This window comes from Silurus aristotelis (genome assembly GCF_946808225.1).
Source record: "Silurus aristotelis genome assembly, chromosome: 9".
Lineage (NCBI taxonomy): Eukaryota > Metazoa > Chordata > Actinopteri > Siluriformes > Siluridae > Silurus > Silurus aristotelis.
The window spans coordinates 10,898,871-10,970,959 of NC_139582.1; the positions used below are offsets into that span (position 1 = coordinate 10,898,871).

Below are 72,089 nucleotides of genomic sequence, written 5' to 3' on the forward strand. Positions count from 1 at the left end.
AGGAACATTGAAGGTTGGTTTAAACTGTTCTATCATGGTGTGGATTGAAAAATAAATGTTGTTGGGGTGATTCTGAAGAAAGAGTACAGTAAGACTGTAGTGGAGGTGAAGAGAGTTTCTGATAGGGTGATGAATGTGAAGCTGAAAGTTGAGGGGGTGATGATAAATGTCATATAAATATAAATGATGATAATGCTCCACAAGTGGGTTGTGAGATGAAAGAGAAGGAACAATTCTGGAGTGAGTTCAATGAAGTGGTAGAGGGTGTACCTAGGAATGAAAGATTGGTGATTGGGGTAGATTTAAATGGGCATGTAGGTGAAGGGTACAGAGGCTATGAGGAGGTATGGCTTTGAGAAGAGGAATATGGAAGGGCAGATGGTGGTAGGTTTTGCTAAAAAAGATGGAAATGGAAGTGGTGAACACTTATTTTAAGAAGAAGGATGATCATAGGGTGACATAAGAGTGGAGGAAGGTGTACACAGGTGCAACCTGAAGGAGATTGGAGACTATAAGGTGTTGGCGGGAGACAGTGTGGCTAGACAGCATAGGATGGTGGTCTGTAGGATTATTTTGGAGGTGGAGAAAAAGAGGAGGAGAGTGAGGACTGAAATAAGAATAAAATGGTGGAAACTGAATGGCGAAAGTCAAGGAAAATGTATATGAGGATCTTTATGAGAAGTTGGCACTAAGGAAGGAGAAAAGGATTTGTACCAATTGGCCAGGCAGAGGGACCAGGCTGGGAAGGATGTGCTGCCAGTTAGAGCAATAAAGGATGGAAATGGAAATGTGTTGACGAGTGAGGAGAGTATGTTGAGAAGATGGAGGGAGTATTTTGAGGAGCTGATGAAAAAGGAAAATGAGAGAGAGAGAAGGTTGGATCGTTGAAGATGGTGAAGCAGGAAATGGATAGGATTAGTAAGGAGAAGTGAGAGCAGCGATTAAGAGGATGAAGAGTGGAAAGTTGGTTGGACCAGACGACATACCGGTGGAAGCATGGAGATGTTTAGAAGATATGGCAGTGGAGTTTTTAACAAGATTGTTTAACAGGATTTTGGAAGGTGAGATGATGTCTGAGGAATGGAGAAGGAGTGTGCTGGTATCGATCTTTAAGAACAAGGGAGATGTGCAGACCAGCATTAACTACAGGGAAATTAAGTTGATCAGTCACACCATGAAGTTATGGGAAAGAGTAGTAGAGGTTGAGAGAAAAGGTGACCATCTGTGAGCAACAGCATGGTTTCATGCTGAGGAAGAGCACCCCAGATGCCTTATTTGCTTTGAGAATGTTGATGGAGAAGTATAGAGAAGGTCAGAATGAGTTGTGTGTTTGTCGATTTAGAGAAAGTGTACGACAGGGTGCCGAGAGAGGAATTTTGGTACTGTATGAGGAAGTCAGGTGTGTCAGAGAGGTATTTGAGGGTGGTGCAGAACATGTATGAGGACAGTGTGACAGCAGTAAATTGTGCAGTAGGAACGACAAACTGGTTTAAGGTGAAGGTTGGACTGCATCAAGGATCGGCTCTGAGCTTTTTCCTGTATGCAGTGGCGGTAAACAGGTTGACGGACGAGGTCAGACAGGAGTCTCCATAAACTTTGCTGTTTGTGGATCATATTGTGATTTGTGGTGAGAGTAGGGAGCAGGTTGAAAAGAGCCTGGAGAGGCAGAGGTAGAGAAGGAGAATGAAAGTCAGTAGGAGTAAGACAGAGTCCATGTGTGGGAATGAGAGGGAGGGCAGTGGAGTGGTGCGATTGCAGGGAGAAAAGGTGAAGAAGGTGGAGGAGTTCAGGTACCTGGGGTCAACAGCAAAAAGTAATGGAGAGTGTGTTGGAGAAGTGAAGAAAAGAGTGCAGGCAGGGTGGAGTGGGTGGAGAGTGTGACAGGAGGGATTTGTGATAAAAGGGTATCTGCAAGAGTTAAAGGGAAAGTTTATAGGACAGGAGTGATGAGGATGGTCAGGATTAGAAATTAGTTTATTAGAGGGACAGCGCATGTAAGACGTTTTGGAAACAAGGTGAGGTAGGCAAGATTGGGATGGTTTGGACATGTGCAGTGGAGGGACATGGGGTATATCGGTAGGAGAATGCTGAGAATGGAGCCACCAGGAAGGAGAAAAAGAGGAAGGCCAAGGAGGCGGTTTATTGATGTGGTGAGGGAAGACATGCAGGTAGTTGGGTTGAAAGAGGCAGATGTAGAGGACAGGGGGTGTATGGAGACGGATGTTCCGCCATGGCGACCACTAATGGGAGATGCCTAATGTTAGAAGAAGACGAAGTCATTAATGCTTTGGTGTTTCTCAATTACAGAAAGATAAAAGAGAGTTGAGGAGAGAAAGGCTGTATACTCTTTGATAAACAGCAAATTTATCTCTTATTAGTTATGCTTAGGATTGACAGACTATGCAAATGTTCCACAACATAAATTTAACTAAATACAGATAAAAATGTACTGGAAAATAATCACATTTAAGGTAGTAATAGGTAAGTTATGCCTTTTCATGACAGTCTGAAACTTACTACCTTGTCATTGATTACTTTTCTATAACAGCATGGCATTTATTTTCATTTTACATGCTAATATTTACTCGTATTGGTACACATATTGACACCTTGTCAAGCTGGAACAACAGCTTGAGTCTGGCTGACAAGTTTCTAATTTTCAAAACATTTGCTGGGAAATCTTGCTTGTTACCACTTAATTTTAATTTCAACTGTAAGCACTTAATATTTTTTATAATGATTAATTTTTGTGCTTTCTTTTCCTTCTCAGATACTAAACCTTCATTGAGACTAACATGAAAACACCAAAAATGCACATGCACACACACATATACACACATATAACTGGCTGAAAAACCCAACTTAAGTGAGCAAAGCAAATGTTTTTAAAACACTTCTGAAACATCTTTCAAAATATATTATAACTCAATAACCTTAAAATATTGAAAATTTGAATACCACCTATGATGCTCAAAGTTAATTTAGGATCAAATTCTCCGAATGCATATGCAAATTGAGTTAAAAGCCACACCCCTAATTTAGTGTGCATTTTCTTAAAGCTATTAGAAATATTTTTTAGTGTTAAAATAACTTTAGTTTTTGCCATATTTACAGAATCAATTAATTTTTGTTTAGTGTACTTTTTTATATTCTATATACAGTTTTAACAGCTTTCTGTTCCTTTAGTCCGTATTAAACACTTCTCACATCTCAGCAGACAGACAAAAGAAATTTGTATCATTAAACCTAATGTGTCTATTTTGCTGATGGAGCTACTGGATCGCTAGCATCTGGTGAGTAAACTCCAGCCATGGAGATGGCCTCTCTAAGATAAATACAAATTTATTCCTGATGCAAAAAGCCTGTTTAGTGTGACAGGCTCTGACCTTGGTCCAAACCAGACAATGTTTCTCTGACCACAAAAATTCTTATCGTTTGGTTTTAGCACGAAGAGGACGTGGAGGTTTTTATGCAGTCCTTGATCCCAAAGACCCACCGCACAGGCTAAATACACAAACACATAAACACATTCTGCTGCCCAAAATACAAACCACATGCCAGTCTGGTGTAAAAAAAAAACTTGTAACTCGTGGCTAAACCAGTTGCGAACACTGTCATTTCTGGGAATTAATCTTTTAAACATGGTACTCCAGAACATAAAAAAAATGCACTATTGAGTATTGTTTGTTTAAGATAAAAATGGTAGTAAAGAGATTAGAAACAAAGTCAAAATTTAATTTCACTTTTGCTATTGGCTTTTGTTTTGTTTGGTTGTTATTATTATTTTTTTTAGATGTGTGACACACCACTATAATCACTATAATCTCGCTCAAGACTGAAGCAAGCAATCGGCCATTAGAGACAGCCCTCATAACCAGGAAAGCATTAGCCCATATTTGTGTCAGATCTTTGCCAAACCACCATCACACACCTATGCACTGGAGGAAAACCAACAATAAAGACTTACCCGCTCTGCTTTGCGTGCTTTTTTTTTAAAGCTATTATTTTCACACAGACCTTGAAAATCAAAGGGCAAAATTCATAGGCTGCCATAACAAACAAAAATAACGAGCTAGAAAGGCATTCTTGTGAATGAGATAAGATTTAAAAAATGTTGATTTTGCGCCAGAGGCAAGTAGTAAAAGCAGCAAGGTGTTTAAACTTCTGACTTTCTTAAAATGATGGTTAAATAGCATTTTGTTTTGACATGAACACTGAATAAATACAGCAAAAATCTGACAAGTTTTCAATTGTGCAAACCGTGCCAAAAAATGTTGTATTTATAGAGGGATTGACACCACATTTCCCTGCCGATTGCCGGTACTCAATGGGGGCTCCTGACCAACAATGTCCTCTCCATCAGGGGAACCTGGACAGCCAGGAGAACACATCATGGGGTGATAGGCAGCACAAGAGCAAAGTTAAAGGCAAGGCAACAGGAGAAAGCGATGTTCTTAGCAAAGTGTTCTCTTTTTAGCCAGACAGGAAGGTGGAGCGATTTTCTCAGATGGGCAGAAAGGCAGAATCAAATAATTTACAGCTGTAATTTTAACAGCTGTAGCAGCTTTCAATGATATGGCAAATGCCTAATGACTGCTGTATGTTATTTGTTTCTTGTTTTTTACATGAAAGAGAGATACATACAGTGGAGAGATTAAAAAGAGGAGTGTGCAGGCGGACTCATTCTTTCATGTGCCACCATAATGTGATGTTTCTATGGAATGGCTTTTAGTAGATAAGGCTGGTTCTAGAAGGCTACCAGGATACAAAAATATAAAAAAAAGAAAATAGAAAAAAAGGAAAAGTGCAGGGTTCAGGGAGGAAAATAAACAGCATACATGCATCTTATATCTCACAACAATTTAATGATGTGAGGTGAAGAATATGTAGAGGAGGTGGGATGGTGCATATCAAAAATACAGTAATGAAAAAGAAAACTTCTCTGAATACAACATGATGGTACACACAGATCCTCAAAGCTCCAGGTTACCAGGGTTTATCCTGTGCTCAGGTTAATGTCTGCATGAGGCTTGCATGTCCTCTTTATGTCTATATCGTTTTCCTCCGGGTTCCCCAGAGTCTTTCAACCTCGACTACCCCCCAGTATATTAATTTTGGATTGAATCCAGATCTATCTGTCTTTGCAGTCATTGCAGATGAATGAATGTATAGAAATCTAGGTTTATTCTATAATTATTAATACTAATCATCAATTATAAATGGTTTTACATGGAACCTTTTCTGATAGGGAAACTGTTTTTAGGTGCTACATTAAATTCTAACCCACAAAAATACACTTTATGTCAGTTATACAACCAAAACAATTCCAGGTTCCTTTTTTAGTACAGTGGCTATATTAACAACAAATCAGATATCTGAAAAGAGTATTTCATCACAGTTTAGTAGTGAGGACTTAATTAATTTCTTCACTAAAACATCTGAAAGTATTAGAAACACAATCATGGAGGTCCAACCTCTCACAACATCTCGTCATCCAGTCTCACCTAAAGCTCCACAATTACAATTACAATGCTTACAAGTATAGGACAGGACGAGCTGTATGATCTTTTCACCAAAGCCAAATCTACAACATCTGTTAAATCCAATAGCAACTAAATTACTGAAAGAAGTGTTACTCAAAGCTGTTGAGCCTCTTCTCAATATCAGTAACTCTTCGCTATCTTCGGGTCATGTCTCTACACCCCTCAAGTTGGCAGTTGTTAAGCCCCTCATTAAGAAATCTAATTTGAACCCAAATTAACTATTAATTTACAGACTCATGTCAAACCCTCTGTTTATGGCTAAGATTTTAGAAAAAAAATGTGTCTGCCAAGTTATGCTCCTTCTTACAAGAAAACAACATCTTTAAAGAGTTTCAGGATTCAGGCTCCATCATAGCACAGAAACTGCACTGGTTAAAATCACAAATTACGTGTTTTTAGCTTTGGACCAAGGCTACATCTCTCTGTTAGTTTTACTAGATTTTAGTGCTGCATTTGACACTATAGATCATGATTTTCTCCTAAATAGCTTACAAAATTACATAGGCATTCAGGGACATGCTACATATTTACAAAGCCATAAATCGTTTGGCTCCCATTTATCTATCCTGTCCTCTAACAGGCTACAATCCATCAGGCTCTTTTAAATCTCAAAACTCTGGACTTTTAGTAGTTTCTAGAATAGCAAAGTCTACTAAAGGTGGTAGAGAATTCTTGCACTTAGCTCCTAAACTTTGGAATAGTCTTTCCAATAGTGTTCGGGACTCAGACACTCTCTCCCAGTTTAAGCGCAGATCTTTTTAGTGAGACCTACACATAACACATCACATATCATAACCTTGCGCTCCAGTACATCTGATCAAATGCACATTATCAACTATATAATGAACAGCAGCTACGCTAATTCCTCGCCACTGTTTCTCTTTCTCTACCCATCTTGAAGCATCCCGAGGTTGTGCCAATTCCAGTTGTGTCCCACTTTATAAAGATTATGAACCTTCAAAGAGTAGATGGTGACCCCCTAAAACATCATGAACCATCTAAAGACATAACAGCTAACCCTAACCCTAACCCTAACCCTAACCCTAGATCCCACATTGGCCATTGGACTTCTTCGAATTTTTAAAGGCTCTGGCATGGAGTTAGTGTTGGAGTTATGATGATCTCATATGTTGAGCTATTTTATGAGTTGCTCAGTGGCAACTGGTTTCACAATGTCAACTGAATGTCTAAGACTGTAGAAAGGACATTGTTCATAATTACACACTCTGGTGCTCATGTAAGTTCTCACTTTCTGGTGTTTTGTATTGTTTTTAAGATTTATAATCACACTCTTGATATCACCCAAATGAGAACAGGTTCCCCTTTTCAAGTTTGGTTTCTTTCAGGGTTTCTTCATCATGCCATCTAAGAGAGTGTTTTCTTGACAGTCACCCTCCTGCTTCTCCTGTCCTACTTTCTCCTGCTCCTGCTTTGAGACAATGTCCATTGTGTAAAGCACTATTAAAAACAACGTATACACTTTTTTTGCTTGCCAAGAGACATGATTTAATCAAATAGTTCCTACATTAGACTCTAGTTTAATGAGTGTGCCCAATCCTACTCCTCCCACCAATTGCTAAAGTGATTTGCCATAATTGTTTTCTGGTTAAACTTTATTTCTACTTTTCTATTTTATCTTGAGTAACATTGGCTGCTATACCTTTTCTCAATATGCACTTAAATACACCTTCGGTACTTTTAGCATCTCTGCATAAAAAGGTGAAAGCTCTCACTTTTTATACTAAGCTCTGTCCTAGATAATAAACACACTGTACTGTAAAGTCAGACCTTCTGGCTAACCCCATGATTATGTTCTGATTTTATGATATTTTCTTGGTATTGATCTAGTGATTTTTCTGAGCATGCTGTTAACAGTGATGTCATTAGAGATCTCAGTTGAGTTTAAACATTTCTTCTTTTGAAGAACACACACATACGCACTCGCTGTGGGTCATCCATAAGCAGCAGGGCGTGGCTCACCATGAACCACTTTTAATATGTCCACATTGATATTCATCCATTGGCCAAGTAAACACACGTCACGTTGTATCATTCCCTCGTGTACATCCGTGTTTAGCTGGGCGATAAATGAGGAATGTTAAGTTTTATTAGTGCAAACACTTCAAATTTTTTTTCCCCTAACTCTACGATTACATAATGCAGGGTTCACGCATGCGGTTTATGGTACAACCAGATGTTAGAGATAGTGTAAGTAAATAGATAAGACTGGTGTATATGTGTATGTGAGTGTATGATGGAAGCAGATGGAAACGCATGTATGTGTAGGTGTGTGTTCCCTCTCCAGTGCACTATTCATTATGTACAATGTAACTCATTTTTAAATAGTTTCTAATAGTTTCTAATGACTTTAATAAATCATTGTTACTGCTGTTCGTTACTTTTTTCCAGACCGCACACACTGCATTACTACTGCTTCTGAAAAAACTAATTTATATCCCACATATTACTTTGGCACATTTGCTGTTATATTGGAAACCAAAATATTATGAAGTTGGTTATTTGTTTCCCTCAATAAAGTTGCCTGACTAGACATATTTTGGGGTTATTCTTGAAAGTATGCTTAATAAAATTACTTTTTAATGTGCCTCCACCACAAAATTTCAGCCTTTGCACTTCTTAATGGACTGTTCTGGTCATGTGATCTGGTTACATAATTGAAAAGGATAATGATGATAAATGTAAATGCTTAGTGGCACCAACCCAACACTTTTTCTTAGATGACTCTGAGCTTTAGTTCCAGTAATTTTAGGTGTTAACCTGACAAACAGAGAGTGTTAAAGATGCAAAGAACGAAAAAAAAGAGAGTGAAACATTTAATATATACTGTTTTATATAGTATATATATATATATATATATATATATATATATATATATATATATATATATATATATATATATATATATATATACAGTGGAACCCGGTTATCTTGCCCTCGGTTAACTCGACAACCCTATTAAGTCGACGTTTTTGAAGTGAAACCGCCAAATTCTCGCTTTTTCTAAGCATTTTTTATCGGTTATGACTTTTTTTATGTCGCTGAACCCTGATATCTCGAGCACAAGGGGGGAAAATTTGCCATTTAACGTCGGTTATCTTGATGCAGCCGCAGAAGAACTCGCGAAAGTGGCGGAAAAATCAAGTCTTACAGCTGCTACAGGTGTTGTATTGTATACTGGTGAATCTCTGCTGTTAGTTAGTGCACATATGCCTTTTGTTGTTAAATGTTATGCGATGAACGGGAGGCGAAAGCCGCGCTTGGCGGCGCGGAACGTGGGATGAGCAAAAGCATTGAATTAACAACGGCAGGATCGGGGGGGAATCCGCGATGCGCTTTGGGAAGAAAAGCGCAGCCGTTGAGAGAGTGCCGGTGGGAAGACACGTACCGGGATACGCATGAGCGATAACAACGACCGCCGTGAACCAACATATACCAACAATAACGGACAGTGAGAGTGTGGAAGTTTAAATAGGAGCTGGTGATGATGATAAACGAGCACCATATGTGCGCGATTGAAGCCGGGAGCTTTAGAGAAAGCGGCCGAGAAAACACCTGCCACGCCGAACCATCCAAACCATATATATATATCCAAACCATCTCAATCTCGCCTCCCTCACCTTGTCTCCAAAACGTCCTACATGAGCTGTCCCTCTAATACACTCATTTCTAATCCTGTCCATCTCCGTCACTCCCAACGAAAACCTCAACATCTTCAGCTCTGCTACCTCCAGCTCCACCTCCTATCGTTTAATCAATGCCACTGTCTCTATACAATACAACATCGCAGGTCACACCACCAGTCCTATAATCTTTTCCTTTCACTCTCACAGATACCCTTCTATCACAAATCACCCCACCACTCTTCTCCACCCACTCCTGCACTTTCTTATTCCACCACCACGTCTCTTTGTATTTCTTTCTACGTCCAGATGTCACACCAAGTATCTTTCTAGCTGTCTCCCTTATCACTTCTGCAGTAGTTGCCCAATCATCCAGCACCTCTTCACCACCACCGAGCCCCTGTCTGACCTCTTCCCTTCAGTTTCCACCATTTTATTCTTCTTTCAGTCCTCACTCTCCTGCTCTTCTTCTTTACCTCCAAAACCATCCTATTGACCACCATCTGATGCTGTCTATCTACACTGTCCCCTGCCAACACCTTACAGTCTCCAATCTCCTTCAGGTTGCATCTCCTACATAGAACATAGTTCACCTGTTTACACCTTTCTCCACTCTTATACATCACCCTGTGATCCTTCTTCTTCTTCTTCTTAAAATAGGTGTTCACCACTTCCATTTCCATCCTTTTAGCAAAATCTACCAGCATCTGCCCTTCCACATTCCTCTCCTTAAGGCCATACCTACCCATCAACTCCTCATCATCTCTGTTCCCTTTACTTACATGCCCATTAAAGTCTTCCCCAATTACCAATCGTTCTTTCCTAGGTACACCATCTACCACTTCATCTAACTCACTCCAGATTTTTTGTGGAGCATAAGCACTGATGACATTTATCATCACCCTTCAACTTCCAGCTTCATGTTCATCACCCTATCAGAAACTCTCTTCACCTTCACTAAACTCTTCCTGTACTTTTCCATCGGAATCACCCCTACACAATTCCTCTTTCCATCTACACCATGATAGAACAGTTTAAACCCACCTCCAATGTTCCTGGCCTTTCTCACTTTCCACTTGGTCTCCTGAAAACACAACATAGCTACCATTCTCCTCTTCATCATTTTAGCTACCTCTCTCCCTTTACCAGTCATAGTACCAACATTTAATGTACCAACCCTAACCTCAACCCTCCTACACTTCTCCTTTCCCTGCTGTCTCTGTAGACATCTTCCTCCGGTCCTTCCACTCATTCGGCCAACAGTAGCCCAATTTCCACCGGTACCCTGTTGGCTAACGATACCTGTGGCGGTCGTTGGTAACCTGGGCCTCGACCGATCCGGTATGAACTTCTGATACGTGATCTGATTCGCATATTTGATTTGGCACATGTTTTACGCTGGATGCTTTTCCTAACACAACCCTCCCCATTTATCCAGGCTTGGGACCGGCACTAAGAGTGCACTGGCTTGTGCAACCCTACTAGCTGGGTTATTTAAAACACCATGATTACTTACCATAATTACAAGAATATTGTGTCTTTATGCTCTATGTTGAGTATGATTTCACTAATAATAATCATACATTTGCATGAAGCATCAATATTTGTCCATGCCCATGTTAATTACAGTATTAAAAACTTGAGAACAGATAAAAATGCTCAATTAAGTTGCAATTAAATATTATAATCATTTAACAGCCCTAATATATATATATATATATATATATATATATATATATATATATATATATATATATATATATATATATATATATAAAATTGGTAATCAAAAAGAATTAAACCTGAAAAAAATTTAAAAGAATATATGCTCTCCGACAGAGCTCAACAAAGGTTTTGCACACCTCACAAATTAAGGGTCGTAAGGAACATGTACCTCTAGAGATATTAAGAAAAAAATAACTAATGCATGCATTTGTTGATATTCAGTTTAAGTCCTGATGTTTCCAAAATAAAAATTTTAATTCCTAAAATTAGTTATTAGTTTTTAACATCCTAAATTTATGTTCATTTTAATGACTGAAGAAGGGGTGTCTTTAATCCCAAATATAGAAAAGGATTTCTATTGGCATGTCCTAAAAGCCATAGCTGGGGAAATTGGAAAGTTATATATGGAAAATGATCTGAGAGGGTGTGCCCTAAAGCCATACTAGTGAATGTAGGTATGTCTTTGAGATAATATATAGAAAAAAAGTTTTTCAATTGGAAAGGAAATGTTTCTGTATATTAAGCCTATATTAGTCTGTAAGAGTCTCTGAATGGATCTGTCTTTAAGGTCATATCCTGAAGGAAATTGGTGTGTAAAACTTCTTTAAGACATTACTTTCTGTAATGTGCTTTGTCTATAATGGATACATGACGAATGTGACCATTGTTTTATTATTTGTTTTTGCGAATAATGCTTTCTTTTGTTTGTTCTACTCTGTCTTATTCTGTATCTCAGTTCAAGGATTCTTAAGAGTTATTTGTTTGCCCGTCTATAGGATTTCATACTAAAACCCTTTTAAAAATCTAAATCCTAAAAAACTCTAGAATACCTTTTATTCTTAGTGTGTAGTGAGATGGAATTTGGATTAAAGGTTAAAGCATGTAAGTGCTTACAGAAACGACTGGAATGAAAGTTGTCTTGAATCTGTGTGATATAAAAGGAAATAGCACTAAGTTAAAAACTCAAACACAAACTAAAAAACTATGATAAAATATATCTAGCAGGACCAACAGGAATAACTGCAGATGTCTGGCTTTTGTACAAGGAAAGCTCTTTTTTCGGTCAAGAGCACGCAGTCAAATTCACAGTGAAAGGTCTGGTTAAAATTTTATCAAAAGATAAATAAAACGGAGTGGACAGTCAAATAGTACAGTTAAACATATGTGCACAACTCACACACCCCCTTACACACACACACACACACACACACACACACACACACACACACACACACACACACACACACACACACACACAATTACTGACAGTACCACAATGTTTGACTTTACATATTTCTCAGTACACTCAGACTTTGATAAGGAATAAGGGCCAGCTGGAGTTTTTCCATGAGGAATGCATTCAGTATAAAAGCTGCAACACGTAATGAACCACACAAGAAGTGACGACACAAACTCAGGAAGAACGCGTGTAATGATAAATGTTAAAGATAGATAATGCATGATGCTGTACTTTTCAATGTGTTTTACCAGAGTGATTGTTTATTGGTTTGTTACCCGATTATGTTCACCTGTTTTGTGTTTAGTTTGGATAAGCTTGTCTATTTATACCCTACTGGGTCAGAGTCTTGTTGTGAAGTCTTATCATGCTTTTGTTGTGAAGTTTACGCAACCCTTTCTGGGTTTATGTTCATGGCTATTTAAAAAAATAAAGCATTTTAAAACATCTGTTTCTGGCTAGTGTTTCACTTAATGTGCCAATTCCATAGCGATAGTATTTTATTCAATCTGAAGCTGTAAAGATGTCTGCATTGTTATGTTTATTCTTAATGAACGTAGAAGTGAGTGACTTGAGTTATTAACTGTGTTAAATGACCTGAATATAACATTGAAAGCAGTAGAGAAGCAGAAAGTGTGGAGAACAAAACACGAGCATTGTCAAAAATCTTCATTCTTCATTCTTTTCTGGTGCCTTCATAAATTAAAATACTAATTAAATAAAGCAAAATTAAATTAACCAAAAAATATACTACATTACAGAAGCTGTGACAAACAGAGTCCACATACATTAATGACACATAAAAATTCATGATGCACACACATGCCCAGGACGACCCTGTGATTTAAGATTTGGTTTTCCAAAGAAAAGAATTATCGCTATTTTCATGTGGACAGTAAGCCAAACGTATATTTGTAAGTGTTCTGTAGTTACATATTTTCCTGTTTAAACCACTAGCCTTTCTTCCTCATTTCCGATTATGGATTATCCTTGTTTAACTTTCCCTGCCTGTGTTTGGACCTTCGCTATGGACTTGGATTATGATTCTTGGAATTGTCCCAATGAAGCATTTAACAAAGTTGTGTACTTGTGTCCTGTCTCTCAATGATTGCTACATGTGACCAATGTGCAAGCTATGATAATATATTGGATTTAAATTAAATAAAGTGTTGTAGAGTAAACAAGTGACCAGCCAGTCATTATAGTCACACTATCCACATTGCACACGCATATTTAAATGCTTTAAATATTTTTTTTTTATTTTATTTTACATTGTTACACTGTTAGAAATCACAACCTATTATTATCACAGGTCTTACATTTTATTGCATTCATGCAATTATTAGTTTTGCTGGTTGCTCGAATTAAGTTTTCATTTACAGGTTAAATTCAAAACCTTAAAGGTAATATGTTCTGTCAGCAGGAATGTCAGGAATAAAAAGCTCTAGGCTACCGACAAACAAGCAAAATGTTATTGCACCTATTTAAATAATGAACTGGATTAGATTATCTGAGCTTAATGGGTGAGATGGAATTTACTTAAAGGGATCCTCGGCTGAAAACAAATCTATTATAATTTTTTTTCTGTTTTTCTTTTAAGATTATTTTCTCACTGGCAGTCTATATTAGCTTCTTCATACATCACACAGCATGATTAGAAAGGATGACAGCTGTGAATAACTTTTAAAAAGATAAATGCAGTTTTTGCCTGGGTGTTGATCACTGGCCTAAAACTTTAGTATGATGTGAAACGAATCTCAGAAGATTCAGTCCAAGCCGCAGAACACGCCTTGGATTTTTAGTCATTTGTTTACCAGCGAACTGTTCGGGAGTCGGCTTTTAAACAAACTGGAAAACATGGTGCAGATGCTGTGATTTAAAGTAACTGTAGCGTTTGAGAAGAAAAAATAACCGAAAACATTTCTAATCATATTTGTATGATGATAATTTTCAGTCAGTACAGTCAGGATGTGCGTAATTACTCCAGGCCTGGAGGCAGCGTGTCCTTGTGTTTCTTTAGCTCAGTGATCTAAATGTGTGAAGCACATCACAACTCATTCAGCTATCCTATCAAGATGTTGCTCATCCAAGCAACACGTCATTGTGCTGCATGTCATTAGACAGAATTAAACAGTGCTGATTTGTCCCTGGCTATGAGCAGCAACAGAGCCCTCAAACATCTGTGCGGAAAGTCTTACCGGAGCCTCATGCTGGCGTGGGAGAGAAGCTACATGAATGGAAGGGAAAAAGAGGACAGGACAAGGGGTTCAAGAAAAAATGAGAGGAAAATTTTGTGAGAATCAAAAAGTTGGACAGTGAAAAGGTGAAAGATGCACCCATCAACGTAAGCATTCAGATATCTTTCACATGTGATGCTGAATGGAGAGCGGAATGGCCTGAGAACTGAACTCGCTAGAGAGAAAGAGAGGGAAAAAAAAAAAACTGTGAGAGATAAACTGTGAAGAGGAGGGAAGATAAATGATATACTGTAGTGCAAGAAGGATAAAGACAGACAAAGGAATAGAGGGACAGAGACAGACATACAGAGAGCAATGAAGAGAGAGAGAGAGAGAGAGAGAGAGAGAGAGAGAGAGAGAGAGAGAGAGAGAGAGAGAGAGAGAGAGAGAGAGAGAGAGAGAGAGAGAGAGAGAGAGAGAGCAAAGAGCAAATCCAGGACAACATGTATATGAACCAGAGGTTTTATCAGGTCAACCTATTTAATGTGTGTGTGTGTGTGTGTGTGTGTGTGTGTGTGTGTGTGTGTGTGTGTGTGTGTGTGTGTGTGTGTGTGTGTGTAAACGAAAGAAAGAAAGAAAGAAAGAAAGAAAGAAAGAAAGAAAGAAAGAAAGAAAGAAAGAAAGAAAGAAAGAAAAAAAGAAACATACTTTTATCAATATTAAATAGTATAAAAACTACAAAAAAAAACTACAAAAAGCAAGCTCTCCAAAAACTAAATGCTAAAGTTTGCACACCCAAAAGATTCATGGTAATAAAACAAAGGTACAAAGAAACCGCATTATGTAAAGTTATCTGTCCTAAAAACTTACCACTGACTGCTATTAACTGCTGTAACTCTAAACTCCTTCTATAAATGTTAAATAATCGTCACCTTAAAAAAAACGTTAACCATTGCACAAGACATTGCATCTATAGAAACAACAACTTATGGGAATGAACACATTATTAAAGTATAAACCTGTGAATTGAATTGTATGCTGTAATGTACTCATGTTCTGCAGGAAGTCAATGTCTAGTCTGGCCAATCTCTGATGGCTGATGTCAATAATCATGTGACAATCAGCTTTCAAACAGTGTTTTAATCTTCATTTTAAATTTCACTTTTGTTCATCATTAAATTTCAAAAGTCTTCAGAGTCCTAACTGAAGCTTCTTAATGCATAGATGATGATCACTTCAGGATAAATATTAATCCCTATCAGTTACACAGCTATCATTCTCTCTGAATGTCTGTCTGTCTCTCTTTCACACGCAATTCTTTTCTCTTTACCTCATCAGAGATGCATCTAAGTGTAACGAGATCAGCAGTGTTTAACCGTATATCTCATACTGATCAATTTAGAGTTCAGGACAAAGGGCTTAATCAATAATGTGTATTGACAAAAAGACACTGAGATTAGTGCTTATCAGTGATGACACTCATGACGTTGATGACGCGGCACTTATAACGTGTGTTTTACTTCAAATGCCATGCATGACTGTAAATATTTGAAAAATTCGTCAGGGAATAGATTACTGACATAGTCTTTGAATGTATGTATTTAATGTGTATATGCAGTATTTTATTTAGATTTGTATTTACACACAAATTGTCTGGGTTTTTTCCTTTGAAAATATTCTGTACTCATGCATAGTGATATAGTCAAATTAGTTTGTTTAATAGGTGGTAATGATCGAGTTAAACACCTAAGGTACCAGTGAACATTGTTCCTGCCCCTTCCCTCTTCTCGGATCCGCCCGATTCGTCCCGGCCTGCCTCTGGATGGTGTTCTCTTCAATTGGAGGCCACGCTGTGCATCTGGGGATGGTTTTACAACAACAGCCTGGGGATCCATGAAATCACGGAGTAACACAGGAGCTTTGAGGATGGATTTGGACTGTTCTTAATGTCAACAATCTCCTACACTGACTCAGAACAACAGCTTGCATTGTTTACCATCACTGCACACCTCAACAAAGTTTAGCTGTAATAAATTGGCATTCGGTGTTACCCAGATGAGAACGGCTTCCCTATTGAGTCTGGCTCCTCTCAAGGTTCCTTTCTTATGCCATCTCAGGGAGTTTACCTTGCCACAGTCGCCACTGGCTCACTCATTAGGGACAAACAAACACTTATAAATAACAATCTTATTCATTCTTTCTTACTACATTATCTGTGTGAAGCTGCTTTAAAACAATGTCCATTGTTAAAAGCGCTATACAAATAAAAATGAATTGAATTGAATTGAATTGAATTGATAAAGTGTTTAAAGATTTACCAGGAACTAAAAAGACTTTTGATCACTTTTGATCATTCAGTTACCTATGGTTATTTAGTCTAATGAAATAAATAATTAGTGTGTTTGTTGACTTGAAGTTTTGATATTCTGGATTGAGGGTGTCTGAAGTACGGGTCTCAATGTATGCCATTGCATGTGCAGGAGAATGAAAAATGTAAATGCAAAAATGTTTTTAAAGAAAAAAAGTTCCTATAGATAATTAATTTTGATACTTAAGTCCATTCAAAAGCAACCACACTTGTACTTTTACTCCTTTAAGAGTATAAAACAAGTTATTTTACTGGAGTAATACTTAAGCATAAGATTTATACTAAAGTACAGCAATTATGTATTTCATCCACCATTGATATTTAGCTGGTGAAATCTATTGTAAATAAATTCAAGGTAATTTAACTGTCCAGGATGTGATGTATTGTAAAAGAGAAATGTGGCGTATAAATGAAATGCATTTTTATATTCAGTCATATTTTCTTAGCCATGCACTAACACGTTTTATCAGGCTCAGAAGGTGTTTATATACTAAATAGGTTAAATCAGGTGAATGACTTCCCGGGGATTGATAATTAATCTCCCACTCTTTTAATTCAGTGTTTATTCAGAGCACATGACTTAATAGCACCATCTACTGGTAAGGAAACTACCTACTAATAAATGCGCTACAACCTTAAAAGACTTTTAAAATCCAAGTAAAACTCAAATTAATGTACGATATCAACACAGGTTTTTATGTAACACCATGTTCTTTTATTATAATTTTTAATTTTTTGGCGTGTATATATATTTATATATATAATGTTGGTTTTACATTTGGAACGTATTTCAATAACAAACATTCATATAACATTTGCGATGTGGTGGCTGTTGTATATTGTTTCTTTTTTTAGACATGAAAAAAGTGCTTTTTTTTCCTTGCTGTGGCCTATACTTATTATGTTTTTTTAAAGTGGAAAGTTCAAAAATTGTCTCCAAGTGATAATGATGATGATGATGATGATGATGATGATGATGATGATGATGATGATGATGATGATGACGATGACGATGATGACGACGATGATGATGACGATGATGATATTGGAGACTAAAAAGGCACTGAGATTCTACACAAAAACAAAAACAAAAATAAAAAATATATATAGGCTACACAGCACGCTGCGGAACAGCCATTGCATAGAGGCACCTTTTTTTCACATTTCATCTTAATTCTGCTGCATAAATACAAAGTTTTGGACTGTAAAAAAACGTCCTCGCAAATTCAAACACACACACACACACACACACACACACGCACGCACGCACACACACGCACGCACGCACGCACACACACTCACACGCACAAACATGCATACATATACGCACTCACGCGCCCTCCACATCAGTACCCGAGCCTATGGCAAAAAAATTTCAGACCAAAAAAAATGTGCTTCCTCGGGTAGTACAGTCTCACGACTCATAGTGCATATGAGCTGAAGGGCAGACACCAGAGTCTGATGATTTGGCTACTTCCCAAACCGCACAATATAAACACTCTACTAAATAGTAAGCAAATGATCAGTTATGCACAGGTTTTTTTGGCATGGTATGTAGTAGGCGGTTTGGAATGTAGCCTGTTGTTCTCCAGTCCTTTGCTTTGGCATGTCGTTTTCAGTCCATTCGTAGACAAATTCCAACATACAACATCACAACTTAAACATGAAATAATAATAGCAGGGTTTTTTTTCTGTCAGTGCGCTTTTTTGTTACGCTTTTGGAGAAGCATTGTGCAGTGAAGTTCAAGAGGGCGCACATTATCAAAACATTTAGGCCCTAAATAAAGTTGGTACCTGTTTTTTTTTTTTTTTTAATACACTTTTGAATACAGCTGAGGCTGATGTGAAGTCATGCCCTACATGAGCTGCGCGCAGACATGGAGGACGGAAGTCCAGAGAGGAGCTTATCGAGTTTTTTTTTTTTTTTTTAGGGGTACAAAAAAGGCACGTGGAGACGGCAGCTGCCTGGCTTCTGTATCGAAACAGTTTCAGTAATTATGATCTTTGACATCTAGTACATATCCAGCGGACGCTATAGGAATAGCACGACTTCAGGAAACAATATGAAAAATAATAACAACAACAAATAATAATAAAGAATAGCAAGAGTTTTGTTAGGCGCAGCCACCCATGGCTTTGACGTACGAGCCGTCGGGCAGTTGCCGGAAGATGCCCCGCAACGTCTCGAGCTCGCGCGTGAGGTGCTCGACGCGTTTGCGCAGTCTGTCGTTGTCCGCCGAGAGCTCGATCACTTTCTGCTGCGTCTCGGCGTTGCGCATCTTGGCCTTGTCGCGGCTTTTGCGCACGGCAACGTTGTTGCGCTCGCGCCGCAGCCGGTACTCGCTGCTGTTCTTGTCGACGTGCTTTTTGGATTTCGGTCTGTCGCCCGAGTCGCCGCTGCGCATCATTTTGACAGCGAGGGCGCCTTGGGGCTGGTGATGGTGCTGGTGGTGAGGGCTTGGCACCGGGGTGGGTGGAGGTGTCGGATGACCCGGCTGCAGGTGCACGGCTGTTTGAGCGCAGTGCGCGATCTGGTACTGCAGGTGCGGCAGGTGCGGGTGTTGCCCGTGGTGGTTGTGGTGGTGATGATAGGCACCGGACTGTGGCGCGTGCCCGACCTCTCCGAGATCGCCGTCCTCGCGCGGCTCTTGCTTGATCGCCAAGGACCTCATGCGCGCCTCGTGCGACTCGTACACCGGCTCGAGCTTGGACGAGTTGCCATAGTTCGTCACCGCGCAGCCGTACGAGTGCTGTGGCGCGGGCGCGCCGGAGAGCCCCAGGCCGTGGCCGTACTCGTAGTCGCAGCCGTTCGCCAGCTTGAGCTTGTCGTGTCGCGCGCCGCTGCTGTGGAACAGGTCGGCCAGGAACTCGTCGTTGAACGCGCCTGGGTCGATGTACGCGCTGATATCGATGGAGCTCTCGTTCTCGCAGATCGCGCTCAGGTCGTCCTTGTACCCGTAGGTGTTCTGCGTGCTCTGGGCGAGGTTTGTCACCAGGGGCCGAGGGGCTGCCTCGTACAGGTTTGCTTGCTCCATGGAGTACCTAAAACCCCCCTGACATGGTGAAGGGCTCCGGGAATCCAGCTTGCTTACACTACCCAGGGGTAAACTTAAAAGAGAAAAATAAAAAATAAATAGCTAGACAAAAGTTTACTAGAAGACAAAAAACTTGCTGGTGTGACCGCAGCCAAACGGCTTCTGCTGTGCCTGGAAAGCGAAGCCCGAGAATGGGAAAGGTTCAGAAGACTCGAGACGTCCCTCACAGTCCTTATGTGTGTTTGACCTCACATCTGTCGCTCACAGCTGCTCTGACAGTCTTATATAGAGAGAAGTGGCTCTGGGCGGGCGCGCCCCGGGTCCTAATGCGCCGTTCAGACAAGTTTCTGACCGCCGTGAGCGCACGAAGCGCTCCAGCGTTATTTCACACACAAAACATAGTTATTAACATAATAACCTGATAAAGACGATCATGCAAAATTAGAAATGATTATTATTTTTAAAAGTGATCCATCCATGTTGTTATTTATACAGGCTATAACCTTATCTTATGCTTTATTAATTTTGCCTTTCTTTCAGATTTCACTAAACTAATCTCGTTATGATTATTAGCAGTGAATGATTCTTTCATTGTGATTTATATAAAAATCAAAGCACAGTGTGGGTTCACTATTTTTTTTTTCACCACTTCTGTGTCATAATGTGCAAAAAGTAAAACAACGATTCAAGGACGCGTTTGGATAACTGTGCGTTTTGTATCGTTATAATGGGGTTTTTTTTGTTTTGTAAATGGACATAAAGGACAAAGGACACCTATAGAATTAGGTAGAGAGCCTGTGTCATAAATGCATCAGTATTAAGTTGGTTTGATTGAATGAATTAGATACTTGGACGCACAGAAAACAAGAATTGGTTTGACTTACAATTAAATATAGTGGTGCATATAATAATGCATATTTAAATGATAAATAATTATAATCATAGCAATGGTTTATTCGCATGCACGTGAATTAAAAGCTTTAGGTCGCGACCCACGCTACTATTTGACGCCATTAAGTCTGGCGCACAATGTGAGCTTTTTTTCTCTCTTGTTCATCTTCGTTTTTCACCCCAGACACCTAAACTCCAAACTCTATCTATCTCCAGTCTCAACGCGCCGGTGGTTGGACAGAACACAACAACGTGACAAAACGCACCAGAAACTGCCCCTGGCACGCTCGCTTCTGCGCCGATCAGCGCGTGCGCAGCTCCCTCTATTGTCCCAGCGCGCGCTTGGCACGGAGCGAGAAACGCGCAGAGCCAGAACTGCGCAACATGCGCACAAGTTTAATTCTCCTTTACATTTGTCAATACCACGTACTTTAAACTGAATTGTATTATAAGTAATCGGTGCGTTTGAAAAATATATATATATACTATAATGTAGCCTTTGGTTTATAAAGTAATACCTTTTTAAGCAAAGAAAGAATGAAAAAAAAATAAATAAATGAAAACACTCGAGCGTGCCCACACATGCTTGGACAACGGTGCATTGGAAATATTTGGATCTCAGAACATTTCTCAAATAAAAACACACCCCAGAGGACAACTTTGACTACATTTTGATGCGAAAGACCCTTTGACAGCATTTCTTACGTCGCAGTAAATGCAAATAAAATCAATAACTAATATGGCTTATAATCATTTGCTAGACTTTTAATTCATTACGTAGTCTAATGTGTATAGAACACATCGTTTGGCGTTATTTATCTATTTTTTTTGTTTTGTTCTATATATTGTTTTAAATAGCCAAATGTATGACTAGATGTTATGCACTGAATGCACTGATGGGGCAGTTATAACACACGTGGAAAACAGAACGAAGCCTTATAAACAGAAGTCCAGCACACCATGCCAGTGTCTTATTTAGGTGCAATCATACATCTGAGAAAGATGCGTTATTCGCATTGTAAGTGACATGTAAACGAAATAGACAAGGTCGTTAGTTTATTAATATTCATTATAAGACTTTCATTTTTTTCTGGCATGAAACTTAATACGTTGCGTTATATTTTGGTCAGAGTTCATCATTTTAATCTTATTCTGTAACCCTGAACTCGTAGAGTTGGATCGAAAATACACATTTTGAAATGTTTGTGTTCTCGGTTGAGGCCTTACCTGGTATGACTTCTAGTGTGTGTGTGTGTGTGTGTGTGTGTGTGTGTGTGTGTGTGTGTGTGTGTGTGTGTGTGTGTGTTAAAAGAAAAAAGAAAATGTAGTTTAATTTCTGAACTTGACTTGAAACAAAACCCAATCAGCAATTCTTAAGTATTACTGCATGATCCAATTGCACAATGTATAATGATTACAAAACCAGAAGAACATTTAGATATGTTAGCAGACACTAAATATTTGTCTAACCTATTTCTTTCACACCTTTAACTTTCTGAAACAAGAACACTTTTTCGGACTCTTCCAGCTCAGGCCTTTGCATCCTATGATCTCATGGCTTGCTCCTGTTACATAAAGAAAACCCCGCCCTTGAAGTGCAATCCGTCATGTGATTGGTTCAACTGGCTGTCCATCATGCGCGGCATGTCGTCATTCTCTTAGATACTCATTTCTGATTGGCTGAGCGGACAGATTTCCCTACATGGTTATAAGGTAAAAAAAGAGAAAAAAAAAAACGATTTCGCAATCCAGGCTGGCCGACACGGCTTCAGTGGAAACCAAACAATAACAGCTCGTCCTGTGCTTCCGTCCTTTTCGGAGGAAAATAACCTGTTTATTCGGTGTATGTCCGGAGAACCGACAGGGTGGTAACCTTGATACGGTGAGGAGAGATTTTATATATAATATAAAGGAGTTTTTTCTGCTTCTGAAAGCTTCCGTTCTCTTCCCTCGTCTGTGTGCTAGCTGGCTAACTTCTTCACTAGCACCTGATTTGCAAAACAGGTTTCGGTTTTGGTATTTTATCTCTATTCTTTGACATTTTAACGCTCTCACGGTTAATATGAACACAGTTTGGACGTCTCATTAAACAGTCTCGGGTTGTATATGAAACATTTTTCGATGTCTATCACAGTAATGGAGGATAAGTTAGCCTGGAATGTGTGTAAACGTGTATATAGGTGTTTGTATGTAGCAGGGTGACGTCACCGACGCCGTCACCGGTATATACGGTTGAAAAGTTTCACCACACGTTTTCTTTTTATGTTTTAATTTTTTTATTTTTCTCAAATATATATTGGTTTTGTCTGAAGTTTTATCAAGGCTAGCTTAGCAAGACTAGCTAGCTAAGTGCTTAGCTAGCGGTATTCCCCGTCATTCCAGTTCAATTACGTATGAAGCAATACTCGGGTAACTGATGTAAGCGTGTTAGCGTGGCTTTGTAGATACCCTCGTATTTTTATTTTTATTATTTTAAACATGCAAATTAAATAAATAAACTACTCGACACGCCACAATAACCATATTACTCATTTCGGATTAAGAAAAAAAATAGTTTTAATAAATAAAATATTTAATCTCATGTGCACGCGGGCTGAAATGGGATAGCTTTCTGTTCCGTGGCACTAACACACACACACACACACATACATTTTATATATATATATATATATGTGTGTGTGTGTGTGTGTGTGTGTGTGTGTATGTGTATATGTGCACGCGCACGCGCGCGCGCGCACCGGGGAGCGCGAGCGCTGATTGTGATGATGATGGTGATGATGCAACCGGAGAGCAACGCGCTGTACCGAGAGGGTTCACGCGCAGTGAGAGTAGTGGTGGATGTGCTGCTGTTGCTGCATTACACATTACAGCGTGGTATATTGTTGGTCTCCTCCGTGTCCATGACTCGGCATTAAACGAGCCGTTAAACGTCAACTCAGAAACTGGCACCACTCATGAGATATGTGTGTGATGAGGGGTCTCTTTTACCTTCATTTTTATTTTTGGAAATAAGTGCAAATTTAATACAACAGCCACAAGAGCAAAAATGCACAGGCAGATAAGACCAGTTTTAGATGCTTTATTCATGAAAATAGTCACTTAATTAAATCCAGAGGTTTTGGAATCCACATTGGAGCAGAAACTTTGCTTTCTTGTATTACTCTTTTTCTTTAATAGTTGGTGGGAGGAATAGTGATCAGTGATTAGAAAATTGTGATTGTGGCTGATAGTGGTGATTGGTCATTTAAAACAGTGATGATTGATGTTCATTGGAACTAGAGGAGATTGTAATTTGTGTACATTGATCAGTGATTTATAGGATTGTATCTCCAGCAGCTGAGATATGAGCTGGATGTGGAATGCTGGATATTTGCGAAGATCTACTCTTCAAGGTGCTAGAGTTGTCAAAGACATCCAAAAGTACTAACTCTAGTGGCAAAGTTACAAAGCAACGTGCGAACCCAAAGTCTTGTACAAATTGCAGGTATATTGTTAAAAGTCATATATTAATCTGGTGTGTAATTCTAATCATCTAACAAGGTTATTGAACTCTGATTAAACGTTTGAATTATTTAAAAAAGATTTTTCTTTGTGAGTTAATGTTGGCCTGCTGTTGTATAAGAGCAGATTCAGTGGCATCATAATATATTGAATTGCTGCTTTTTAAATTGTTTCATGTTGAAGCCAGTGGTTTGCAATACTGCTGTCACTGTAATATTATACTATGTGTTCGTTTGTGTGTAGATAGATAGATAGATAGATAGATAGATAGATAGATAGATAGATAGATAGATAGATAGATAGATAGATAGATAGAGTGAATCAAATGTCAGCAGAGCACCTAAGCTGTGAACAGAAATAAATAGATTTTAAAGTATATGAAATTGACAGAAGTTCAAAGTAGCTCCTGCATAAATCCAGCAGACCTGGCAACACAGTGTGCGATGATGCTCCGATGACAGTTCTTTCTCTGTTTTTCTCTTCACGCAGGACCATACAAGCGTGCAGTCGCAACTGGTAGCAACCAGCATTTTCGACAGCATTCAGCACCATCCCGCAGCAGGCGAAGGTGCAGACTTAAGCGCAAGATAGAGGCAGTGGATCCAAATGAGCAAGCAGCCGCAGCAGAAGTTAACCAACACAAATCAGAACGGAGTGAGCGTCATACAGAGCCAGGCTAATTGCAGCGTAGGAAACTCTGCAGGAACTACAGCAGGACTACAGCAGGTACACACAAACACACACACCTGCAATGACTGACATAATTATATATATATATATATATATATATATATATATATATATATATATATATATATATATATATATATATATATATATATATATATAATTGTGTGTGTATATGTATATGTGCATGCTGTCCCATTAATCCACATATCACCTACATACACACGCACATACACATGCATGCTGTCTCATATATTAAATTCGCGTGTTAACCACCACACAAACAAACGAGTGTGTATTTTTATGTTGTTGTTTTAACATATGTTTATCTTTAGATGTCTTTGTGTCGTTTTATGTCCATTTAATTACATTCTATTCTTTATTGCTTTTGATTGCAATTAAATTATAATTTTTATTATTTCAGGGAATTATCATTTTAACATGCCTATAATAAGTAAAATATGAATGAGCCTAAATCATTTGTTTTTAACATTTATTTATAATATTTATCCACATAATCACACACCATCCACAGCCCATTTATTATATCATTTATTTATTAGTTCTTTTTGTTTTTTTTTGTCCTGCCTAACACATACATAACACATAAATCCCCTCTGCACATACTCACTATGTGCAGTGTTATATAATCAATTTATAGTGTATTGTAGGTTCAGTTGAGCTGATTGGTGAAGTCAGTAAGCACTTCCAAGGATCCAGTCCAGGGAGCACATACTATGTCATATAGCAGTTATATACTCTCTTACACACACATACTTTATTTATACTTGATTTGAAAACTGGTATAAATTATAGTGTGCGCACAAAAAGGTAGTGGAAAAAAACATTGGTGCAGCAAGTAGCGCCATTCTCAGTTCAGCCCTGAGCTCGGGTTTGAGTCTGTAAAGAGCTTTATTTCTTCTCATATGTCCGCATAGGTTTTCCTCAGGGTTTCCAGTTTCCTCCCTAACACAATATACACCAAGACTCAATGTTTGTTCCTGTTGCTCCATGGTGGACAGTATTAGTTGGCATTTTCATTTAACACGCATACAAATGAGCGTTATTCCGAATTGAACTTCTAAACACAGTTTTATCATTTTCAATATAAACAATATTTTTAGGAAATGGATTCAGTAAGTCTCTCTACCGGCATGCTGGTCTGTGAAGTGTGAATAAAAGATGAATGTTGTGTGACTGATTAAATCAGTGTATCTTCAAAAATATAAACTAATTTAAAACACAAACTTAGAACACAAGGTTTTGATGGCTCCTCTCTCTTTATTTCAGGTTCCTCAACTCGTCCCAGTTAACCCCGGAGGAGGTGGCAAAGCCACGCCATCCAGCAAAATGAAGAAGACGATACTAGATAAGGAGAGTGATGAGTACAGGCAGCGGCGCGAGCGCAACAACCTGGCTGTAAAGAAGAGCCGTATGCGCAGCAAGCAGAAGGCGCAGGATACGCAGCAACGTGTCAACGAGCTGAAAGAGGAGAATGAGAGATTGGAGGCCAAGATCAAGCTGCTCAGCAAAGAGCTCAGTGTGCTCAAAGACCTGTTCCTGGAGCACGCACACAACCTGGCCGATAACGTGCAGCCTAATACCGCAGCAACCGTCACCCCTGGAGACCTCTGTAACACCAACAACAGCCAGTGAGATTAAGTCAGTCGTTAGGGGCGGCATCTCTGTACTATATCTTGTTTAACCTTTTCTAAGGGAAATGAAAAGTTTCCTAATATTTTTTAGGCCATTTGCATTTCAGAAGAACAAAGCTTTTCCCTTAGGCATTAGATTAAAATACTATAAAAACCCTGGACTTTAAAATTGGTAGAAAAAACTTTATTTCCCAAACTGGGAATCAGGGGCACTGAACGATTTGGATTTGAATTGGAATCAGGTATTTTTGCTTTTAGCTCATGGGTTGTACGTGATCCCTCTCATATTTGTTCCTACACTCAGTTATTGTTTTGTAAATAAGCGTGGAAATGAATGCGGAACAGCATTAGCGAAGCTTAGGAATGCCGTAGGGTTGGATTCCCCCCACCCATTTTAAAGCTACAGCGAGTCAGTAAGGCGAGATTTGTTGTTGTTTTTGATGCAGTTTTTTTTGCCGAAAGCTTTGCCGCAGGTTTGTGGCAGCTCATCAGATTCATAAGAAATGCTCCAGACATGTTCAGGCAAATCGTTTCTATCCCACAAGGCAACAGCAAAGAAAAGAGATGGCAGCGAGAGACAAAAGAAGCACCTTCCAGGAAACAGATAGATTTAAATTATACTCAAAGACTGTTTTCAGCCCACCACCTCTTCCTTGTAGCCCAATGTCTTCTTGTATGATATCTTTGTTGAATGTGCATTTTGTTTAACTTTAAATATGTTCCTGAAACAGAATTAGGCAGTGATTGACAGTCACGATCCTTGAAATAAGATGGTTGTGTAAATTCGGATGACATTCAGCTCTGATGATATAAAAAATGGACAGGGTGGACAAATCAATGGCCCAGGATGATACATAAATAAACAAACACTATACCTTTAACATGAAACTTAATTTGGCTTAATTTAGTTATGGTTGAATGTAGTCTGTGATGCTTCTTTGTTCTGCAGCTAAGCAAGCAGAGACACGATCTGGTTGTCAGTAGAACCTCTAATTTGCTACAGATAACAGTGTCAAATTAAATGACGCAAAATAAAGATCAGTACATAGCTATACAATACATGTCATGTATTTATCTTGCTTACTACACATGAAAAATGAAGTTGTTACACAGACTCTAATATTATTTTACACGATTTGTGAGAACAAGACTTCGCATCTCATGCCTAAAACATTACCTAATGACTTCCTTGCATTTTTTTGTGCACTTAATTTAAAAGCTATCTCAACATTATTATATTACTGCTGTCAGTTAGTGTTCTAGGCAACCAAAACACACACAGAGCTAGATGATAGATAATGTATGATTTGTCCACCCTTAAATTGCATTCAGATGTAAGTAATGTTTGACTTTTTTTTTGTTTTGTTTTGTTTTGTTTTGTTGTTGTTGCGGGTGTTCTATATGGAGGAAGCGATCTCTCAAGTTGTCCCAAAGAACAAGAACCTTTTTATTCATTCGGTTTTCTGGAGAAATGGAGCTCATACATAGCGAGTGCTCCTGTCCTGGGACAGAAGAACCAGACAGCGTGGACGGCCTGAGCATGCCAAGCGTGTTGCATCAGTCCCAGCAGCAGACAGTGCTGGCGTTAAGAAAAGCCGTTAAATTGCACTTGAGCCTCAAACTCTTCTTACAAAACTATCACAGGCATAGACAGACACAGAGAGCAAGGGAGTTTGGGAGGGAGAGATGAGACGGATGCTGCGATGATTTCATCATCGTAGCACCCCATGGTCCGGTCTGTCTGCGTTTCCGTCTGATGTGTGTTTGTGTGTTTGTCTCGGTACATAGTGAAGGCTTAGACTCCAAGGGTGGATTCTTGCTGACTCATTGATGTGGCTTCTGAAAATCTACAGAAGCATGCAGTGATTAAAAACTAGTCATTTAACAAAAACAAAAATAATTATTGCTGATTTCCTTTTGTTTTCTTGAATTCTGACAGCCAAAAATCTTTATAGCATTTCTACACTGACTTTTTGTACCTCAGGCTACGCCACTAAAGAGCCTTTAGTGTATTTGTACACCTGTTTAAAAGAAAAGGAATGAAAATAAAAAAAACACAAGTAGACAAGGTGAATTAGGGGATAGTGAAAACTTAAGCATCTTTTCTTGGATTCTTTTGTAATCTTTTGTCATTTTCTATCTTTAGGTTTAAAAGGTTTGAAAAAAAAAAAAGCATGATGCATGGTTATAGCACTGTTCAGGAAAAAAAAATGCACAACGTGTTATCAGATCAGGCTTTGAAATGGGAGCGGTGTGAAAAAAATAAATAAAAGAACCGATTATGTTGTCCATGTTATGTTCCTCAAATATTTGATCAGCATTTTTGCTGAAGTATGAGCGTTGCTGGCCAACTTGCTTTTTTTTTATATAAGACTGGGTTATTGTGCATTGTAAATTAAAATTGATTATAAAATGTCAACACTGTGTATGTGGTGGTGTCTTTATCTTATTTCCCCCCCTCTTAGGTGCAATATACAATGTATTTAATTAAATAATTTTTTTTTTTTTTTTTTTTGAGGCATCACAAAGGCGTCCACACCTGCACAATATTAGTTACTCGGTTTACCTGTACAGTTTGTACTCGTGCTCTGCGTCATCCACCATTACAGTCAATATTGGCAGTATTAAGAGTGTCGCTGTACAGATAAACACATTCACACCTTTCACATGTGAAGAATAACGTCATGGCAGCAGTGTAGAGGAGAAGCTTTTACATACGTCCTCATGCCTTTCAGTGTATTCAACTAAACGTTACGTGACCAATAAAATGATGCAGAGAGAGCACAAGCTTACTTCAGTACATGAGCTTATCTCATAACTCTGCACACTGGTATGAACCAGTTTTACTTATATTAAATAATCATTAACACCAAGTTACTTTGATAGGGTTGTCAAGATCCTGGCAACTGCCAAACTCAGACTCGTCCATCAGATAGTGAAGCGTGATTAGTCACTCCAGAGAACAGGTAGAATAGAATAGCCTTTATTTGTCACATATACATTACAGCACAGTAAAATTTGTTCTTTGCATATCCCAGCTTGCTCAGAAGCTGGGGTCAGCCATGATACGGCACCCCTGGAGCACAGTAGGTTAAGGGCCTTGCTCAAGAGCCCAAGAGTGGCAGCTTGGCGATACAGGGGCAACGCCCGACCTTCCAAACCGTAACCCAGCACCTTAACCAATGAGCTACCACTCCACTGCTCTAGAGTCCAGTGGCGACGTGCTTTACACCACTGCATGCTTTGCATTGCACTTGGTGATGTAAGGCTTGGAAGCAGCTGCTCGACCATGGAAACTCATTCCATGAAGCTCTCCGCACTGTTCTTGAGCTAATCTGAAGGCCACATGGTTTGGAGTTCTGTATCTATTGACTCTGTAGAAAGTTGGCAACCTGTGTGCACTATGTGTCTCAGCATCTGCTCTGGGATTTTACGTGGTCTAACACTTCATGACTGAGTTGCTGTCGTTTCCAATCACTTCCAGTTTCTTATAATACCACTAACTGTTGACTGTGAAATATTTAGCAGTGAGGAAATTTCACGACTGGACTTATTGCACAAATGGCATCTGATCACGTTACCACGCTGGAATTCACTAAGCTCCTGAGAGTGACTCATTCACAAATGTTTGTAGAAGTTGTCTGCATGCCCATGTGCTTGATTTTATACACCTGTTACCATGGAAGTGGTGGGATTGTAACACCTGGGAGTGTTACAATCACTATCCAACAAGGAATGGAAAAAGAACCCAGCAGCAACATGTGCAATTTCATGCCCAGGAGTATTAAGGCAGTGCTAGATAACAATGGTGCTAACACAAAATGTCGATATATCATATATATATATATATATATATATATATATATATATATATATATATATATATATATATATATATATATATATATAATATTATATATAATATTATATATAATATATATATATATAATATTATATATTATATATATATATTAGGGGTAACCCAGCCATTATGGATGCACAAGCCAGTGCACTCTTAGTGCCGGTCCCAAGCCCGGGTAAATGGGGAGGGTTGCCTTAGGAAGGGCATCCAGCGTAAAAACATGTGCCAAATCAAATATGCGGATCACAGATGAGAATTTCATTCCGGATCGGTCGAGGCCCGGGTTAACAACGACCGCCACAGGTATCGTTAGCCGACTGGGTACCGGTGGAAATTGGGCTACTGTTGGCCGAAGGAGGAGAAGGAGAGGAGGAAGACGTCTTCAGAGAAGGCAGGGAAAGGAGCAGTGTAGGAGACTGGAGGTTCGGGTTGGTACGTTAAATGTTGGTACTATGACGGGTAAAGGGAGAGAGGTAGCTGATATGATGGAGAGGAGAAAGGTAGATATGCTGTGTGTTCAGGAGACCAAGTGGAAAGGGAGTGAGGCCAGGAACATTGGAGGTGGATTTAAACTGTTTTATCATAGTGTGGATGGAAAGAGAAATGGTGTAGGGGTGATTCTGAAGGAAGAGTACAGTAAGAGTGTAGTGGAGGTGAAGAGAGTTTCTGATAGGGTGATGATCATGAAGGTGGAAGTTGAAGGGATGATGATAAATGTCATCAGTGCCTATGCTCCACAAGTTGGCTGTGAGATGGAGGAGAAGGAAAAATTCTGGAGTGAATTAGATGAAGTGGTAGATGGTGTACCTAGGACAGAACGATTGGTGATTGGGGCAGACTTTAATGGGCATGTAGGTGAAGGAAACAGAGGTGATGAGGAGGTGATGGGTAGGTATGTTTTTAAGGAGAGAATTGTGGAAGGGCAAATGGTGGTAGATTTTGCTAAAAGGATGGAAGTGGCACTTATTTTAAGAAGAAGGAGGATCAAAGGGTGACGTATAAGAGTGGAGGAAGGTGCACACAGGTGGACTATGTGCTATGCAGGAGATGCAACCCGAAGGAGATTGGAGACTGTAAGGTGTTGGCAGGGGACAGTGTAGCTAGACAGCATCGGATGGTGGTCTGTAGGATGGTTTTGGAGGCAAAGAAGAAGAGGAGGAAAGTGAGGACAGAAAGAAGAATAAGATGGTGGAAACTTAAAGAGGAAGAGTGTAGTGTGAGGTTCAGGGAAGAGGTCAGACAGAGGCTCAGTGGTGTTGAAGAGGTGTTGGATGATTGGGCAACTACTGCAGGAGTGATGAGGGAGGCAGCTAGAAAAGTACTTGGTGTGACATCTGGAAATAGAAAGCAAGACAAGGAGACGTGGTGGTGGAATGAAAAGTAAGCAGGAGTACAAGGAGATGTGGCAGCAGGTAAAGAGGGATGTGGCGAAAGCCAAGGAAAAGGCATATGAGGAGCTGTATGAGAGGTTGGACACTAAGGAAGGAGAAAAGGATTTATACCGAATGGCCAGGCAGGGGGACCGAGCTGGGAAGGATGTACTGCAAGTTAGAGCAGTAAAGGATGGAGAGGGAAATGTGTTGACGAGTGAGGAGAGTGTGTTGAGAAGGTGGAGGGAGTATTTTGAGCAGCTGATGAATGAGGAAAATCAGATAGATAGAGAAGGTTGGACGATGTGGAGTTGGTGAAGCAGGATGTAGATAGGATTAGTAGGGAGGAAGTGAGAGCAGCGATTAAGAGGATGAAGAGTGGAAATTCGGTTGGACCAGATGGCATACCGGTAGAAGCGTGGAGATGTTTAGGAGAGATGGCAGTGGAGTTTTTGACCAGGTTGTTTAACAGGATTTTGGAGGGTGAGAAGATGCCTGAGGAATGGAGAAGAAGTGTGCTGGTACCGATCTTTAAGCATAAAGAAGATGAGCAGTCTTGCAGTAACTACAGGGGAATTAAGTTGATCAGTCACACCATGGAGTTATGGGAAAGAGTAGTGGAAGCCAGTCTGAGAGAAGAGGTGACCATCTGTGAGCAACAGTATGGTTTCATGCTGAGGAAGAGCACCACAGATGCCTTATTTGCTTTGAGAATGTTGATGGAGAAGTATAGAGAAGGACAGAAGGAATTGCATTGTGTATTTGTGGATTTAGAGAAGGTGTACGACAGGGTGCCAAGAGAGGAGTTGTGGTATTGTATGAGGAAGTCAGGTGTGTCGGAGAAGTATGTGAGGGTGGTGCAGGACATGTATGAGGACAGTGTGACGGCAGTGAAGTGTGCAGTAGGTACGACAGACTGGTTCAGGGTGAAGGTTGGACTGCATCAAGGATCGGCCCTGAGCCCTTTCCTGTTTGCAGTGGTGATGGACAGGTTGACGGACGAGGTCAGACAGGAGTCTCCCTGGACTATGATGTTTGCGGATGATATTGTGATTTGTGGTGAGAGTAGGGAGCCGGTTGAGAAGAGCCTGGAGAGGTGGAGGTATGCGCTGGAGAGAAGGGGAATGAAACTCAGTAGGAGTAAGACAGAATACATGTGTGTGAATGAGAGGGAGGGCAGTGGAGTGGTGCGGTTGCAGGGAGAAGAGCTGGAGAAGGTGGAGGAGTTCAGGTACCTGGGGTCAACAGTGCAAAGTAATGGAGAGTGTGTTAGAGAAGTGAAGAAAAGAGTGCAGGCAGGGTGGAGTGGGTGGAGAAGAGTGACAGGAGTGATTTGTGATAGTAGGGTATCTGCAAAAATGAAAGGGAAAGTTTATAGGACTGTGGTGAGACCTGCGATGTTGTATGGATTAGACACAGTGGCATTGAGTAAAAGACAGGAGGTGGAGCTGGAGGTAGCAGAGCTGAAGATGTTAAGGTTTTTGTTGGGAGTGACGAGGATGGATAAGATTAGAAATGAGTTAATTAGAGGGACAGCGCATGTAGGATGTTTTGGTGACAAGGTGAGGGAGGCGAGATTGTGATGGTTTGAACATGTGCAGAGGAGGGACATGAATTATATTGGTAGAAGAATGCTGAGGATGGAGCCACCAGGTAGGAGGAAAAAAGGAAGGCCAAGGAGGAGGTTTATGGATGTGGTGAGGGAAGACATGCAGGTAGTTGGTGTAAAAGAGGCAGATGTAGAGGACAGGGTGGTATGGAGACGGATGATCCGCTGTGGCGACCCCTAATGGGAGCAGCCGAAAGAAGACGAAGACGAAGAAGAAGAAGAAGAAGAAGAAGAAGAAGAAGAAGAAGAAGAAGAAAATGAAGTAAAATGTTATTACAGTACAGAAAGTAAAGAATGCGGTGACGTATCTTTAACTCAGCCTCTTTTTTGACATCATAAGACACTTCATAACCACAATCACCACAATCACCACAATCAACAGGGGATTACTTTATTAATAATCTTAAAAACATACACAACAATGCAATGGGTATAAAAAAAGAAAGAATCCACTTCCAACCAGCAAGTGTGTAGCGGCTAATGCTAGCACTAGAGATTCTTTAGCGTTTTATGTGCATTAGAATTATTCTTAAATTAGAATTTTAGAATTTAAGAACTTAGAATTTCTTTTAAAAGGTCAAAATCCTGACAATTCCACATATTGAGGGAGTGACTGGATGAAGGATGGAAGGAATGAAGAGATTTTTTAAAGTCTGCTAAAATAAGTAAAACAGTTAAGTAGATTATTCAAATTCAATTTAAACACACACACACACACACACACACACACACACACACACACACACACACACACACACACACACACACAACAAATGTAAAATATTGAATAAAATTTTCCATTTATTACATTTTATTTAAATCAATTTGTGCAAATGTAAAAAAAGCATTAATTTTATTAATTTTATTGCATTAATTAGATTTATTATATTTTATTTATATAAAATATTATTTAATATATTATTTAACCAAGCAGGCATTTTATTCAAAATTGTTTAAAAAAATGTAAACTGGTGAAGTTCACAATTGTTATTAATAATAAAGAGATAATAATAGATGACAAGCAATTTTGTTTAGCATTATAGATAGATAGATAGATAGAGAGAGAGAGAGAGAGAGAGAGAGAGAGAGAGAGAGAGAGAGAGAGAGAGACCAGGCATAACATTATGACCACCTAACCTAATATTGTGTTTGTCCCCCGCTTGCTGCCAAAACACCTGTAGAGCTTTAACAGCATTAACTTCTTTAGCAATTTGAGCTACAGGAGCTCATCTGTTGGATCGGACCACTCGTGCCAGACTTTACTCCCCACGTGCATCAAAGAACCCAATGACCATGTCACCGGGTTCACCACTGTTTCTTCCTTGGACCACTTTTGATAGCTACTGACCACTGCAGACCAGAAACATCCCACAAGAGATGCAGTTGTTGAGATGCTCTGACCCAGTCGTCTAGACATCACAATTTGGCCCTTGTGAAATTCGCTCCAATCCTTACGCTTGCCCATTTTTCCTGCTTCGAACACATCAACTTTGAGGACAAAATGTTTACTTGCTTCCTAATAAATCCCACCCACTAACAGGTGCCATTATAAGGATACAATCAGTGTTATACATGCACCAGTCATAATGCTATAATGTCATATCTGGTCGGTGTATAAATACATACACAGCTTTGCACTACAGTTTGTTATCTCTGTCTTTCTTTCACCTTCTTTCTGCTTCTCGGTCTCTTCATCTCTGTCTTGCTCTTTCTTCATGTCTCTTTGCTTGTCTTTTGCAATCTCTGTAACTTTTTTCTGTCTCTTCTGTTTCTTTTCCTAACTCACTGTGTCTCTTGCACTCTGTCAATGTGTATATCCTTCTCTGTCTCAGTTTCCATCTTTGTCTCATATGTTTTACTCTCTAGTGTGCGCATTTACACGCTTCCATGCAGACTGCATGTACAGTGCAGAATCTGAATGAATTACATTGTTTTATGGGTCCAGCATTATAGTGTTAAAATAAAAAACAAAAAAAACAGCTGTATTGATCTCCTTCAGTGCTGAGAGTACAATCACACTTTGTACTATCTCAACAAATTCACTTTAATTCTTAAGTTCTGTAAACCTGCTTTGTGAAAAGCCCTATACAAATAAAATAAACGTTAACCTAATTCAACTAATTCATTAATTACCAGCCCTTCCTGGGTAGATTCAGGTGTCTCCAGAGTTGGATATTCATTCACTAGAAGCAGTTTGTGTGCATGTTTCTAATATACTACAGAAAATATCAATGACAAGATGTTGACATTTTTGGTCATGTGCAAAAAATGTATACATTTGTGTCATAAAATTATTTATTATTAATATGTTAGGTTAAATTTGATCCAGATCCAGTGTTTTTAGGTTAAAAAATCTTTTTTCCAATAAGAAATTGATGATAATATCGTTTTAATTTTAACATTGATTGTTTTCTGCTGTGGTTAAATTAAGAAAATAAACTAAAAACAGTTTGTTATAAAACTACTGTATGATGTAGTTAAAAAACGGATCTGGATCAAGAGATTTACTTCCTATGTTTGCAAACAGCCAGGATTTTACTGTTTTTATTATAAATGTGATGCATAAAATGAGAATCCCAGCATTGCCTGAATTCTTGAAGAGTTCAGCTTACTTGTAAGCTGTCATGAGGCCAACTTCAGAGCATGCTCTTACCTCAGGCTGTGAACTGGTGTGAGCTGGTTATGAATTAAATCTTGATTATTGCCAGGCTTCTTTGTTTGATTGAGCACTTGGTTTATCAGGTGAGTTCCAGGTCAAGAGCTCTATCTTTCTCTCTCTCTCTCTCTTTTTCTCTCTCTCTCTCTTTCTCTCTCTCTCTCTCTCTCTCTTACACAATATACTTGGACCAAAAAAAAAAAATTGGCATGCCTGAAAGATCTACTAACCTGTCTCATCGATACTATGAACAAGGTTTCTGAACAAAATTACATGATTGTTGCATTAAGAGGAAAATCCTCATTTTGGCTCACTCCTCTTGGAAAAATTCCCCAAACTGTATTTCATTTATTTAAATAAAAGAAAAATTCTGAATTACAAATTAAAAGGACCAATTATAAGGACCAATGGTGTTAGTACACGCAACACCATAATGTGTAAAATTATTGCGCATTAATACAAACTTATAGCTTAAACCACAATTAATGCAGTATGACGCATAGAATTAATTCTATTGACTCTACCTCCTTAGCTCTCTGGCATGCCTTGGCTTTGCATGACACCACTAAAACTTTTAGTCCAAACCTTTGAACTGAGTTTATGTTTCAGCTGGTAATTAATAACCATAGCAGTAACATTATAGACACACTATTTTGTTCTACAATTGGGCCACTATTTATCCTAACATAAAAATTAAGCATTTCCTAAATATTATTTAGCACTGACTCTAAGAATATATCTTATCAAGTATTAAGTATACATTTTTATGTATTTATTTGCATCCATACTAATGATTTGAGCTTAATACGGTCATTCTATTAATGTATTAAAATAGTAATTTCTGTTCAGTCTGTTTTATAAGAATTTTTGTCACAATACTATACTTTCAAGATGACATTAACAGTCAATATTGCAAGATTGTTAAAAAAATTAATAAAACTAAATTTAGTGAACCACATGCTGAACACAACATATTACATGATTGGTGTGAATATTGCAGAGCTGAAATGGACATCGGACAATCTATATAAAAATGCTGGCCTTTTTTCTAAAGCAATTTTAAATATTAAATAATATTTCTAGCAGGTGGAACAAGTAAAAATCTTAATACAGTTATGACAGAAAATGTACTTGCTACTTAACATTCCTTTAATTTACAAACACACAATTAACTAGAGGATTAGAGAAATTGCTTTAAAATATAATAACTGTCAATTTCATCAGTTATTTTACTTTACATTAGTTACTCCTGTAGAATTTGGTTCATCATGGAACATCTGATTATGATTTTAATTGACATATAAGCACTGTAAAACAATAAAATTCAGGACAAAGATTAAGAAACACTGCTTCAGAAAGGCTAAACTTCATTTCTGCATTCTTACAGTGACTCGAATCCATGCTAAATTCAAACCATCCCCGACTCGTAAATCTTTAAAACAGAATGTTCAGAGACATTATCTAAATTCATTCATTTCCTCCTTGTTTCAACATACATGTTCACAGTTCATATTTTACTTTGGTTTAACACGCAACACATTTATAATCTGCTTATCAACTACATGTCTGAGAAAGAATTAAAAACAGTGGATCATTTTAAACAGGATCTCAGAGATAGAAGAGGGTAAAATGCTCGGGAACAAGAGTAGCTACTGTTCAGTTTCTTAGCTAATTTTATAAATTGACGTTACACCACAGTGCTGTTGAATGCTTAATTCAAATTGGTCAAAATGGCAATTAATACTAATTATTTTGTATAATATTTATTGCCAAATAATTGATTAATACAGACTTCTGTGGTGAGTACTCTACATTTTATGATCTGGTAAAGTTTCGGTAAGCTTTCTATACGGTTATTCAACATATATGTCTATAAGAGCTTGTGCTTTTCATTTAATCAGTAAAATGACAAGCAACATTTGTGTTTATTTTGTAAACTTCAAGAGAAAAAAAAAGCTGTTAGTATTGAGTAAAAGAGTATTGCTGTTTGTAGCTGCTATTACAACTGAAACCATATGACTACATCATATCTATAACATAACTACAGCTAAAGCATGCTTATACCATAAGCACTATAGTCAGGTAAGTTTATTTAAGTTAAGTCAAGTTTATTTCTATAGTGCTTTTCACAATGGACATTCAATTAAAGTGAATTATGTGTATTTATCCCTTATGAACAAGCCTGGGGAGACTATAAGTTAGCATACTAGTTAAAACTATATCATTATAAATAGTTATTTCAGAATGATAGCAAATTTAACAAAGCATTCCAACACCATCACACCTCCTCCTCCATGCTTCACAGTGTGAACCAGTCTGTTCCGTCTGTCACTGTCTGCTTCTATCAAAGACCAGGCAGTTAACATAAAAAAATCTCATATTTGAATTTATCAGAACAAAGGACAGTTTTTAACTGATCTAATGTCAGTTTTCTTGTAAAGTTTCATCTGCTTGTTGTTCTTTTAAATTAATGGTTTGTGCAATTCAACCATGAAGGTCTGACTCATGCAGTCTTCTCTGAACAGTGGGTGTTGAAACTCCCAGAAGCATTTACGTAAATTGTTGGTTTCTGAGGCTGTTAGTTTTAATAAACTTATCCTTTGCAGCCGAGGTAGCTCTTGGTCTTCCTTTACTGAAACAGTCTTCATGAAAGCCTGTTTGATCAAAGCGTTTAAAGGTTACACTTGGGGATACATTTAAAGTTCTTAAGATTTTTTGGATTGATTGATCTTCATTTCATAAAGTAATGATGGACAGTCTTTTCTATGTACTTAACTGAGTGTTTCTTGACATAATATGGATTATGTACAGTATTTAGTACAGTATTTAAAGTAGTAGTAATAAGGCTATTAACTCTGTACTCACACTTTCCTCTGCACAATACAACTGATGATATTAAGAAGGCAGGAAATGTCACCAATGAATTAATTAAAGGCAAAAGTGAGTTGAAAATCATTTCAGATGACTACCTCGTGTATCTGATTAGAGAATGTCAGTTTGCCAAGCTGTCATAAAAGATAAATATATTTACTTTGACCTAAAGTATATTATTTATATTTAATCTCTAAACATATTATGGATTGTTTAAAATTTTTTTGTTTACTATATAATTCAATGTTTTGTCAATTTGTTTAAAGTAATAAAAACAGAAAAAAAAAAGTCTAAATTGTTGACAATATACATGCAAAGCAAATCTATAGTATAGTTACAATTATTGCATAAGCATTACAACTACAAAATAAATAGAACTTAACCATGACTATGACTATGGAATTTTTCAAAACATAGCTAAAGCTATAACATATTTATGACTATATTTTGAATATAACTACAGCATAGCTCTAAATCTAAATGAATTATACCTGCATCGAAGCTTTAGATAATATATAGCCATAATTAGAGCATAACTACAACATAACTATAGCTACACCATAGCTATAACCTATTTATAACTATACAGCAATTAACATAACCAGGCATATTGCAGTACTGTTAATACACCTGAACATACAACATATTGCAACAACTATAACCATAACTATATTCAAATAAAAGCTGATTACATCATTTAAATCAAAATATAATTTTAACTAAATAAATGTAAGGATGTATTACAAAATATATACATTTTTAAATAGTTGAGGATATTGTCAAAAAGGTGATAATAATGTGCTGTATTACCTCACATTGCTTTGTTATTGATTATTTTCTTATATTAGCACATCTTCAAGTGTTTCATTCTGTAAAATACAGACTCGCATTGCAGTTGTCTTGCACAATGTAATCTCATGCATGCGGTAATGAAAATTAATCACTTTTCTGCCCCCAGAATTGGTCTAAAGCATATGTCTCGGTTAAACACGTCCAATCTCGACTCCTCTTACAATGTGTGCATTTGTGTTTTTTGGTTTCCATCCATCTTTCATCTGTGCTCTTAAATCACATGAGTAATATGTTATGTCATTACATGTTTAGTTTAATTTCTAATACTTTACAGCAGAAATAATTAACTGCAGCCATAAATAGCGAAAGAAGTTTTGGAGGTGAATATGGAACATGATCTACAGTGAGAACAAGAGATCAGCTAATAGTGTGTATGTGTGAGTGTGAGAAAGGGAGAGAGAGAGAGAGAGAGAGAGAGAGAGAGAGAGAGAGAGAGAGAGAGAGAGAGAGAGAGAGAGAGAGAGAGAGAGAGTGTGTGTGTGTGTGTGTGTGTGTGTGTGCCTGTGGCGTGTGCAGGTTCAGCATGTTAATCTGTTCAGAGAGATAAAGAGGTGTGACGTATCAAGGTTTCCCAGCACAGCAGAAAGAGAAAGAACACGATGAACTTCACAAGTCTCGTATCTCCATTTCTCTCCCTTTCAGCTGTTTGCACAAAGTCAGAGCTTCAGATTGGATGTTTGATGTTGAATATTTAATGTTGGTCAGCCTCCATCAAAATCATGGTATCTTTTTCACTTTTCATAATCTTGCTTACTACATGATTAGGTAAGATTTCTCAGGTAGTGTAACAATCTTAATCACATGTCTCCCAGATTAAATATAACTGTCTGGAATGGCACTTAGTGACTTTACAGAAAAGCCAATTGCATTTTTCTTTAAGAATGCATTCTTTGCTGCAATCAAAAAGTTTTCTACTACTAGAACAAGACAATTTTTAAGTTTAGAATAGGCTAAATAATCAAATATTTGTTCTTAATCCCTCTTTGAGAGTGATTAGATAACATTTAGTATTTCTTTACGTGGTATCATTTACTAAACTGATCAGCTGCGGCTTGAGGCTATATGAAAGGGGAAGTGCAAGGTGACAGGAATTATCATTAGTACAACCATAAATACCAAAAATGCCATAAATGTTTAAACAAACATTCTGAAAAACAAAACATCCCACCTTCTGACCAATCTAAATGCAGCAAGGAACTGGCAAAACTCTGAAACCTTGACAATCCAAACTTTTTTATGTATTGCAGTGAGACTTTCAAATCCAATTTGGGTAAAATCCTTTCTTGAAGGAGTTGGGAGATTATTAATTATAAAAGGGTGGCAAGAAACAGAAGAGGTCTATGTTGTGCCTCCATGACTAGGTGGTTAAAGCATTATGTTTTCTTGTCACTTCATTTAAGTTTTACATGAATACAATATCTCTAGAACAAGTGGTTGAATATTCTTTAGGATATATATGAAATTATAAATGCAATTCTCAGACAGAATGATTATATTTTGCAGTCCATTTAAACAGGGTCAAGGTCATAGCAAGGTTGAGGTCTTTGCCTTCCTGTATGAAGGACCTTATGGCCAAAGGTATGTAGTCAACCATCACACTCATATGTAGTTCTTCCCCCAACCTGTATCCACATCGTTTGAAGCACACAGTTGAATAGTATGTATGCTACAAAATTACAATTTTCCTTTAAAGGAAATTAGAGACCCAAACTAGCATCACAATGCCCAATGTATAAAGCAGGATTCATGAACGCATGGTGTTTGAAAATTAGAGTAAAATATCTAATTTCTTGCACAGAGCCTTAAGCTCAACCCCACTGAACACCTTTTAGATGCCTTTCAAACACATGATTAGAGCCTAACCTCACTAATGCTCTTGAACCTGAATGACAACAAATCCCCAAAAATCTAATGGAAAGCCTTTACAGAAGAATAATGCTTATTATAAAAGCAAAGGGGAAATACATTTGAAATAGCATAGTCAGTAAGCACATATGGGTGTCTTATAAGGAGTATTTTTGTGGCATTTGACCTTGACCCTGATTAGAATGATAATTCTATATAAATTCTAGAAACATTCAGTCACCATTGAGATATCTTTCATTCACCACTGGAAATCTTGGAGCGATACATAAATGCACATATCATAATATACGTATACATTTTAATTAAGTTTTTTTGAGTACTGTAAATGCTTCCTTTCTGCTTGCCTCTCTCGCTAATTTGTCCTGTGATATTATGATTATATCATCTCATATAAGGATTTACATTTACACGTCTTCCAGTTATTTGGACTCAGACTTTTAGTTATATAGCTGAAGGCTGAATGTACAAAATTGAAAGGTGAATAAAGTCTCAGAACAGCTGAAGATGGAGATGAAAACTGATGTCGACTAATGGAATTGGTGCTTAGCCGGGAGTTAGCCAGGCTAGTTCTCCTCCCAAATTTTTATTACATATCTTTATCATGGCAGTGTTCAATAAAGCTGTCGCTATTCATTATCATGGTCTCAGATGAAGTTCAGATAACATTTTAGTAGCCATTCATGCAGAAACACAGTGCCATAATCATTCCAAAGGGCCTTTTTTTCTTCTTCACAACCGTAATAAATTTGGTGCTTCGCTTTGGACGAAGTCACCGACATGTTCAAGGCTGTAGATTGTGTGTCATTGCTGCCAGCTGGAAAGGAAAACGAGCCAATATAGGCCAGATAATAAACTGCTGAATCAATAGCAGGGTAAATTCCCACTGCTGAGGCTACAGTTCAGATGTGCAGACGCCCAGCTGTACATTAGTTAATCAGTGACCCGCTGATGTCAGCGTCGTTCTGAGACAGGTAGAAGTGCAGGTAGACACAGAAACAGACAGACAGACAGAATAAATGCTACATATATCCGATCCTTTCAAGGACAGAACATGTACTCTGACACGTGTGAGATTGTCTGATCTCATGGCAACCTCAAATGAACCCCTACACTTACTCATCGTTACTATAATTATCACTTGGCCTTTTAACACGAAGGCCTACTGGTATGACCTGATTTACGATTAATGTGTACATGTGTGTGTGTGTGTGTGTGTGTGTGTGTGTGTGTGTGTGTGTGTGTGTGTGTGTTTGTTTGTTTGTTTTCATTTTATTTACATCATTTATATATTTTAGTGAAAGTTACATGAACTTCAATAGTAGCAACATTTAACTGAGTGAGACATTTTGGAGCCTAACAAATGCAAGATCTGGAAAGCATCACACTAAAAGAAAAAGAAAAGAAGAAGAAGAAATGATATCTTGCAAGATTTATCTCATATTTCTCATTATGAGACTTGGATAAAAAAAAATAAAAAATAAAGATTATTAAGCCTGTTCCTCATTTTTATTTGTTTGAAGTTTGAAATAGTCTTGTTTTATTGCCAGATATTCTTACTTATTTTATGTTATATTTAAAGATTAAGTTCCATTGAAGCTTGAAATAAAAGAAATCTATATTTTTTAGAAAAAGTAAATGACAGCTTGAAGAATATATAAAGATATATTACATGTATGTGTAATTTTGGCAACCTGACTTGTTGGGACACTCAACAAAGTTGACTATTTTTTACATACAAGCATGTTCTGAAGTATTTCTTCTTATACCTCAGCAATTCCACAATTTGTCAAGTATTGCAAAGTTTATTCATTAATCAATGGACACCATCTTGCGTTTTATCCATTTATACTTACATTAACTGATGTGGATCGTTGATTAAACTAAATCTAGTGTGTTACTGATATTTTGTCCTGAAGATGTCAGAAAACTGAGCTTACCTCACACTTAAACTTTCCTTGCATACTAAACAAACATCTCTTTACAGAAAATGTCATATAAATAAAATTTTTTTTTAGACAGTTACCATACATTGCATACAGTTTATTAGTCCTAGATTATGTGGAGCATCCAGTGTACCAGTCCTTGTGAATGAGTTTTTGCTATTAAAAGGGGTGTGCAAGTGGTGTGTAATATAAACCAGCTGCTGTTGGAGCTAATCCAACATCACTTTCTGAGCAATCAGAGTGAAAACTTTAGCATAACATGCAAGTTGTCAAGATCGTCATCTTCTACTCTCAGATATAAATCGTCCAAAGGTGCAGAGTTTACTATATAGTGTGATTTCAATAGCTCATATAAACGTAGCCCCAACCCTAATCAGTCAATATTGATGGAAATAAGTGAATGTTTATAATCAAAATTTGCATCAAGAAAAAGTGAATCATTTTATTAATTATTTTAATCATTTAAGAATTCATTATCTGGACAAATATATCCAGTATTAACATACATTTGTATATTGTCAGAGGAGTTGTTTTTGAAGAAGCGTTCAAGTAAGTGCAGGAGTTTAAAAAGCTCCACAGTGGTGATGCTGCTGTAAATCAAACAAAGGAGTAAAAACACACAGGGCTTACAGTAAGAATCTGAGCTATGCTGATTCTGTTTACTCTCAACACCAATCCCGCTGTCTACTATTTTAATATACCTAATATATTCATATTGCACGACATGACATGGACGCCACTTCCAGTACAGGATTTATCTAGCATGCTCGACTGACATTGCAAATCTTTCTCATATCACAACTGGTCTGCTTTCTTTTTTTTTATTTTTTTTTATAAATGAAATAACAAACAAGAAAAGTTAGCGATGTAGGCATTAATGATAACATGCTATGTATGGTGTATGCCAAACTGCTGGGTGATAAAGGTGATTCGGTTCAGCTCTGGTCAGAGAAAGGTCAATGGCTGCTGGCTATAACCAGACGATGTTATTGGCTGGACCATCATGTGGGAGAAGGTCATTGGCTGGCCACAAGATTTTGCTTGCCAGGTGCCTCTCGCATGGTACAAAGCAGAACGTTCCCCCTGATAAAAAGGCATTTCGACAAATTCCTCATCCAAACACTGCGGAGTTTAAACTCCTGAAGTAAATCCTCAGACTACTTAATTTATTAAAATTTATCCAATGAAAATTATGCATAGATTATTATAAGTACTCACAATAACAGATGCAAATGCATGTCAGGTAGGAATGTTTATTATAATATAAACTGGCAAACAGTAAAAAACGGCAGGCAGGATGGAAAAACATGGAAAATGTAGAGTAATTGGCCAACAGCAGCATGAGGACAAAATGAAAATGAGAAACAGAATTGAGATCGAGGAACCGTGGAACGTGAAACAATGAACAAATAGGCTTGGTAAATGAACGTATTACTTCACAGAGAAAAGACATAATTGATGAACAGCTGTGAATGAAACAATACATTTAAATGACACAACACATGGACCAACAAGAGGGCCAATGAAAAGACAGGGGTGGAGATGTAATGTGAATGAAAAAGACTACATACACATGTGGCTATGCAAACATAGATGGGAAAGTTGAAGTGCATGAGTGCTGCAAGCCATACCATGCTCAGTGTAATATTGTATACTTCTTATGTACATTATGCACGTGTCTTACATCATGCGTTATTGAATGATGGTATCCAAGCATTTAATACGAGTCCCTAACTGCAATAACAAAAAGCCAAAAGGTTTCCTGAGAAATACAAATATTGCATTCCAACATTGCATTGCATTGAAAAATGGAAAATCGAACCAATCAAACCAACCCTTCACCCGACGAAAGAAATAAAGACCATGTGATGTAAATATGATGTGAAATGCATATCATAAAAATGAGTGATGTCCATTTGGTTGCGCTGCTCCTTCCTACCCCCCTTTTCCTCAGCAAACATGCCAAGATACATTTAAAATAAACCTCCTCAAAGAACTTGGCAAGAGTCCTCCCACTCAGAAACATCTGGCAAATATGTCCCATGGAGACATCAAGCTTTGTTGCTCGCCCTTTTAAAGCTTGTAAAGATTGTCGTAATTTAGCACACAGCAAATGATCTTGTTTTTTTTTCTCCATTATTTCATTCATGCAGGTTGATTGTTAATAAAAGGAAAAGGGAAAGAAGCGAAGCACTGATGCCAAGATCTCACAGAATCTCTGATTCAGAGGTCAGATAAGGCAAGTGAGAGAGAATTTGTTCATGCTTTGTTTGTCTTCAACATTCTTATGATGTCAGAAATATTTGAAAGCTCTCAGGAGTTTTTACAGATAAAGCTCCAGGTTTTTGTGAGCATGATTTATAGCCACACATGGAATGAAGACATTGACGTGTGTGTGTGTGTGTGTGTGTGTGTGTGTGTGTGTGTGTGTGTGTGTGTGTGTGTATGAGTTGTATAAACGAGTGTTTGTTTACTCCCTCCATGATTTAAAGTGAGACATCTCAGTACGCTCGGGTCGTGGGCCGCTATTTGCGGCGTGCTAAGCGGCTATAGCGCGACTCCCCCAAAAAACACCAGAGACCAAAAATAAAGCGAAAACATCCTCCCATCCAAGCCAAGAACAGTCCACCCCCGCAAGGAGAGAACATCCAGCATGGCCCTGCTTTCCCCTCAACACACACACCACACACAAAATACTTGTTGCCAACAATGTGCACTTTATGCAACTGCAGCAGAAAAATGCGTTCAGGGGATGGGGATGGATGAGCGAATCAGAGATAGGGAGTGTCCCTATCTCTAACATTTTCTTCCCTTGTTTTTCTTTTTTTTTCTTTTCTTTTGCTCAACACTTCAAATGTCCTGAAACTTCCAAATCTCAAAAAGAGTGAAGAGAGATGAAGTTAAACATTAGCAAAATTATGAGTAATGTTTCACATATTCTCCAGCAATGCTGCCCTTTTTTTAACTCTGTGTAGGTGTGTATGTAAGTGTGTATGTGTCTGTGTATATGTATATGTGTATTTGTCAATGTTTGTGTGTTTGTGTATGTACAAATGCATTTGGTGTCATGCAGAGTTTAAAGCTGAAATCAGTGAGTTTAGTCCTTTTTTTATTTTTTTATTTTTTTTTGTCAGAGCACTGGTTGGTTTCTCTCCTGAGTGGATATTTGACCTGAGCTTGTCACAATAAATTGAACCCTGTTTAAAAAATACTAATTGAACTACTTATAAATATTCCCATACATATATCGTAGGAATTCAAATCGCCAATAATGAATGCATCAGAATTTTCCACTGATTAAAGGTTCAATCAGTGATTTTATTTATATCCAGGTATAGTTTTTCCCAATACACAAACTATTGATGTTTATATTACATAAAGATTATTTATTACTTAATGATTTATTTGTTTTTCATGTAACACATGAACCGTATGAATTTTTACCAGATCTACATGTGCATCAGGCATGCAAACAATTAATAATTCACCACTGTGACCTGAAATCTGTGTGAGATTTATGAAGTAAAAAAACATGCAAAATTAAAGCCGGTGTGTGATTCCTGGCTGCAGTTGAGAATAAATCAGGGACAAGTCATTAATCTCATAAAACTGAATGTGTGTGTGTGTGTGTGTGTGTGTGTGTGTGTGTGTGTGTGTGTGTGTGATTAGGTCTAGAGCTGGATAAAAGAAAACACAAGCTTGTACAGTCAGTGTGAGAAAGAACATGGGGAGGGAATGGACTGATTGGGGTTAAGGAAAGTGTGTGTGTGTGTGTGTGTGTGTGTGTGTGTGTGTGTGTGTGTGTGTGTGTGTGTGCGTGCGTGCGTGCGCGTGCGCGTGTTTTGGGGGGGCACACGACATGTTTGTGTATTTTGATGGAGACCCACTTTCCCTATATTGGTAGCTAAATATGTCAGCTTTATCTTTCAGGGACATTTGCTTGGTTAGTTCCTTTTCTTTCCTTAGGTGAAAATTAGGATTAGAGGTGGGTAAATATTAATTAGCTGCTGATGATGTCAGTACAAGGTTCCTACATGGATAATAAATGTGTGTGTGTGTGTGTGTGTGTGTGTGTGTGTGTGTGTGTGTGTGTGTGTGTGTGTGTGTGTGTGTGTGTGTGTGTGTGTGTGTGTGTGCTTACTGGACTTCACTCACCAGGAACCTGGATCTCAAAAATTCCTTGAGTCCTCCAAAGCATCTGTACGCAATCAGGATGGAGTTGATTGACGTGCCAGAACAAAACAATTTACATTGTTCACTTTGATTGTCAGGAAGAATTACAGCACAGCAAAGGAAAGAGGGTGGGAAAGAAAGAGAGAAAGAGAGAAAGAGATGAGAACTGATCATGTTCATGAGAACTTGGTCATCTTCATGGGTTATGTTAGGTTCTGATGGAGGTATGCCAGTGTGTGTGTGTGTGTGTGTGTGTGTGTGTGTGTGTGTGTGTGTGTGTGTGTGTGTGTGTGTGTGTGCATGAGTTTTATATGTCTATGATCTGATGTTAAACACATTTTTTGTCTTCATATTCTTTTCAAGATCTTTCACTGATCTTAATATTTTTGCAGCTTATTAATTTTATTCTATAATTCAAAAAATGTGTTTTCTTGGGAACCAGACAAATGGTAAAAACATAATCCGATATTTTCTGTCAGTTTTGGGGACATTTGTTTCCCATTAAGTTATAGAAACCTGCAGCTCGCATGTCTTCATGACACCAGCATGACATAGTTTCACTCACATATAGAGGAAATACACAATGCACAATATATTAACAACGAGTTGATACACTCATATCTCATATACATACACAAAGCTACAGCTGTAAGACATCTGGGTTGTATGCAAGAGCATATGGTGAAATAAGTCAGAGAGAAGATCCCCTCAATGTCAAAATGAAAGATTTGGCACAAGTATTGTATTGATGTGTAATAGTGTTTATATGTCTCTGTGAATCTGTGTGTGTGTGTATTTGCAAACATATATATATATATATATATATATATATATATATATATATGTTTGCAAATACACACACACACACACACACAGATTCACAGAGACACAAAGTGATGACGGGCCTCCACCTCATGTACCAAAAGGGGCAAGAACTTATAACTGAACCGTCAGCAGGGTGCGGAAGGACGGCGCTAGGGAGGTGTAGCGTCCTTACAAGACATGGCTGGAGCTCAGGTGGAGTGGCCATCCCTTTACTGTCTTCAAGCCTGGCGAGGCTTATAAAAGGCAGTCGGGAAGACAGTGAGTTGGGCTCCCAACTAATAGCAGCTCTCTCCCCGCTTTCTCTTAATACAGGGTTAAGATGGCAGATGCGGAAGAGGAATTCCCGCTGGACCCACGCAACGCCTCGAAAAGTGAGGGAGACTCATCGGCCCTGAGGCAGGAAGACCCTGACCCTATGAGCCGATGGTGACCTTGGCAGAGTCAGCCAACCTGTTGGGGACCTGAGGCATCAGAGCGTGGCGAGAACGTCCTACTCCTTCCACCACTTCGGCCACTCCTCACCCCCTTTCCCGTGCACCAAAACACTAACCCCTACCTTTAACTTTTATTTTTGGTCCCTAATAAAGACTCTTTAACCCCAATTTAACTTCCCGTGTCTGTGTTCAGCCTGACATGGTGCCGAGTCACCACAGTGGTGGAGAATGCAAGCATGAGCACAGACCGGTTGTTTCCCACACAATGGATGCTTTTTAGCGTAAAGCATGGGCTCTGGGCCTAAGTGCTTAAGGTGAGTTCGGAGCCGAGGCGGTGGTTATGTGACGACGGGCCTCCACCTCAGGTATCAAAAGAGGCAAGCGCTCCGAACTCAACCGTCAGCAGGTTAATAAAGATGTTTAACCCCACAATTTGCTGTGTATATATATATATATATATATATATATATATATATATATATATATATATATATATATATATATATATATATATATAAAATATTCATTGACTGATTTGGGATTATGCATGTTCAAAGTTGTTGCCTTCCATTTTGTGTTTTGCTTTGATCAGTGATTTTGCTGTTTTGATTCGTGTCTTCGAGGATGTCCTCCAACTGTTTGTAATCGTTGTTTATCTGGATTGTATTAAATGTTTTACTTTCGCCTCTTGATTAGTTCCTCTTCTTTCATAATGTGTCTTGGTGTCAGCATAAAGACTTCTGTGATAAAGCCATCAAATCTGAGCTGTTGTTTTCCTGATTCTTACTTATTGTCTTGTGTCTAGAACTTGGTAAAGCTTCCTGGTTTTAATCCTAATTTGTTTTCCCTGTTTCATGATTGTGAATTGACCTTGTAATGTTGTCCACTCGCAGTTTGACTCCTGCTTGTACTGTTAATGATGATATCTGCTTTGTTTACATAAAACCACAATAATTTCATGGGCTTCTGCACTGGAACTGCTGGGAATTGAAACATCAGACCTCACATTAGCACCATAAGGTTGTTCAGATGAGAAAGTTTTTTTTTTCTAGGCATTTCCAGCTACATAAAAAAAAAAAAAGTGAAATGAAAACCATTTTTCACATCACATAGTTTAATTTTTCTTTTTTTCTTCAGTAACTTCAGTAAATAGTGATCAGTGCCAGACTAGCAAGCAGATTGCCCTCATCGCCAGACTAGCAGAGCTTCCAAACCAGCCAATCTCTTGCTTCTGAAGGCCTCGCCTACAGAACACTCTAGAGGGAAATGTCAGCTGAGGTTAGATATCTGAAAGAACAAATTCAGACAGACTGATGGGCATGCTGACAGATTACACAATGGGACGCGAGGCCATACTTTCACCAGCTTTGGCATTGCTGAATTGCTCGATAGCATTATGCAGGGGTGAGGAAAACTGAGAAAAACTGGGCATCTCTTGAATTTTATTTGCCTTTAATTGAAAGGTTCTTACCTATTTGGTTTAAAATTATACACAAATAATTATTCTCTTTTAGGTTTGTAGTAATGCAAAACAACTATTAATTGTTCAGAATTATAGATTGATGGAATCACAAAAAGTTTAAGAATATAAATATATTCATGGTGGTCCATCATTGCGGTTTCCCAGCCTTAGGGCTCCTGGTTTGAGCCTGAGCTCTGCTCACACATTCTCTCCATGTTCCTCTTGGTTGCCTTTATGTTCTCCAATTTTCACCAAAACATGTAATGCTCTTTTCAGGGTGTATCCCAACCTCACAACTAGTGTAGCCTCAGGATCCACTGTAACCCTGAATGAGATAAAATCCTTTATTGAAGATAAATGAATAAATGGCTGACCAAGCACGATCTCTTTTTTTTTTTTAAATGCACTAATATAGTGTCATGTTCAGTTTAAACCCTTCCTTGAGGCCATTTCTTCCAGATACTCGTCTGCTGAAGCTTTGGGTCTGAACAGACGAAGTGTCATACACAGCTAAAGATTACCTGCCTTAGGAAAAGTTATTTCCTGTCCGCTCCCCGCCAGCTGAGGAAAGTGTACCGAAGCCTTCACATCAGAGCGAGGACTCAGTTTTTGTGAGTCTGGAGTCTTGAGTTACATTTCCCAGAGCTCTAGGATGGAATGTTGAGTTCAATTCCGTTTGCTGCAATGCTGTCACATGGTTGCATTGCTTCAGTGTTTGAGTTTGAAACTGCTACCACACACTCGCTGGGTAGTTGCCATTTCTGAGACAGTGTCCTAACAGTATGGACGCATTAATGGAAATTGTAGTAAAAAGTAGTAATAGGGTGGGATTAGTGTTGCATTGCTGACTAATTTTCATTTTGCTCTGAAATATTACTCCGGCTGTGAGGCCCCTTTACAGGCTCATTCAAACACAAGTACTTTAATATGTTTATTGATTTTAGAGTAACAGTTTACCCAATGATTTGAATAGAAAATATTAGCATAATTTAGGTTGAACCATAAACTTTTATTACTTTTAAGATTGTGATATATAGAAGAGACATAAAAATATTGGCTCGGGGAAACTTTTGAAATGGTGATTTATTCATTTATTTAATAAATTTATGTATTATTTATTTTTACATTTAATTGTGAAAAAAAAATCCCATGACTTATGTATGTTTGTAATATATTTAATATATTATATACCAAATATACTACTCCATATTTTAAAAATTCATATTCAAACAAGCTTTCTTAGCATGACTATGTTCTATCAAGTTGCCAAACTGTAGACTAATAATGTGGAGCACATATAAAACATTAAAAAGGAAAGAGGCAATATGAGCATGTATGGGCACATGCGCAAAAACATTGCTAGCAACTGACAAAATGGAGAACAATGTAAAAAAAAATCTAGAAGGTACATTTCTGCCAAATTGATTAAAAAAAACCAAAATTAATTTTATTTTTCTGGTTTTGGGAGCAATCAAAAAATAAAAATTAAATCTCATTAATTTCTGAATACATTTAATTAAATGGGAGCATCTTAATGTTGTTACTTTACAGTATATATATATATATATATATATATATATATATATATATATATATATATATATATATATATATATATATATATATATATATATATATATATATATATATATATATATATCACTTCATCAAATGTGATATTGTTAAAACTGCTCCATACACATCATCATGGTGATGACAAGGTGAGTTCAGAGAAGCCATCAGCACCGTTTTCCCAAAAATAATTTAACAAAAAGGCATACAGTACAATGGGTTTTTCAGACACCATACACATTCATGCTGTAATTAGACAGAAATTTAGGTCAAAGACTACTCATTCTAGCTTATAGGTTAACATGGTAAATTGTGTGTGTGTGTGTGTGTGTGTGTGTGTGTGTGTGTGTGTGTGTGTGTGTGTGTGTGTGTGTGTCTGTGTGTGTGTGTGTGTTTGTATCAGTCAGATCAAACTTGTGTGTGATAAGGATTTCTGGTGTCCAAGACCCCAGAAAATAATTAAACTGAACAAACACATGCATGCCCACAAAAACACCCAGAGCAAACATGGTATGTCAAAGAGGACAGCTCTTTTTAGACCCATCACACATCTAATTTGACCTTATACACACACACACACACACACACACACACACACACACACACACACACACACACACACACACACACACACACACACACACACATATACACTCAGCAAACAAACCATGCCAAATACATGTGCAATTTTCAGCAGAATCAAATCTCTCTCTTACACAGACACATACACACGCACACACGCGCGCGCGCGCACACACACACACACACACACACACACACACACACACACACACACACACATACACACAAACACACACACACACTTGGCAAACAAACTATGCCAAATACATGTGCAATTACACACACACACACACACACACACACACACACACACACACACACACACATATTCACACACACCCACACTATAATCATACAGACACACAGGACCAAACTCTTAAATATTTTTGTTTTTATAGCAACAACTTAGGGATTTAGCTGCTGCACATAAATGTACTGTAATCAGTGGTGAAGTTTTTTGTGAGGACATGTTTATTTAACATTTGTGGAAGGAGTCTCCAGTGTCAGCACTATGTAACAGTCAGAAATAAAGCTGTAGATTTAAAAGCTATGATTTATTTTTCTGTGTCTGTTTCTGTTAAAAAAAAAGAAATGAAGAATGATAATGATTAGAAAAAAAAGACTGTGAAGTTACTCCCCTGGTGCAGTAACCTCTACTTCTTTATGCCACCCTCTTAACACTGGATGTTTTATTCCTTTTATACCACAGTGAGTTAACAATTTATATTTATTAAAAGTAAACACATAACTAAATGTATACATGAAATGGCAAATTTTATAGGAGATATTACAGTAAAGGAATTAAATTTTTAAGTACACACACATATAATATAATATATTAATAATTTTTTTTTTTTTTATAATAATAATAATGAGAAGAAGCTTTGCACATCTAGAGACTGTAATTTCTTCCCATTCTTCTTTGCAAAAAGATGGAGAATGTCTGTGAACAGCAATTTTTAAGTCTTAATGAAGATTCTCAATAGGATTTAGGTCTGGACTTTGACTGGAACATTCTAACACATGAATATGCTTTGTATGTTTGGGGTCGTTGTCCTGCTGGAAGGTGAATCTCCACCCCAGTTTCGAGTCTTTTGCAGCCTCGAAATAGGTTTTCTGCCAGGATTGCCTAGTATTTAGTTCCATTCACCTTCCCATCAACTTTGACCAGCTTCCCTGTCCCTGCTAGGGAAAAGCATCCCCTCAGCATGATGCTGCCACCACCATGTTTTACAGTGGTTGGTGTGTTCAGGCTGATGTGCAATGTTCAGTTTCTACACATAGTGTTTTTTCATGTCGGACAAAAAGTTCAATTTTGGTCTAATCTGACCACAGCACCTTCTTCCACATGCTTGCTGTGTCCCCTAAATGACTTGTGCCACACTGCAAAAGGGACTTTTTATTCTTTTTTTGTCAAAAATGGCTTTCTTCTTGCCACTCTTCCATAATAGCCAGATTGGTGGAGTGCACGACTTGTAGTTGTCCTGTGGACAAACTCTCTCACCTTAACAGTGGTTCTCCAGAGTTACCATGGGCCTACTGGCTGCTTCTTGGATCCATGCTCTCCTTGCCGGCCTATCAGTTTAGGTGGGCGGCCATGACTTGGTAGATTATCAATTGTTCCATACTCCCTCCATTTTTGGATAATGAATTAAAAAACCCTGCTTTAAACTTCTCCACAAACTATATCCCTGACCTGTCTGGTGTGTTCTTTAGACTTCATGATGCAGTTTGTGGGTATAGCGTGGTAAAATGTGTATATATATATATATATGTGTGTGTGGCTACTACCACTTCTGGAATATGTCCTAGATTATATTAATTTTGATTCATTCTGTAATCCGGCTGGATCTCAGCAATGGTGTTAAAACAGCAACCTTTGACCTGGATCTTCATCTTCAGAAACAGGGTGAAGTCCATAGGAGACAAACCTGGTAAATAGGACGGGTGCAAAAGTGAGATCATGTAAATTTTTCTCCGAAGATCATCATGCACAGGTTGCGAATGGTTTCGACATTTTTGGGGGTTGAGCTCTTTGAAGGTTTTTACTTATCTTATCTTATCTTATATATATATATATATATATATATATATATATATATATATATATATATATATATATATATATATATATATATATACATATATATATATATATATATATAGAGAGAGAGAGAGAGAGAGAGAGAGAGAGAGAGAGAGAGAGAGAGAGAGAGAGAAAAGAGAGAGAGAGAGAGAGAGAGAGAGAGAGAGAGAGAGAGTCTGCAGAATACATCACAGTTCTTTTTTGCTGCAATGCTGAAAATAGTAAACGAGAGGGTCCTGTCTTGTTTTTATTGCTGAAGATTAATTGCACTTGGGAAGAGGGTATCCCTAAAGGCCAACCAGTCCATGACTTATCTCTGCATGTGTCGATTGTGTACTTGTACCATTTCTCAATACAACACTCACATTCTTTAATGTACACACACACACACACCTTGCACGTGCGCTGGCATTCGCTGAGGTAACTTGGCAGGGTTTTGCGAGTGCAATGCTGATCAAATATTGTCACAAGAAAAAGAAAATCAATAAAGTTCGATAGACTTACCGACTATGCGGTAATTACTCTATAATCATACATGAATTTATTAAATGCATAAAACCTGTAATGAGTGATATGATTTCTGCAATTTCACTATGGCCATGATAAAGGCTATCCTGGGGAGAATAAAACAACTGGCCTGTAATATTTAACAAGGTTTGCCTGTATAGGATCTTGCTTTACACCTCTATTAAAAACTTTCTTTTTTATTTTTAGGTTTTCAGCATTTCAGAAAACTTTCATCTTGACACAAAGGTTTTCATAATTTGTGATAAATAAAAATCCTTTTGAATCACAATTCATTCCATGTTTATTTTTGCTAGTTTTTTTATCTATTCTTTTTTTTTGCTCTGCCCATCTTTTTTAGCTCTCCCTTGTCATATAAAGGATATGTAAGGTACTCATTATTTTAAACTGTTCTTAAGAAGCCGTTATCCACCCCTACTTCTTTCTCAGAAGTACTATTCGGATGTTTGAATCCACTGTCTCATTCCAAGCTCCATCTGTGGGTAAAAGTCCTTTAGAAAAGGCAATTAAATAATTAGCTAAATTTTGATGAGAGTGATGATGATTGTGAAAGCAGCCATCAAACACCAGCTTCAGTACCTTGTGGTTTTTATAATTTCTAACAAGCGTTTTCGATAAGTGCTGACAAGCTTCTTTTACCTCTCGATTGGAATCTGTGCCCATTCTTCACGTGCAAAAGCCTCTAACTCAGTGATGTTTGACGGCTTCCGTGCTGCAACTGCCTTCTTCAAATCCCACCAAAGATTTTCAGTTGGATTTAAATCTGGTGACTGAGAAGGGCACTCCAGGACACTCCAGCATCTTTTCCCCAACCAAGCTTTGGTTGATTTGGAGGTGTGCTTGGGATCATTGTCATGCTGGAAGATCCAATGATCACCAAGGTTTAATTTGTCAACAGAAGGCATCACGTTCTTCTTCAAAATGACCTGGTATTTCTGGGAATCCATGATGCCAGGTATACAATCAAGATTGCCAGTTCCTGCCGCAGAAAAACAGCCCCACATCGTTATTGACCCACCTCTGTGCTTGACCGTGGAGATGGTATTCTTCTGGTCATAAGCCTGACCTTTTGCATGCCAGACATACCGCCCATCATGTTCAAAAAGTTCCAGTTTGGTTTCATCAGTCCATAGAACTGTCTCCCAGAACTGTAGTTTTATCCAAATTCCTCCTAGCATATTCTAGTCGACTCCTGATGTTCCTTGAGGTGAAGAGTGGAGTGCGTCTTGGGGTCATGAATAATCAAGGCCATGAAGTCCTTGATTATTTAGTGCAAGTCTTATAGTTGCCACTAAAGCACTTGTACCATGGGTTTTTTTCTTAGCTGTCCTGACTAAGTTGCTATGGGCCCTTGATGAAATTGTGAGCTTTCTTCCACGGCCAGGCAGGTTTGCAGCTGTTCCATAAGTTTTAAACGTTCTTATAATGCTCCCAATGGTGTATCTTGGAATGTTAAATCTTTTGGAAATCTTCTTATACCCAAGGCCCTTCAGATGTGATGAAATAATTTCCTCTCTCAGCTTTTGTGGAAGCTCCTTTGTCTTTCCCATGATTGCAACTCACCTTGAACACCTTCACTCACCTTGAACACCAAAGGCTTAATGGTGTTTCAGCTCCACTTCAGGCCATAGAAACTATCAGAAAGCTTCAAAAACAACAATATTATATAGGGGTTGAATAATTGTGACATGGCGTTCTTAACAAAATATACTGTTACACACAAATACTACATTATACATTTTCTGTGTTGATTTAATGTATCACTAAACTCATTAAGAAGCCATCCAAAGCAGAATCCTGCACTTTGAAAAGATTTTTTAAACTCCTTAAAACTCTGTGGGGGGGTTGAATATTTCTGATTGCAGGTGTGTATATATATATATATATATATATATATATATATATATATATATATATATATATATATATATATATATATATATAGTGTGTGCGTGTGCGTGTGCGCGTGTGCGTGTGTGTGTGTGTGTGTGTGCACCATCCTTTTAAGTGTGCATTCCTGCATCTCACGATTGACTGGGATACACCGCCACTCTAACTAGGACAGTACATTGTGTGCAGTGAGTGATCTTTATGTATACAACTGAAATGCTGATAATTTTCATTGCAAAAAATCATTTATACAGGATTAAATGTAATTATTAAACTGTAAGAGTTATTCAGACTGTCGCAAAAGCTGCATGGGTGATGTTTAAAGGATACTTGAGCAAGATGAAAGTCTTTATTCAGCAACATCCCTGTGCAGGTCAGCCAAGTGAGTGACCTGAGACTTTCGTCAGCATCCAGCTGCTCATCTTTACGCAGAGGATCCGAGAGCTCAAAAATTATTAGAACTGCAAAATGCTGCCTTCTACAGCCACCTTCAGCCTACTAATCTGTTTTACTTCTAGACCACCTCCTCTCTGTCTATCTCTCTTCCTCTGACTTTCCCTGTTTCTCCTCATTTTTCACTCTCACTTTGTTTTTTTTCTCTGTATGTCTGTCTGCTTCACTCTGTCACCCTTTCATCACTTTTCTTCTTTTACTCTGTCTCTCTCTGTCTCTCTCTTCTAATTATGATTATTTTTCACTCTCTGTCTTTCATACTGTGTCTCTCATTCTATGTTTGTGTCTTTGCCTGTGTCCTACAGTCTTATTGTATCTGCCTTTCCAAGTTTTGTGTCATTCTACCTATTTCTTTTTATCTTGTCTCACTCTCTCATTCTGTTTCTATTTCTCTGTAGTTTTGTGATAGGTTTTTATCAGTCTGTTGCTCTCTGACTATCTCTCTTGCTGCCTCTCTTATCATTTCTTTCTAATGCTACTTCTGTCTGTCTGTCTGTCTGTCTGTCTGTCTGTCTGTCTGTCTGTCTGTCTCTCTCTCTCTCTTTCTTTTTCTCTCTCTCTCTCTCTCTCTCTCTCTCTCTCTCTCTCTCTCTCTCTCTCTCTCTCTCTCTCTCTCTCTCTATGTGTGTGTGGTGTTGAGGCATTTCAGGTCTCCCTGGCAGCTCTTCTGTGTGCTGATTTTGTAATCAGACTTTGTGCAAATTGCACATTATCGGCTGAGTCCTTAGAGGATTCCAGATGTTTATTTGCCAAGTAGCTAAATAACAGATGAAAAAATATTACAAACATCTGAATCAGAAGTGCTGTGGTCATTTTAACCTCAAGTGAGTTCTTCCTGCCATTCAGATGCTCTGATCCACTGGGATGACTTACCAGAGATCTAAAGTACACTGATCTAAAGTGTTCTGTTTTACATACAGACAGAGTTGGAACTGTACTTGTTACTGTACTTGAGTAAATTTTTCTAGTATCAGTACTTTACTATTTATTTTTCTGACAACTTACACAAATTTTTTTTTTTCTCATTGTGTGCTGTTTTCTGCACATCAACCTATTTATTGTCACTGCATAGCTTTTATCACTGGTGTATTATTTCATGGCTAGCATGCATATGGCTAGCATGCATATTATTTTCTGGCTAGCATACATATACAGAGTTGTAGGCTAGCCTATGAAGATAACAATAAGCAAGGCAAAGGGCAAAAAGACGTATGGCTAACGTGCATGGGACAGAGGGAGTCAGTAATGTAAACATGACTAGGAACAGAAACATTCTTGATCAACTGATCATCATCATTTTTTCTCTGCTTGTGTTCTACATGTTGGATGTTCTGCCTGGATACATTCATTAGGTAACAAAATTAGAAATTATTTTATACTAATATATTAATATGATGTGAGGTTCAGTTACCAGCATGACACTAAGAAAGGTAGTGGTAATGGCTACTTTTACTTAAGTACATGTCAGAACCCAAAATTCATTACTTTAACTTGAGTGAAAAAGTGTAGTCAGTACTTCAACTTTTACCAGAGTTTTTTTTTAAACATGAGTATCTGTGCTTCTTCTTGAGTGAAGGATGTGTGTACATTTGCCATCTCTGCATACAGGAAAGAGTAATACTTGCTTGTAGTGCAAATTAAACTCAGAAAGCGAAATAGTAAAAGAGCATTAAAAACTGTTTCTTTTGGCTTTCTGATAAGGAAAAGTCTGCAGGAGGCAGGGTTTAGCAGTTACAGTTGTATCATGACAGTGTGGTAGTTTATAGGCATGATAAATTTCTATGTAGGATTTATATTGGTTCTTCAGTTTCCCCATACCTCTGCTGGTTTTTTTACAAAAACACCTACAACCTCACAAAAAGTAAAACAAGAACAAATGGATTGGGAAAAATGGTCTGTTCTGCAAAGAGTTTTGAAATGGAGTTATATTTTTGAATTTAAAAAAAAGATATGCTTGCATGCATGTCACCATTAATCACTTTTTTTTGGTTTATCTTAATTTTTGTTGTTCCTAACAACCATTTGAGTTTTGAAATGTCAGATAATTTGATATGATGACACTCTCAGACTCCCACAAAATCACAAGTAGATGGATGACAGAATTTGATTTGGAAATCAGATATGCTTGATGTCAAATAAAATTAGATTTTCTGTCATTGGCCTTTTCTCAGCACTATGCCTGCAGAAGAATAATTGCAAACAAATTCACACTACACAATTCATCACTAACTGATTATTGCTTTAATTTTCAAAATGCGAAAATCATTTTTCCCTTGTCATGATGCTCAAAGATCCAAACCTGGCACGTATTCCACACCAGATTTAATATTTCTACATCTGTATTTGTGTCAGAAGTAAAAACAAACAGTTGCAGAGGGGCTACAAAGTGGTGACTCATAACTCTGCAACATTCAAACAGCTACACAACACAGCAGTCTAACACTTTCACAACTTTATACAGTTTATTTTTTTGCACCCTTGTTCTGGGCTCAGTACCTTACAGTTCCCTAAGATATAAATTGTTTTATGAAAGAATTAAATTATAGCTACATAGGTAAGATTATGGTCAGTTATATATATATATATATATATATATATATATATATATATATATATATATATATATATATATATATATATATATATATATATACAGTACAGACCAAAAGTTTATTTTTAACAATTAACAAAATAGAAAGTAAATGAACAGAAAAAAGTCCAAATTAAATAAATATTTGGTGTCTCCAAAACTAAAGCTCTTGTGGGGTTTTCCCACTCTGCAGTGGTCAGTATATATCAAAAGTGGTACAAGAAAGGAACAGTGGTGAACTGGTGACATTGTGTCAGGAGGTAAAGGCTTATTGATGCATGTGGTGAGCGAAGGCTGTCCGGTGTGGTCCGATCCCACAAACGATTTACTGTAGCTCAGATTGCTGAAAAATTTAATGCTGTAAATGTTTTAAAGGTAAAGACTGTTTTGGCAGCAAAAAAGAAGACCAACACGTTATCATGATGGTATGCCTGATTGGTGTATACATACCGTGCATTTGGAAAGTATTTAGACAACCTTCACTTCTTGTTTTGTTTCGTTACAGCCTGCTTCTACAATCACTCCAGTTGATTTATTTTTTCCTATTAATCTACACTACACCACACAAGTAAAAAATATTTTTGAAATGTCTGTAAAAAACAACACTTTAAATTAATTCAGGAGAATCCCAATTCTCTTGATTGTTGTTGATATGTTTTTACACTTTGACTGGAATATGCATGTGGAAAAGTTTATTGATTGGACATGATTTGGAAAGGCACATATTTCTCTATAAAAGGCCTCACAGCTGACGATGGATATGACCTCAAAGGAACTGCCTTCAGAACTCAGAGACAGAATTGTTACAAGGCACAGATCTGTGAAAGGCTACAAAAACTTTCTCCTGCACTGATGATTCCTAAGAGCACAATGGCCTCCAAAATTCTTAAATGGAAGTAGTGTGGCACAACTAGGACTCTTCCAAAAGCTGGTCACTTGTCCAATTAGGGAAGAAGGGTCTTAGCAAGAGTGGTGACCAATAACCTAATGGTCACTTTGACTGAGCTCTGGAGATCCTGTGTAGATATGGGACAAAGTTCCAGAAGGACAACTATAACTGCAGGACTCCACCGATTTGGGATTGATTTATTTGCTAACGGCTAGACAGAAGCCTCTACTCTGTGCAAAACACATGAAAGCTTAGTTGGAGTTTGCTAACAGGCGCCTGAAGGACTCTCAGACTGTTGAACAAGATTCTCTGGTCTGGTCTCAAACCAAGATTGATCTGTTGGCCCCAATTCAAAATGTTACATTTGGAAGAAAACCGGGCACCGATCATCATCTGCCTAAAACCATCTTAAAAGTAAAGCATGACGGTGGCCACCATCTGCTCTGGGTTGAGGCAAAGCTAAACAGAGCAAAGTTCAGAGATATTCTCAATAAAAACCTGTTCCACAGCGCTCAGAACCTCAGTATGGACAACCCTAAGCACGCAGCCAACACAACACAGGAGTGGCTTAGAGGCAACTCTGTTAATGTCCTAGTGTAGCCCAGCCAAAGCCTGGTCTTGAACCCTATTGAATATTTCCGGAGAGACCTGATACTGGCTGTCCACCAAATGTCACCTTCCAACCTGAACCAGCTTCAGAGGATTTGCAAAGAAAAATGGCAGAGAATCCACCAGTCCAGGTGTGCAAAGTTTATTGCATTATACCCAAAAAGACGCAAGGCTTTTGGTAATTGCTGCCAATGTGCTGCAACAAAGTACTGAATAAAGCGTACATAACTTCCTCTGCATTCCTCTGCAGTTCCCCCTCCTTCTCGCGAGAGGGATCCCTTACCCGAGTTCTGAACATTCCTGGGGTCATGGGTCACATCCTGTTCTTAAGACTTTCATACTGGGCAAATGCTTAGCTACAATGCGAAATATTGTGTTTCCTTGTGCGTACCAAGCCATTTCAGAATCAGAATCAGAATTAGCTTTATTAACAAGTAAATTTCCACACACGGAATTTGACTTGGCATCAGGAGCTTCAAGTGCAGGAGAAACAAAAAACATGAAACAAAATAGTAAACCAGACTGCATAATGCAATATATACAGAGTAAAAATGTTGTTAAATAAATGTACAGATGTTATTTAGAAGTATTCAGTTTACAAATGGACCATTTGGATTCTATGTAAATGTGTAATGATGGACAATGTGTAGTTATGAATATTTTAATTGTTCATGCTGAGTATAACCTGTGAGAAAAAACAGTTTTTGTGTCTGGCTGTTCTAGTGGTCGGAGCTCTGTAGCGCCAACCAGAGGGCAACAGTTCAAATAGAGCGTGGGCTGGGTGTGTGGGGTCCAAATTGATTTTCTTAGCCACTCTGGATGAGTAAAGATCTTGACTCAATGATGGCCGAGTAGAATTGTTTCAGCAGCTCCTGTGGCAGGTTGAATTTCCTCAGTTGGCGAAGGAAGTAGAAGCTCTGCTGGGCCTATTTAGCAATGGAGTCAATGTTATTGTCCCACTTCAGGTCCTGAGAGATGGTGGTACCCAGAAACTTAAATGACTCCACTGTTGTTACTGTGCTGTTCATGATGGTGAGTGGCGGGGGGTGCTGGGGGATTTCTCCTGAAGTCCATGATCATCTTCACTGTTTTGAACGTGTTAAGCTCCAGGTTGTAATGGTTTTACCAGACAACCAACTCTTTAACCTTCTGTCTGTGATCAGACTCGTCTCCATCCTGGATTAGGCTGATGACTGTATTGTCATCTGCAAACTTCAAGAGCGTGACAGAGGGGTTTCTAGAGGTGAAGTCATTTGTGTACAGTGAGAAGAGCAGTGGGGAGAAAACGCAACCCTGGGGAGCACCAGTGCTGACAGTGAGAGACCTGGATGTGAGTTTGTCCAGCCTCACTGTCTGCTGCCTGTCTGTTCAGCAGCTGGTGATTCACAGACAGATTGGGGTGGGCACGGAAATCTGGGTCAGTTTGGCTGAGAGAAGGTCAGGAATGATGGTATTAAAGGCTGATCTGAAGTCTACAAACAAGATCCTTGCGTGGGTCCCAGGTGTGATTAAATGTTGCATTATATAATGCAGTCACATGTTGACTGCATCATCCGCAGACCTGTTTGCTCTGTAGGCAAACTAAAGCTGATCCAGCAGAGGTCCGGTGATGTCCTTCAGGTAGGCCAAGACCAGTCTGTCAAATGACTTCATGATCACAGACATGAGAGCAACAGGTCTGTAATCATTAAAACCAGTGATTTTGTTTTTTTGGGGGGGACTGGAATGATCACATCCTTTACACATACCTTAAGCACAGGTTAAATGGAGAGGGAGGCAGGAAGGGGTGTTACAGGGGGGTGGGTAAATGTGTAGTACTGTACGTGCAGATCAGAGGGGGTGACTGGGCTTTTCAAACTGACAGAAGAACACATTCAGCCAGTTTGATTCTCCACAGACTGTGGGGGTGGTGTCTTGTACTTGGTGATGTTCCTCAGACCAGTCCATAGTGGCGCTGGATCATTGGCTGTTTAAAGCACAGCTTTTCAGAGTAGTTTTTTTTTAGCCAATCTGATCTCCTTTGTTAGTTTGTTCCTGGCCTGGTTATACAAGATTTTATCCCCACTTCTGTAAGCATCCTCTTTGGCATGACAAAGCTGTTTGAGTTTCCCAGTAAACCACGGTTTATCATTTTTGAATGATAAGAATGACCTGGTGGAGATGCACATATCCTCACAGAAACTGATGTATGAAGTTAAAGTCTCCTTGAGCTTGTCCAGATTGGTGGCTGCAGCTTTAAAAACACTCCAGTCAGTGCAATCGAAGCGGGTTTGTAAATCCTGCTCTGCTTTATTAGTCCATCTTTAAACAGTCCTTAGTACAGGTTTAGATGATTTCAGGTTTTGCCTGTAGGTTGGTATTAGATGAACTAGACTGTGATCAGAGAGCCCCGAAGCTGCTTGTGGGACAGAGTGATATGCATCCTTTATTGGGGTGTAACAGTGGGACATGTAACATGCTGTCTGTATATTGGCAGTTCACAGGAAAGATTTGCTTTGTTAAAATCTCCAAGAATGAATAAAAGAAAGTCTGGGCTCCGTTTCAGTAATATGGTCCGCAACCTGTTGCAGCTCTGCGCTCATGCACGCATCTGGAGGAACGTATACCTTCGCGAGAATGAAAGAGAAAATTCCCGCAGCGAGTAGAAAGGTTTACAGTTTATGTACAGTGCCTCTAGATTAGGACCGCATATCTTTTTCACTGTTGTTACATCCAAACACCAACTTTCATTGATATAGAAACACATTCCACCACCTCTCGTTTTCCCTGTTAACTCCGCGATGTGATCAAACCTGAACAGCTGGAAACCCGGCAGATGTAGCGCCAACGCTATTCCCTCTTCTGTGTCTGTACACGCATTTGAACAGCAGCATTGCGCCTTCAACTAAAATATCCAACAAAACGTCTGAATAGTCAAAAACGGGAAAAATATTGTCATGGATGTATTGCTTAATTTTCAGGAGTTCGTTTCTGGTAAAACTTATAGAGAAAAAAAAAAAACACTGAACAAACAAACAAAAACAGTAAAATAATTGCGGAGCTCAGCGCCGTGGCTGCTATTCGCGGCGCCATCATGGTGTCACATGTTCCATGACTTTTTGTTTCATTGTGTAACGAACTTTGCTCTCCATTGCGACCACATTTTCAGTCTTGAGTGTTTTTGCATTAGATTACCCTGCAGTCTGTTTGTATCATGTATCATACTCTCTAGCTTGCTACCTGATGTGTGTTTGTCGAATTACAGTTTTGTTCTTTATTAATAAAACTGCATATGGATTCTAATTCTCTGACTCCTGCGAATACAGAGCCTCATTAGTTATGAAAAGGAAATTCTATGCCAGCAGGTTGTCCGAAATCTTTGAATATGGTGCTCCCTGAAAAAATTGACTGTTCTACTGCGGCTTCCCTTTGACAGTGCAATGTATATTTCAACCACCAAGCAGACACATATGGAACAGAGGCTACAAAATGCATATTTTTTGTTCACTCTGCTAACCTGGGAGGCATTAGACTGGGCCATAGCTATCTGGGACACTGATGAGCAGGTAAGAGGTTTCTTTGTTCACTTCACCCATTTTATGTGTGTTGGAATACCTGGCAAGAGGGCTAGATGTATTTGGGAAGATTCAACAACTATGCCAGGGGTCTGACTCTGAATATGCTTGGAGGTTTTGGACTCTGGCAGCTCAAAGTGGAGGAAAAGATACCACCCTCTGAGTGTTTTTTAAAAGTGATTGAACCAAGCGCTGAAAGCTGAAATGGCCTGTAAGGAGCAAGACAACCCTTTGTCACAGTATATCATGCTAACAATTCATCTGGATATTCTCATCCGGAATCAACATCATGCAAGACATATCTGCTCACTCCCGACCTACCCAGAACCAACATCGACCTCTACCCCTGGTCAGAAAGGAAATAACGAAGTACAAATACTTTGTTACTGTACTTAAGTGGATTTTACTGGTATCAGTACTTTACTCCACTATTTATTTTTCGGAGAATGTTTTACTTTCACTCATTACATTTTTACATAAATAAATTAATTTTTACTATCTCTGGTGAGTAGGTTGTATTTTATTTACCTTTTTAATGTTTTTGTCATGGTATTAGACAAATATTGATTCTGAACTGCTCCAGATGATGTAGGTGGCACAGTTGCAGTTGTAGTGTAGAGGTTTGGAGCTTGCTATAGTAAAAATGGTATTCACCCTCCATATGTAAAATGCCACTCTCTCTGTAATGCCACGCGTTGTCATATTGCGTTTTTGTATAGTATTAATGGTTTCAATAATTGCGACGTGATAGTGGTGGAATTAAGAGGTGGATTAAGTTGGGTAAATCCCCACTGAAGGCCCAGATACCAAATGCATGGCCTGCCACTTCTTCTTCTTCTTTTTCTTTCGGCTGCTCCCATTAGGGGTCGCCACAGCGGATCATCCGTCTCCATACCACCCTGTCCTCTATATCTGCCTCTTTTACACCAACTACCTGCATGTCTTCCCTCACCACATCCATGAACCTCCTCCTTGGCCTTCCTCTTTTCCTCCTACCTGGTGGCTCCATCTTCAGCATTTTTCTACCAATATAATTCATGTCCCTTCTCTGCACATGTCCAAACCATCTCAATCTCGCGTCCCTCACCTTGTCACCACAACATCCTACATGTGCTGTCCCTCTAATAAACTCATTTCTAATCTTGTCCATCCTCGTCACTCCCAACGAAAACCTCAACATCTTCAGCTCTGCTACCTCCAGCTCCACCTCCTGTCTTTTACTCAATGCCACTGTCTCTAATCCATACAACATCGCAGGTCTCACCACAGTCCTATAAACTTTCCCTTTCATTCTTGCAGATACTCTTCTATCACAAATCACTCCTGTCACTCTTCTCCACCCACTCCACCCTGCCTGCACTCTGTTCTTTACTTCCCTAACACACTCTCCATTACTTTGCACTGTTGACCCCAGGTACCTGAACTCCTCCACCTTCTTCACCTCTTCACCCTGCAACCGCATCACTCCACTGCCCTCCCTCTCATTCACACACATGTACTCTGTCTTACTCCTACTGACTTTCATTCCCCTTCTCTCCAGCGCATATCTCCACCTCTCCAGGCTCTTCTCAACCTGCTCTCTACTCTCACCACAAATCACAATATCATCTGCAAACATCATAGTCCAGGGAGACTCCTGTCTGACCTCGTCCGTCAACCTGTCCATCACCACTGCAAACAGGAAAGGGCTCAGGGCCGATCCTTGATGTAGTCCAACCTTCACCCTGAACCAGTCTGTCGTACCTACTGCACACTTTACTGCCGTCACACTGTCCTCATACATGTCCTGCACCACCCTCAAATACTTCTCTGACACACCTGACTTCCTCATACAATACCACAACTCCTCTCTCGGCACCCTGTCGTACGCTTTCTCTAAATCCACAAATACACAATGCAGCTCCTTCTGTCCTTCTCTATACTTCTCCATCAACATCCTCAAAGCAAATAAGGCATCTGTGGTGCTCTTCCTCGGCATGAAACCATACTGTTGCTCACAGATGGTCACCTCTTCTCTCAGCCTGGCTTCCACTACTCTTTCCCATAACTTCATGGTGTGACTGATCAACTTAATTCCCCTGTAGTTACTGCAGGTTTGCACATCTCCCTTATGCTTAAAGATCGGTACCAGCACACTCCTTCTCCATTCCTCAGGCATCCTCTCCCCTTCCAGAATCCTGTTAAACAATCTGGTTAAAAACTCCACTGCCATCTCTCCTAAACATCTCCACGCTTCTACCGGTATGTCATCTGGTCCAACCGACTTTCCATTCTTCATCCTCTTAATCGCTGCTCTCACTTCCTCCTTACTAATCCTATCTACATCCTGCTTCACCAACTCCACATCCTCCAACCTTCTCTCTCTCTGATTTTCCTCATTCATCAGCTGCTCAAAATACTCCCTCCATCTTCTCAACACACTCTCCTCACTAGTCAACACATTTCCCTCTCCATCCTTTATTGCTCTAACTTGCAGTACATCCTTCCCAGCTCGGTCCCTCTGCTTGGCCAATCGGTATAAATCCTTTTCTCCTTCCTTAGTGTCCAACCTCTTATACAGTTCCTCATATGCCTTTTCCTTGGCTTTCGCCACATCCCTTTTAACCTGCTGCCGCATCTCCTTGTACTCCTGCCTACTTTTCTCATCACTCTGTCGATCCCACTTCTGTTTTGCCAATCTCTTTCCCCTAATGCTCTCCTGCACTTCCTCATTCCACCACCACGTCTCCTTGTCTTGCTTTCTATTTCCAGATGTCACACCAAGTACTTTTCTAGCTGCCTCCCTCATCACTCCTGTGGTAGTTGCCCAATCATCCGGCACCTCTTCACCACCACCAAGCCCCTGTCTGACCTCTTCCCTGAACCTCACACTACACTCTTCCTCCTTCAGTTTCCACCATCTTATTCTTCTTTCAAACCTTACTTTCCTCCTCTTCTTCTTCGCCTCCAAAACCATCCTACAGACCACCATTCGATGCTGTCTAGCTACACTGTCCCCCGCCAACACCTTACAGTCTCCAATCTCCTTCAGGTTGCATCTCCTACACAGAAGATAATCCACCTGTGTGCACCTTCCTCCACTCTTATATGTCACCCTATGATCCTCCTTCTTCTTAAAATACGTGTTCACCACTGCCATTTCCATCCTTTTAGCAAAATCTACCACCATCTGCCCTTCCACATTCCTCTCCTTAAAACCATACCTACCCATCACCTCCTCATCACCTCTGTTCCCTTCACCTACATGCCCATTAAAGTCTGCCCCAATCACCAATCGTTCTTTCCTAGGTACACCATCTACCACTTCATCTAATTCACTCCAGAATCTTTCCTTCTCCTCCATCTCACAGCCAACTTGTGGAGCATAGGCACTGATGACATTTATCATCATCCCTTCAACTTCCACCTTCACGATCATCACCCTATCAGAAACTCTCTTCACCTCCACTACACTCTTACTGTACTCTTCCTTCAGAATCACCCCTACACCATTTCTCTTCCCATCCACACCATGATAAAACAGTTTAAACCCACCTCCAATGTTCCTGGCCTTACTCCCTTTCCACTTGGTCTCCTGAACACACAACACATCTACCTTTCTCCTCTCCATCATATCAGCTATCTCTCTCCCTTTACCCGTCATAGTACCAACATTTAAAGTACCAACCCGAACCTCTACTCTCCTACACTGCTCCTTTTCCTGCCGTCTCTGTAGACGCCTTCCTCCTCTCCTTCTCCTCCTTCGGCCAACAGTAGCCCAATTTCCACCGGTACCCTGTCGGCTAACGATACCTGTGGCGGTCGTTGTTAACCCGGGCCTCGACCGATCCGGTATGAAATTCTCATTTGTGATCCGCATATTTGATTTGGCACATGTTTTACGCTGGATGCCCTTCCTAACGCAACCCTCCCCATTTACCCGGGCTTGGGACCGGCACTAAGAGTACACTGGCTTGTGCCCCCCTAATGGCTGGGTTAAATGCATGGCCTGCCACTGATATATATATATATATATATATATATATATATATATATATATATATATATATATATATATATATATATATATATATATATATATGTATATATATATATATATGTATATATATATATATATATATATATATATATATATATATATATATATATATATATATATATATATACTCACAGTATAGTATAATAATTACTATTCACAATATAGTAGTATTTTAAAAGGAAAGTAAAACTAAGGAATATAAAGGAAATGGAATGAGGAAAAATAAACCAAGAAAAAAAAGAAGGTAGATAAATAAAAAAGTATAAATTATATAAAATATTAAATATATGAAGATATACAGTATGTGAAAATATGTGTACAGGGTGATTGTCCTTAAAGTGTCAGTGTGCGGTATGGTGTGGTATAAAGTGGCACTGTGTTGTGAAAGTCCAGAGTTAAAGTGACAGTCCAGAGATTAAAGTGTCATAATGCAAATAAGTTGTGCAGGGTGTTTCCTGGTTTGAACTCCAAATGGCCTGCGTGAAGAAGCTTCTCCTAATTCTCTCTGTGTTTGCTTTCAAGGAGCGGAAGCGCTTCCCTGAACGCAACAAAGAAAAGAGTCCATTGTTTGGATGGCTGAGGTCCTTTACAATCTTCCTTGCCCTGGTCCGGCATCGCGTGCTGTAGATGTCCTGCAGGTTTGGAAGCTCGGTGCGGATGGTAAGTTCAGCTGACCGCCCCACCAGCACTAGGGCTTGCCTGTCCTGCATGGTACTGTTCCTGAACCAGGAAGTGATGCTACCCGTCAGAACGCTCTCAGTGGTGCAGGTGTAGAAAGTCTTTAGCACCTGAGAGGGTAGTTTAAAGTCCCTTAAGCGTCTCAGATGGTACAGACGTTGCCGGGCCTTCTTCACTAGGGTGTTGATGTGACAGGACCAAAACAGTCCTGTGTGATGTGAACACCTAGGTACCGGAAACTGTCCACTCTCTCCACTGGGGTCCCGTTGACGTTTAGCCGTTGGTATGACCACTCCTCCTTCACGCTGAAGTCCACTATCAACTCCTCAGTCTTACTGATTTTTAGGAGAAGGTTATTCTCCTGGCACCATCTCTCCTGGTTTTTAACCTCCTGTAGGTAGGCCGTCTTGTTGTTGTTGGAGATCAGGCCCACCACAACAGTGTCGCCAGCAAACTTGATGATGGTGGTGGGGTTGGAAGTGGCCACACAGTCATATGTGTACAGTAAATACAGCAGGGGGCTCAGAACAAAACCCTGGGGAGCTCCAATGCTGAGGCTGAGGGTGGATGAGGTGTGTTTGCCCACCCGTACGGCTTGTGGTCTGTCTGTCAGGAAGTTAAATAATTATACTATATTGTGAGTAGAAGTAATACAATGCACATTGTATTTCTGTATCTTAGCTGTATTTCTAGATGAGACAGGCTAAACAGGAAGTCATAAAGCCAACTCTGGATTTGCAGAAAATTTACTGTATTTATTTAGAGCAATGTACTGTAATTCAGTGCATAATATTATAGTTACCCAGAAGAGTTACATGCTAGATTTAGCAGCATAAAATCTGCTAATGTGAAGATGACCTACATTTTAAGAATTGGTGAATCAAAGGCACTCAGGAGAGTAATACATACAGCCTTATCTCATGGCTATTAATTTATTGTTACAGTTAAACCACAGTGTTTACTTGTTTTAGTCATTATAGCCTTCATCAGAGCTAATCCAAACGGATGTTTTTTGGCTGCTTTTCTAAATACTCACAAGTAAGTAGTAGTCTTAGTAATTTGTGTAATATCCCCTAATATGCGCTCTTTCTTATATAATGAAAACTTTAATTATATATGATCTTTCAATTCTGTATATATTATTTACTTAATTAGTTTTTTATTGTTCCCCAATAATATCTGTATATACTGTATATATATATATATATATATATATATATATATATATATATATATATATATATATATATATATATATATATATATATATGTGTGTATATATATATCAGTTGTTACTGATGTGATGATGATTCTTTGTGTTAACATTTGGGGACCGGAAAAGCTCCAGTATCCCAGTACTTTTGTTCATATAGTGTAGATATTCAAATTGCTCTTGAACATAATTAAATAATTGATATAATCAAATGAAAAACTTTACATTTAATAATGTTTTCACCATAAATAATGATCTTTTATTATTTGTTGGAAATCACAAAAAAATGCTTAATAAAAGTTAATCTAGGCTTTCTTAAAACATCTTATGTAAAAATAATCTGAAGTCAGAACTCTGTATGTAGACTATAATAATAATTTTACAACGGGAAATGAAGTGCAAAATATTCAGCAGATATAGTATAGTAGGTTGATGTCGTGATTAGCAGGACCGCCAGACTGAACTAGTTGGGCTGTGACACACACACACACACACACACACACACACACACTCACTCTCTCTCTCTCTCTCTCTCTCTGTCCTGTACACTCCACAGGTCATGAATTCCCCACTCTCATAAAGGGTAATGAGACAACCTTCGGCCTCCATTTAAAATTTGTGATCACTGCTGATCTTAAGGAGACAAATGCAGAGCTGATAACACAGAGAGCAAACAAAAGTAAGATATGATTTGTCTGAGTGATGAGATGTGGTCGGGCTTGACTTTGGTATGTCTGAATCCAGAGCCAAGGGGCAATCACCAACACACACGCTCTTGGGCATAGACATGAATATCTTGGCACCCAGGGAGTGATCAGCAGCCAGATGTTCTATAGAGAGAGCAAGGGGCATGTCCACGGCCCAATAGCTGCACGACTCGAATAGGGGAAGAGTTCATCTGTGATGCTCCCAGACACTAACTTTTACCCCAAAGACACAGTGAGAGATTAAGATGTAGAGTCAGAGGGGAAAAGAAAAGAGATAAGCCAATTAGCAAAAACATCCAATGTTGATTTATTTATGAAT

General features: G+C 38.7%; 2 protein-coding genes across 6 annotated transcripts; one reads left to right on the forward strand and one right to left on the reverse strand.

The window, feature by feature from the left end:
* Positions 1 to 17,383: 17,383 nt before the first annotated feature.
* cebpa (CCAAT enhancer binding protein alpha) lies at positions 17,384 to 20,001 on the reverse strand. The gene has a single exon (XM_083551464.1). The coding sequence runs from the start codon at positions 19,724 to 19,726 to the stop codon at positions 18,806 to 18,808; it is 921 nt and encodes a 306-aa protein (XP_083407590.1). The 5' UTR covers positions 19,727 to 20,001; the 3' UTR covers positions 17,384 to 18,805.
* Positions 20,002 to 22,283: 2,282 nt separating this feature from the next.
* On the forward strand, positions 22,284 to 28,879 carry cebpg (CCAAT enhancer binding protein gamma). Of its 5 annotated transcripts, none has more exons than XR_014535169.1 (4): positions 22,339 to 22,499; positions 24,608 to 24,844; positions 26,096 to 27,829; positions 27,872 to 28,879. XR_014535169.1 is itself a non-coding variant. In XM_083550982.1 (3 exons), the coding sequence occupies exons 2-3, from the start codon at positions 24,725 to 24,727 to the stop codon at positions 26,459 to 26,461; spliced, it is 486 nt and encodes a 161-aa protein (XP_083407108.1). In that variant the 5' UTR covers positions 22,284 to 22,499; positions 24,608 to 24,724; the 3' UTR covers positions 26,462 to 28,879. The 5 variants fall into 5 exon arrangements, 3 of the variants coding, with proteins under 3 accessions (XP_083407108.1, XP_083407109.1, XP_083407110.1); XR_014535170.1 differs by having other exon boundaries at positions 26,096 to 27,819; positions 27,868 to 28,879; XM_083550982.1 differs by having other exon boundaries at positions 22,284 to 22,499; positions 26,096 to 28,879.
* The last annotated feature ends 43,210 nt before the right edge of the window (positions 28,880 to 72,089 follow it).

What these genes read in the sequence shown, in the direction of transcription:
- cebpa (XM_083551464.1), bottom strand. Translation starts at nt 19,726, where the DNA reads ATGGAGCAAGCAAACCTGTACGAGGCAGCCCCTCGGCCCCTGGTGACA.
- cebpg (XM_083550982.1), top strand. Translation starts at nt 24,725, where the DNA reads ATGAGCAAGCAGCCGCAGCAGAAGTTAACCAACACAAATCAGAACGGA. An exon ending in CTACAGCAGGACTACAGCAG is followed by an intron (nt 24,845 to 26,095) that starts GTACACACAAAC and finishes TCTTTATTTCAG; the next exon opens with GTTCCTCAACTCGTCCCAGT.